The sequence below is a fragment of the Papaver somniferum genome, chromosome 5, assembly GCF_003573695.1.
Source record: "Papaver somniferum cultivar HN1 chromosome 5, ASM357369v1, whole genome shotgun sequence".
In the NCBI taxonomy this organism is placed as follows: domain Eukaryota; kingdom Viridiplantae; phylum Streptophyta; class Magnoliopsida; order Ranunculales; family Papaveraceae; genus Papaver; species Papaver somniferum.
In genome coordinates, this window is record NC_039362.1 from 32,708,553 (window position 1) to 32,780,641 (window position 72,089).

The window sequence follows — 72,089 nt, forward strand, 5'->3', positions numbered from 1 at the left end:
ATCAGCGAGTCCTAATCAAACACAAGGAATACTTGGACGGCACCAAGGATCAATCAATATCAATCAACAACCAAAGGTCGGATTTCCAATTGATGATCACAAACGCACAACTTGTATTATTTCAATTATATAACAAATATAATGCGGAAAGGAAATAACACAGACACTAGAAATTTTGTTAACGAGGAAACCGCAAATGCAGAAAAACCTCGGGACCTAGTCCATATTGAATACACACTGTATTAAGTCGCTACAGACACTAGACTACTCCAAGCTAACTTCGGGCTGGACTATAGTTGAACCCCAATCAGTCTCCCATCGATCCAAGGTACAATTGTACTCCCTACGCCTCTGATCCCAGCAGGATACTGCGCACTTGATTCCCTTAGCTGATCTCACCCACAACCAAGAGTTTCTGCAACCCAAAATCGCAGACTTGATAATAAATAAATCTGTCTCACACAGAAAAGTCTATCAAAGGATGAATCTGTCTCCCACAGAAGAACCCTAGGTTTTTGTTCCGTCTTATGATATGAAATCAAGGTGAACAAGAACCAATTGATAATCCGGTCTTATATTCCCGAAGAACAACCTAGATTAATCAATCACCTCTCAACAGTCTTACTTGAATACACAAGAGGACGTCGAGGAATCACAAACAGTGAGACGAAGATGTTTGTGACTTCTTTATCTTGCCTATCGGAGAACTCTCACGATCTCAAGCCAATCAATAGATTGTACTCGTACGATAGAAGATGCAAGATCAGATCACACAACTACGATAAAAGTAGTACCGGTCTGGCTTCACAATCCGAATGAAGTCTTTCAGTCGTTAACCTGGTTTTAGAGAAGAAAACCAAAGGTTAGAGGAGAATCTACTCTAGCGAGGGCACTAGTATCACACAGACGTGTGGGGATTAGTTTTGGCCAATTCTAGATGTCTCTTATATATAGTCTTCAAATCAGGGTTTTGCCTTAGGTACAAAGCAATCAATATTCACAGTTAGATGAAAACCTGATTTAGATTCAAGCTAATATTTCTCAACCGTTAGATCGAAAACTTAGCTTGTCACACACACTTGAGATATACGTTTATTGGGTTTGTGAAAACCGTGCCCAAACGTGTACGTGTATGTTGGTTCAACATAGTAACCCAAAAGGTTAACCATATGAGCATTTCATATTAACCTTGTTCTTCTTCACCATAACTAGTTCAATTGACTCAAATGAACTAGTTAGAGAGTTGTTCAATTGCTATGAGATCTTATGTAACTACACAAGACACAATTGAAACAAAGATGATTCGATTCGATTTGAATCGGCTCATGAACTTTATAGCCACGGTCTGCATATTGCACTCCTTAGTAATTTAAGTTTCATGTTCAGAGCACATCTTTAGATCATAACCCACTCAAGTACGCAAACAAGTTCGCGTACTTAAGGCAACCGACAGAGTTTTCCAAACTCAGCAGAAAATCTCGGCAAGGAGACTTCCGCCAGTTCGCGGACTAAACACGCAAACGAGTTTTTGGAAAATCCCAGCAGAAATTCTCGGCAAGAGAACTTCTGTCATTTCGCGGAGTTGGAAAAGCCAATTCCTCCCGTTTCTCTCAATCAACAAAGTTCGCAAACTTCGGATTAAGGAATAAGACTTATGCACATATGTGTTACCACACAATGCTTATATCCATCATTGGTTATATAGACCTAAACTCTCATTCCAACCATTGAAACATTCTTAGAGGACGTTATGTGGTTGTTACACTATTTCTCGTCAAAGCGATTTTTAAAGTGATTGAAACTATATGACTTTCGTCATTAGGTGAAGATAAACCCGATCAAAGCGAAACCATGCTTTACCAACACATGATTTCGAGATATAGATAGGCGAGATATACTCGGCTCGAAATATCAAATGTGTATGATCCAGTCTATATAGCATACGACTTTTGTCTCATAAGAAGTAGGAGATAGAAGAGATAGACTTTTGAGTGATAGATAAGTTCAAGTCTCCACATACCTTTTTGTTGATGAAGTTCCACGGTTCCTTGAGTAGATCTTCGTCGTTGTATGATGAATCGCCGTGAAGTCCTTGAGCTCAACTACACTTTTCTATCCTAGTCCGAGACTTAGTTATGTAGACTAGAAATCAAGACTCATAGTTTTGATCACTAACGTTGACAAACATGCTTGATATAGCAATGCATGCGAGGTCGACCGATCTATGCTCTAACAATCTCCCCCTTTGTCAATTTTAGTGACAAAACTATTAATACATATGGAATACAAAAAAGATAAACTTTAGTGGCTTCTATTTCCATAGTCTAATCTTCAACGTTCCCTGAAATCTTCGTCCTTCCAAGTAATCCAATGATCCCAAAGGTTGTAAGTTTAGCATCACCGTTGTTGAAGATCCGTAGCTATAACAATGAGAGAAATCGAGATTCTCGATCATCATTATACAGTGACATAGTATTATTATGTAACATCAAAGTCCAATTGCATCACGACTTTAACAATAATACCATGGTGATATGTATCACTCCCCCTTAGTCAATACTCCATCTCACATGGAAACCACTCCCCCTTACACAATGATCCGAAAACCATATGTATATGTAATAGAACTACACATTAATTCTCCCCCTTTTTGTCAATAAAATTGGCAAAGGTACAAGAACGAGATCCTAATGAAATTTCCGAGAAGAGACGTTTCATAGACTAAAAGAAAAAAATACATACCAACTTAATTAAGATGCAATCATAAAGCCGAAGCTAAATGCATTCATCAAGGAGTTTTAAGATACAAGATAACCCCTATAAAATTCCATAGCCGCATACCCCGCAAGATATTACCATTAAGCAAAAGTTCAAAAGAACTCTTCCCCATTTGATGTCATTCCCGAGAGAACAACAAGAACGACCTTAATTTCAAAAGAAAAGAAGGATTTTGAAGCACAAAAGAGATACGAAAAAGATAACAACAATCCTACACAAACTGAACTGAAAAGTACCTACTGGAGTTTCAGACTCAATTGCCCAAAAGATAAGGATAAGCATAGGGGAAAGAGTCATCGAAACGGTTTAATAAACCAAAACAACACCAATAAACTGCCGCAAGTGTTGAAAAGTTGCAGTGTCTAAGGGTTTGGTGACAATATCAGCCTACTGTTGTTCGGAAGGCATAAATTCCATACCAATGATACCATTTTCATAAAGATCACGAATAAAATGGTACCTTATGTCAATGTGCTTTGTTCTTGAGTGCTCAACATGATTCTCAGTAATTCTAATCGCACTGGAGTTATCACAAAAGATCTTCATTATTCCAGTATCAACTCCATAATTAGCAAGCATTTGTTTCATCCATAGGAGTTGAGTACAATATGATCCGGCAACAATATATTCTGCTTCACATGTAGACAGGGATTGAGAGTTTTGCTTCTTGCTATGCCACGCTACAATATTGAGACCCACATAGTAGAATCCCCCTGATGTACTTTTTCCGTCTTCTACACATCCTGCCCAATCAGCATCAGAATAAGCAGAAAGGTCAGTATTAATATCAAAAGTGTACGAGAGACTATACCCAACAATGTGATTCATATGTCGTATAATTCTTTTTGCAGCTGCAAGATAAGATTCTTTTGGATCCGCCTGAAACCTGGCACAACAACCAACGCTGAAGGAATCAGGTCTAGTAGTTGTAAGATAGAAAAGGCTACCTATAATGGATCGATATAGTTTTTGATCCACTTTTGATCCTTTCTCATCCTGTGCAATTTACCAATAGTAGGCATGAGAGTCAACTTAGGAGACGACTTATCCAGACCGAATCTTGACACAAGATTACATGCGTACTTCTCTTGGGATAAGTAAAACCCCTCCTTATGTTGTTGAATATGTAATCCTAAGAAATATCTTAATTCACCAACATTGCTCATTTCAAATTCTTTAGCAAGAGAGACTTGAAAGTCTTTTGCGAATTTTTCAGAAGTTGATCCATAGATGATATCATCTACATAGATTTGAGCAATGACAACATCTTTCCCATTCCATTTGGTAAACAATGTTTTATCAGCTCCTCCTCTTGAAAATCTTTTTCTAATAAGAGAGGTAGTAAGTTTCTCGAACCAGGCTCTTGGTGCTTGCTTCAATCCATATAATGCCTTTTTGAGCTTCAATACATGATATGGGAAATCAGGATTTTCGAACCCCTTAGGTTGAGAGACATAGATTTCCTCTTTTAGAATCCATTCAGGAACGCTGATTTTATGTCCATCTGAAACAACTTAACCTTGAGAAAGCAGGCATGGGCCAATAAAAGTCGAATGGACTCAAGACGTGCCGTAGGTGCAAAGGTTTCGTCAAAATCGATTCCTTCAATCTGTGAATATCCTTGAGCGACAAGTCTAGCTTTATTTCTGACAATTGTGCCAAATTCATCAGACTTGTTCTTGAATATCCATTTGGTACCGACAATATTGACATTTGGAGGACAAGGTACACGTTCCCAGACATCTTGTCTTTCAAATTTATTTAACTCTTCATGCATTGCATTTACCCAAAAAGGATCTTTCAGAGCTTCATCAATATTCCTTGGTTCCACCTGCGAAAGATAACAACCAAAATTGCATATATTTTGAAGTTGACCCCTTGGCTGTAAAATCGCTTCCCCCAATGATACTGTTGGGGTCATGATTCCTTTGAACCCATAGATGTCGTGGAGGGACACGTTCTTGTTCATCAGGAATGACTTGATCAGTGCTCTTCTCCTCGTCACTGGAAATGTCAGGATCAGTAACAGTTGGGATAACTTCAACTGATTCTGGAATTTCTTTGGATTTCTCAATTGTCTCAGTTGGAGGCAACTCAGTAGGAGAACTATCTTGACGAAAATTACTAATGTCGTCGACGATAGCAGATTCCATCATGACTTGTGTTCTGAGATTAAATACTCGAAAACCACGACTATCAGACACATAGCCAAGAAAGATACCTTCGTCACTTTTGGTGTCGAATTTCCCTCTCTGTTCTCGATCTTTCAGAATATAGCACTTACTTCCAAACACCTTGAGATAGTGTAGGTTGGGTTTCCTTCCATACCATAACTCATAAAGAGTGTTAAGGGTTTTAGACTGCAAATACACACGGATGATCAAGTAACATGCTGTAAAGACAGCTTCTCCCCAAAATATTAAAGGTAAGTTTTTGTTGTGGAGCATTACCCTGGCCGTTTCCTGGATGTTCCTATTCTTTCTTTCAGCAACTCCACTATATTGAGGAGTAATCGGTGGTGAGTATTGTTGAATGATCCCCAGTTCGTCACAGAACTCAAATACCTTGGTGTCTTTGAATTCAGTGCCACGATCGCTTCTAATTTTCTTTATTTTGCGACCTTGTTCGTTCCGGATCCTTTTAACAATAATCTTGAATTCACCAAGGGTTTCATTCTTAAGGGACAGGAATGCGACCCAAGTAAATCTGGTGTAATCATCTACCATAACTAAAGCATACTTCTTACCGGAAACCATGGGTTGTGAATTGGTCCGAAGAGATCCATATGAATTAAATCAAGTGGAGCTTTAGTGAGAATATCTCGAGATGATTTGTGGTGAACTTTTGTTTGCTTACCCTTTTGACATGCACCACATACACCTTCAATCTTTGCATTGATTTTGGGAATGCCTCTAACAAGTTCTTTGTTAATGATCTTAGTTAGAAGGCGATAATTGATGTGACCAAAACGCTCATGCCAAAGATGTGTAGATTCCACCTTAGTCAAATTGCAGCGGCTACTAAACTGAGTATCAATAAGATAACAGTTGTTTTTACCACGAGTTCCTTAGAAGATTACTTTCCCAGATTTGTCAACAATGTCACATCCATTCGCATTGAAGATAACTCGATGGCCCTTGTCGCAAATTTGACTAATAGAAAGAAGATTAACAGTCATACCTTTAACGTATACCACATCATGGATTTCTGGAACACCGGGTAGCTTGATCGTTCCCTTTTTGATAATGTAGCAACAATTTCCATCTCCGAACGTTACAGGACCTCCTTCATAGTCAACAGACGAAACAAACCATGTGACGTCTCCTGTCATATGTCGACTACAACCACTATCAAGAAACCATTGAAAGGGAGATGTAGATCTTAAAGCAAAAGGCACCCATACTACTAGTACTTCTCAATTTATAATTTCCTGGTAGTGTTGTATGAACTTTTAGAGAGTCATACAGTATTTTAGCTTTCTTACAAAGATTACTTGCAACGTTAAGACTCTTTTGAAAATACATACATGCTTGTTGTATATGATCGGATGGATCACAACATGATCCTATGCTTTGAAGATTGTCTGACTGGTTCCTTGTCATATTAGTTTTCTCAACATCCTGTCGTTGATTACTATCTAACTTATGACTTTTCTTGAGAGAGTAACAACTGAGATTTTTCAAATTCCCAAAGGGAGTATTTCCAGATATCAAATCCTTAAGAAGTGCAATTTCTGCAACAAGACCATGGTTAATCCGGATTTGTTCATCCAACCCTTTTTGAAGAGACATCAGTTTTTCAGACCTTTTCTTGCGGTTGTTTTTTAAACCTGGTGAAGCGTCAATTGAGACTTTATGGTCCATATAGTCAAATTGCTACAAACACAGATTTTTGAGGTCTTTAACGTGTTTGCCTGCTCTGATACCAATTGAAAAAGCGGGGGTCTAACAACACCACCCAATATTTCGCTTAGCAATCTGTATGGACTAACTCCGAAATAATTTGCTACAGAATCAACTAGACAGTCAGACTCAATCTAGATAAAAGTATCTCAAGGAGTTAATATCTCTCTCTTGTTTTTGATATTACTCAAGCTAATAAAAATCAGCGAGTCCTAATCAAACACAAGGAATACTTGGACGGTACCAAAGACCAATGTCCAAGGATCAATCAATATCAATCAACAACCAAAGGTCGGATTTCCAATTGATGATCACAAACGCACAACCTGTATTATTTCAATTATATAAAAATATAATGCGGAAAAAAAATAACACAGACACCAGAAATTTTGTTAACGAGGAAACCACAAATGCAGAAAAACCCCGGGACCTAGTCCAGATTGAATACACATTGTATTAAGCCGCTACAGACACTAGCCTACTCCAAGCTAACTTCGGACTGGACTATAGTTGAACCCCAATCAGTTTCTCACCGATCCAAGGTACAGTTGTACTACCTACGCCTCTGATCCCAGCAGGATACTACACACTTGATTCCCTTAGCTGATCTCACCCACAACCAAGAGTTGCTGCAACCCAAAATCGCAGACTTGATAATAAACAAATCTGTCTCACACAGAAAAGTCTATCAAAGGATGAATCTGTCTCCCACAGAAGAACCCTAGGTTTTTGTTCTATCTTATGATATGAAATCAAGGTGAACAGGAACCAATTTATAATCCGGTCTTATATTCCTGAAGAACAACCTAGATTAATCAATCACCTCTTAACAGTCTTACTTGAATACACAAGAGGATGTCGAGGAATCACAAACAGTGAGACGAAGATGTTTGTGACTTCTTTATCTTGCCTATCGGAGAACTCTCACGATCTCAAGCCAATCAATAGATTGTACTCGTACAATAGAAGATGCAAGATCAGATCACACAACTACGATAAAAGTAGTATCGGTCTGGCTTCACAATCCCAATGAAGTCTTTAAGTCGTTAACCTGGTTTTAGAGAAGAAAACCAAAGGTTAGAGGAGAATCGACTCTAGCGAGCGCACTAGCATCACACAGACGTGTGGGGATTAGTTTTTGCCAATGCTAGATGTCTCCTATATATAGTCTTCAAATCAGGGTTTTACCTTAGTTACAAAGCAATCAATATTCACCGTTAGATGAAAACCTGATTTAGATTCAAGCTAATATTTCTCAACCGTTAGATCGAAAACTTAGCTTGTCACACACACTTGAGATATACGTTTACTGGGTTTGTGAAAACCGTGCCCAAACGTGTACGTGTGTGTTGGTTCAACATAGTAACCCAAAAGGTTAACCATATGAGCATTTCATATTAACCTTGTTCTTCTTCACCATAACTAGTTCAATTGACTCAAATGAACTAGTTAGAGAGTTGTTCAATTGCTATGAGATCTTATGTAACTATACAAGACACAATTGAAACAAAGATGATTCGATTCGATTGAATCGGCTCATGAACTTTATATCCACAGTTTGCATACTGCATTCCTTAGTAATTTAAGTTTCATGTTCAGAGCACATCTTTAGATCATAACCCACTCAAGTACGCAAGCAAGTTCGCGGACTTAAGGCAACCGACAGAGTTTTCCAAACTCAGCAGAAAATCTCGGCAAGGAGACTTCCACCAGTTCGCAGACTAGGTTCGCGGACTGAGTTTGCGCACTAAACATGCAAACGAGTTTTTGGAAAATCCCAGCAGAAATTTCTCAACAAGAGAACTTCCGTCAGTTCGCGGACTTGGCAAAGCCAATTCCTCCCGTTTCTCTCAATCAACAAAGTTCGCAAACTTCGGATTAAGGAATATGACTTATGCACATATGTGTTACCACACAATGCTTATATCCATCATTGGTTATATAGACCTAAACTCTCATTCCAACCATTGAAACATTCTTAGAGTACGTTATGTAGTTGTCACACTATTTCTCGTCAAAGCGATTGAAACTATATGACTTTCGTCATTAGGTGAAGATAAACCCGATCAAAGCGAAACCATGTTTTACCAACACATGATTTCGAGATATAGATAGGCGAGATATACTCGGCTCAAAATATCAAATGTGTATGATCCAGTCTATATAGCATACGACTTTTGTCTCATAAGAAGTAGGAGATAAAAGAGATAGACTTTTGAGTGATAGATAAGTTCAAGTCTCTACATACCTTTTTGTTGATGAAGTTCCACGGTTCCTTGAGTAGATCTTCGTTGTTGTATGATAAATCTCCATGAAGTACTTGAGCTCAATTACACTTTTCTATCCTAGTCCGAGACTTAGCTATGTAGATTAGAAATCAAGACTCATAGTTTTGATCACTAACATTGACAAACATGCTTGATATAGCAACGCATGCGAGGTCGACCGAGATATGCTCTAACACAACCTAACTCGAACTTAGTTACTTCTTACAGGAAACTAAGGATCATAGTAGAATTATAAAGGAATTATGACTTGTGAGGAATCTGGTAGTTCGGTCTGAATTATGGTCCACTCGAAACAAGTGTGTGTATGAAAAACGAACAACAAATTTCCATTTCTTTAAGTAGCGTGTGTTTAAGCTAATTCATGAATACTCCTACCGGCTTATGTCATGTACAATTCAATTGAAGATGTTTGTATTTTGAATTTATTTAGAGTTGCACGTAAGAGGGTAAAGCATGTAGAACCGGTTCCTTGTTATTGGCAGGCTCCAAAAAACAATGAGTTACTTCTTTGTTGTGATGGTGCATCTCGTGGAAACTCGGGTGTGGCAGGGGATGGTGTTGTAGCTAGAGATGTGGATTGCAATGTGATAGGAGTGATGAGCATTGGCCAAGGAATTACAACCAATTATTTGGCAGAGATGTATGGCATTATTGTGGGCTTGGAATGGGCACAACAGTGGGGTTTTCAGCGAATTCTTTTTGTTCAGACTCTACAAGTTTGATTAAGGCTTTTGAGGAGAATTATATTCCCTGGTTTGATCAGCAAAGGTGGTTGGATGTGCGACATTCGTATGATTCAGTTCGCTTTGTTCATAATTTTCGTGAAGCTAATTTTTCAGCGGATAAAATGGCTAAGCAGGGTTGTTCTTTTGCTAATGAAGTGGGAATGCACTATGTTGGTCATCCTAATTTTTTGAGTTCAATAGAATATCTAAATGTTGAGTATTTTAGATTTAAATTTTTAGAGCGTTGCTCGGTCGAACTCGCATGCGTTGCTATCTCAAGCATGTTTATCAATGTTAGTGATCAAAACTATAAGTCTTGATTTCTAGTCTACTATAGCTAAGTCTCGGACTAGGATAGAAAGTGTATCTGAGCTCAATGACTCCATGAAGATTCATCATACAAGACGAAGAACTACTCAAGGAACCGGTGGAACTTCTCGACAAAAAGGTATGTGGAGACTTGAACTTATCTATCACTCAAAAGTCTATCTATTCTATCTCCTACTCTTTGAGACAAAAAAGTCGTATGCTATATATAGACTTTGATTATACACATTTGGTATTTCGAGCCGAGTATATCTCGCCAATCTATATCTCGAAATATGTGTTGGTAAGCTTTTCGCTTCGACCAAGTTTATCTTTACCTAGTGACGAAAGTCATGATATGTTTCAATCACTTTGAAAATTTCTTTGACGAGAAATGGTGTAATAACTATATAACGTCCTCTAAGAATGTTTCAATGGTTGGAGTGAGAGTTTAGATTACTGTTTGTTGGTGAAAACGGTTTCAGCTGATTTTGGTGATTTCGGGTGTGTGGGTGAGAAATGAGTTTAAAGCCTAAACAATGTACTGCAAGGGAGTACTTTAGATTCGAGAGATCAATCTGTACAAATCCGTCCTAAACCAAGAAATGACCGTTCCAGACTTGCTTCGGTCACAAAGTGAAGGAGAAGGGTTGGTTTTGGGGAGGGAAGCGAAGAGAGTGTTGAGACCAGAATAGTTGATTCTGGAAGAGTAGTTGTTTCACGACTTGTATCAGAAAGTGGGAAGCTAACAGATGGAAAACTAGCAAATATTTTCTGAGTGTTGTGTGCTCCTGACCTGAACTTGTTTTTCGGTGGAAATAAGTAAGACCTATTTATACAAGTCGAAGTGAAACGTATTCTGGTCTCGTAAGGAATGGAAACGGATGAGTAAATGGAAGGAGGTGGTAACTGGTAACGCCTGGAATTGATGTTCCATAATGAAGGAAAGTGTTTCACCATTACTCCCTGTATTTACTAACCGCCTCATCCTTATGACAGTCTTGTAACGGGGGTAGTGTACGCCGCATGCTGTAAACCGCCAAACCAATACCCAATGAGCATCCCCCAGTTTGTGACATGTCTTTATTCTCGAGTTTCTTCGTGGAAAAAATATAGCATGTCGTTGTTGCTTGGTAAGTTGACCTTGCGAGACTTTCCGGCTCGGTGGTGACCTCCGACGGTCGAGATTTTGCATCTTGAGAGGAAAGTTAGCCGTCGATTATTGCAACCCTACGTTTGGTAGCCAGTGGCATGAAAGCATGGCCGACATGGCTTTAATATGGCATAGTTTAGGCGCGGACAAAAGTTAGGGTTTTGGCATTGTTTGGGTGCGACCAAAACTATGGCTTGGTGTCGGGCCAAAAGTTTCCATGCGTTGGTTGGTAACCTTGGACGGCTAAGATATGCATATTAGGTGGAAAGGTGTTCGTTGATCGTCTCAAGCCTTCGTTTTGGCAGCTGTGGGAAGGCCGGCATGGTATGGTTTAGGCGCGACAAGGTGGCCGGCATGCCTTGGCGCGGCTTAGGTGTGGCCAAAACTAGAGTTTTCGCGTTGCGCCAAAGGTTACCATGTGTTGGTTGGTGACCTTGGACGGCTAAGATTTGCATCTTAGATGGAAAGATGGTCGTTGATCGTCGCAAGCCTTTGTTTTGGCAGCCGCAAAGGGAAGGCCGACATGGTATGGCGCGGCAAGGTGGCTGGCATGCCATTGGCACATGTGGCGTGGCCGGCATGCCTTGGTGCGGTTTAGGCATGACCAAATTTAGGGTTTTGGCGTTGGGCCAAAGGTTACCATGCGTTGGTTGGTGACCTTGGACGACTAAGATTTGCATCTAAGATGGAAGGGTGGTCGTTGATTGTCGCACGCCTTCGTTTTAGCAGCCGTGAATGGAAGGCCGGCATGGCATGGCATAGGCGCGGCAAGGTGGCGGCATGCCATTGGCACATCTGGCATGGTCTACATTCCTTGGCACGGTTTAGGCTCGGCCATACTAGGGTTTTGGGCCAAAGGTTACCATGCGTTGGTTGGTGACCTTGGACGACTAAGATTTGCTTCTAAGATGGAAAGGTGGTCGTTGATTGTCGCACGCCTTCGTTTTTGCAGCCGTGAAGGGAAGGCCGGCATGGCATGGCTTAGGCGAGACAAGGTGGCTGACGCGCCATGCCATTGGCACATGTGGCATGGTCAACATGCCTTGGCACGGTTTAGGCGCGACCAAACTAGGGTTTTGGGCCAAAGGTTACCATGCATTGGTTGGTGATCTTGGACGGCTAAGATTTGCATCTTAGATGGAAAGATGGTCGTTGATCGTTGCAAGCTTTTGTCTTGGCATCCGCAAAGGGAAGGCCGGCATGGTATGGTGCGGTAAGGTGGCTGGCATGCCATTGGAACATGTGGTGTGGTCGGCATGCCTTTGGCACAGTGGTGTGGCTGGCATGGTTGGCATGCCTTGGTGCGGAGACGTGGCTGGCATGGCATGCCATCGGCACAGTGGTGCGGCTGGCATGGTTGGAATTCCTTGGCGCGGAGACGTGGATGGCATGGCATGCCATTGGCACAGTGGTGCGGATGGCATGGTTGGCGTGCCTTGGCGCAGAGTCGTGGATGACATGGTTGGCATGCCTTGGCGCGGAGACGTGGCTGGCATGGCATGCCATTGGCACAGTGGTGCGGCTGGCATGGTTGGCATGCCTTGGCACGGAGACGTGGATGACATGGTTTGCCATTGGCACAGTGGTGCGACTGGCATGGTTGGCATGCCTTGACGCGATAAAATGAGAATTATGGTTTAGCATAGATGATGTCGGTCAATGTTAAGGGTTCTGTGTGGAACATGACACATTAAAAAAAGGTACCCTGGTAATTCTTACGTAGACATGTTGATTTGCCTAATAAATGAGCTAATGGTCATAGTAACGTCACGTCATATGTACAGTTTTACGATTTTAACCCTAAGCTAAAAACCATCATCAACATTAAGTCCCCTGCTTAGCTCGGAACATGAGCTTTGTTGCGAGGTAAGAATAAGACGGTGACGGGCAGGGGAAAAATCGAAATGATAAGGCGTGGAAAGATGGTTAAGAAAGTCCGACTAACCTTTTTCGAGAGGTAGGGAGAATTCATGATCCTCGTGTTTGGCGGCCTTGCATAGATTCTATTTGCGGTGTAGACCGTGAAGTGGTGAGATGAAAATCGTCGGCTTAGTTTGGCCATGCCTCATGTTGGCTGAGTTAGGGAATACTGAGATGCTGGCCTGACGAGTTCTTGGTGTTGGTGCAGCTTGGAAGGGGAGCCGCAGGCATTGCGTTGGCTTGGAATTGGTAGGACACGAGTGTGGGAGTGGGCTTGGTTGATGGCTTGGCGTGGCAAGCATGGATTGGACGGTGGGGCAAGGCATGACGAGGTTTGGCGAGGCAAGGCATGCACGGACGGCTTGGCATGGTGGGGCCAAGGCATGGAACGGTTCTGGCGAGGCAAGCATGGCGCAGACGGCTTGGCATGGTGGGGCCAAGGCAAGGCGCGGTTCTGGCGAGGCAAGCATGGCGCGAACGGCTTGGTATGGTGGGCCTAAGGCAATGGCGCGGTTCTGGCGAGGCAAGGCATGCGCGTACGGCTTGGCACGGTGGTGATTTGTCTTTGCGGGCCCGATTGCCTCTTTTCCTTACTTGACTCAAATAAGAAGTCCTTTCCTTATTCAAACTCCCAAGTGTTACGCCTATAATAGGGGCCGACCTCTCCTTTTATTTCACATTTTTTTTTTGTATTCTGGCCATGTGGTAGTAGTAAAGCGGACGAGCGAATCCCAGGTATGTCTTCCAGCACTTCCTCTTTAACTTGTTTTTCTTGTTTTCTTGTGTTAGTGCAAACCCTAGCCGTAGGCGTACCTTTTCATGAAATTGTAGAAATATTATTCTTCTGTGTTGGTATGAATCCTAGCCGTAGATATGATTTGCATGAACTTGTAGTAACATTTAGGCGTGAATACCATAGTAATGTTGGCCGCCTCAATTACTGTGCAAAGTAGGCATGCATGAGCTAGTAACTGTCATTCCCTTCCCGTGAAAACCTAGCTTCTAGGGTTTCCTCTCTTTTCCTGGTGTGGCCGTGTGTATGGTTCGCATGGTAGGGCGCGCCTCCTCGGCCGTGCGCAAACTTCCCGTTGCAGGGTACGGCCTTGGCATGAGGTGGTGATGCAGGGTTTGTCAGTCCCCATTTCTTTTCCTATGCGCATTATGACTTTGCAACAAATTGGCTTGCGTCCAGGATGGATCTCCCGTGTCTGATAAAATAATTTCCATGCACTTTCCGCAATAATTTCTCTTCGTACTGTTCCATTGTAGTTATTTCGAAGGTGAAAGTAGCGTGAGAGAATTTTCGTTAGGATGTCACTTGAGAAAAGTTTCGTCGTACCGAAATATGTTGGAAATTACAAGCCAAACACAGACGATGAGTTCTTTACAACATCCTCTACAATTAGGAAAAATCATCCCAAGTATGTGTCGATTCTTCTGATTGGTCCGGAAAGTGAAGGAGAGGCCCGGTCGGTTTGGCCAGGAGGTATAATAAGGTTTTGTCTTCAGAGGAAATAGTATTTTTCTTCTCCTATTTACTTTAAAATCTGTGTGAGTCCGTTGCGTCCCTTTGAGAAATGGATGCGATTCATGATGAGCCAGGACTGTGTAAAAGCCAGTTTGACCAAGGCGCAGATTATTGATGCTGTCACGGCTTCCGCAGTGCTTCAAATTAGGAAAGATATTCCAGGATTGGTTGCTTTTATTTCCAGATGGTGTCCGGACACTCATACGGACATATGCAGGTGGGGTGAAATGACTATCTCCTTAGAGAGCGCGGCCGTCTTGCTGAACCTTCCCGTAATAGGAAACCTCGATGTCAAGCTGTCTGCAGATGAAGAAGAAATGTGCACCGCTCTGGTTGCGAAATCAAAAGGATTCGTTCGGAAAGAAAACGAGACGAGGTGCTTCTATGGCTGGTGGGTATCTCAATGGTTTCCTGATGAGTTGGAGCCAAATCATAAGAATAATACGCTTCATGTCGCGGCGTTCTTGGCTCTTTGGTTATCCATAGATATTCTCGATGACGGCTCTGGTAAGAAGGAGATAAGACAATAACTTATCAAGTTTGCCATAAAATTGGCAAAAGGTGTCGTTCTCCCTATTTAAGGCTTGTTTCTTGGTTCTCTGTACACACACTTGGATCATATGGTCGCGGACATGTGCGCTTCGAATGGCTACATGAAAGTGGATTTGTATATTCATGCCGCCTTTCTCCAAGCGTGGTTGTGGGAGTACTTCGAAAGGTATGCTCCAAAACCGTTGGCCTTACTTCCCGAGTCTTGGGGTGGCTCTAGGATACTCCGCTGGTCGAATAGGCGCCCAAAGATTGGTTCGAACCTGGTTGGATTCCTTGACAACTTGCACACGATCAATTTCCGTCCATGGGCTCCGGTGCATGCGTCCATAACTCAAATCAATACCTTTGCTCCTGCTCTGAGCATGTCTTTGTCTTCTGGTAAAGAGGATATGAGTGTTGGAGAGATGGTGTTCATGCGAAGCTGCACGCACAGTCGTGTGCCGTCTTTCTTTCGAGGATCTTGAAAAGCAGTCTCTTACAATATCGATAGGACGGCTCGGCATATGGGTTTTGACCAAAGGGTCCCACTCGTTCGTCAGCCGGTTGTTCCAGAAGACTCGTTGCCAACTGTTCTAGATGCTAGTGTTCTTGTGTCGGGTAAAAGTCTCCCTTTTCTGCTCGCGGAATTAAATCCATCAACAACCTCCAAATATAACATATTTTGGCAGGATGAGTTTCTCGCTATCCATGGATTCGTGAATGATGTGGTAGAAAATCATCGCGGTAAGCCTTCTCCTGCGGTTTTAGCGGAGCACCCACTGCTGAGGGATCCTTCTTCGACCAAGCGAAAACATGTTAGCCCGGATGCAGATAGTCCCCAAGTGAAGGAGCGAAGGCCTAAAAGCCGTGCAGATGGTTCCCATTCAGATTCGACAGCCCTACCGACTTTAAGTTCGTCTAATATGCGGGTACGTATGATTTTACTCTTGATTTTAGTTGGATCGCGTATATCCTTGTTTCTTTTCTGAGTATCCATATTTGTATCTTACCTATGGTCTCAACAGCGTGAACGCCTTTACCAAACTTGCAAGTAGTCAGAAAACATCGTTTCTCGAGACGGAGGGTGGCGGCGCTGAGCCTATCCATGGAGACGAGGAACCCGAGAAGGATGAAATCTCAGAGTCCAGTGATGGCGAGAGTAGTTCTTCCGACAGCAGTACTGAATCTTCTTCTAGTCGGTCTGAAATCGAATCAGTGAGTCTCCCGCATGTTTTTTCTTCTTTCCTCTCTCCCTTTCTCTTTGGAAAACATCTAATCCGTGATATCATAGGGGGAAGCCGTTTCTGAAGATGGCCTGAGATGGAGACTGGCGGAGATACATCTTTGTCTCCAACTGTAACAGCCACACCGGGCGACCTTGAAATGGATATTGATCGAGATGAAAACGTCGTTGCGAATCAGACAATGGAGAGTACTCCAGTGTCCGCAGGTGCAATTGTCGTTAGAAATCCCTTACCTGTCGCTGATGCAGTCGCGGGCGCCACTTTCAATCCTCCATACCTGGTTCCTCATCCGGATCATGTGTTGATTGGGGGATTTAGCGTTCCAGCCAAACATGCGGCGCTATACACTAAGATATGGGAAATCTACGGACATATCGCCACGACCAAGAAAATTACTAGTCGATTTGCGTTGGTTAAGCGTGTGGAGGAAGCTTTGTCTTTGATTGACGACATGTGCAACGTGACTGGTCATACTGTTTCTGAGGATGTAGTCTCGAGATGGAGGTTCCATCTTGACGTGTGTGTAAACTTCGAGTTCAATGTTCCTTGGTTCGTTGAAGGTTTCTCTGAGGTTGAAAAGTTGCTGGCCAAAACAGTCGAAAGTCCTTCTGCGGATATGGTGAAGAAGCAGGAAGCGGAAGTCGAAAAGTTGTCCTGGAAGATGAAGTTGAAGAGGGAGGCTCTCCAAAGCACGAAGGAGGCTTTCGCCAAGAAGAGCAAGCCATTGTTGAAAAACCTTCCTTGAACGCATTTTTGTCTTCTGAACTTTTAATTTTAGGTTTTTTTTTTGAAAGGCAAATGAAACGCCTAGTTTATGGTTTTGATTTCCTGGATTTTTGGGTTGGTAGACGAATGTTACCCTGAGGGTTTTGAATTATTATTTATAATGAATCGTTTTAGAATAATGATGTTTTGGTTATGAACATAAGTATCATGAGTACCCCAGGAGAGTCATGGAATTGTGAATGTTGTGCGATAGTAGAAAGCATGAAGCATGGGAAAATATGGCTATTTGTTTTATTTCCCCTATGAAGACTTGAGGTAGTAGACCGTGTGTTTTGTCTAGAAAGACTTACTCGGTTTTTCGGATCTTCTGGTGAAAAAGGAATCTCTCGGATGTAAGACCGAGTTTTGTGGGAACATCGCCGTGACTGTTGAAAGTCCCCAGTCATTCCTTGTCATGCCGCCGATCCCTGGTCGGATCGTTTGCTTCTAACCCTCGGAAGTCCCCAGTCGTCCCTTGTCGTGTTACGACTGGTAATCGAGCCGCCTGGTAGCTGAGTCGTCGATTCCTGAGCGGATCGTTTGATTCTATTGTCCTGGCGTCTGGGTCGAGGTATGAGATCGAGGATTGAAAACTGACATCGTGACCGAAAGATCAATCTCCCACTGTGGTCTCCAATTGTTTGTGGGTGAAAACAGTTTCTGCTGATTTTGGTAATTTCGGGTGTGCGGGTGAGAAACGAGTTTAAACCCTAAACAATATACTGCAAGGGAGTACTTTAGATTCGAGATATCAATCTGTACAAATCCGGCCTAAACCAAGAAATGGCCGTTCCAGACATGCTTCGGTCACAAAGTGAAGGAGAAAGGTTGGTTTTGGGGAGGGAAGCGAAGAGAGTGTTGAGACCAAAATAGTTGATTCTGGAAAAGTAGTTGTTTCACGACTTGTATCAGAAAGTGGGAAGCTTGAAAAAGCGGGTGTCTAACAACACCACCCAATATCTCCCTTAGCAATATGTATGGAATAACTCCGAAATACTTTGCTAGATAATCAACTAGACAGTCAGACTCAATCTAGATAAAGTATCTCAGGAGTTAATATCTCTCTCTTGTTTTTGATATTACTCAAGCTAATAGAAATCAACGAGTCCTAATCAAATACAAGGAATACTTGGATGGTGCCAAATACCAATGCCCAAGGATCAATCAATTTCAATCAACAACCGAAGGTCGGATTTCCAATTGATGATCACGAACGCACAACCTGTATTATTTCAATTATATAACAAATATAATGCGGAAAAGAAATAACACAGACACCAGAAATTTTGTTAACGAGGAAACCGCAAATGCAGAAAAACCCCGGGACCTAGTCCAGATTGAATACACACTGTATTAAGCCGCTACAGACATTAGCCTACTCCAAGCTAACTTCAGACTGGACTATAATAGAACCACAATCAGTCTCCCACTAATTCAAGGTACAGTTGTACTCCTACGCCTCTGATCCCAGCATGATACTACGCACTTGATTCCCTTAGCTGATCTCACCCACAACTAAGAGTTGCTGCAACCAAAAATCGCAGACTTGATAATAAACAAATCTGTCTCACACAGAAAAGTCTATCAAAGGATAAATCTGTCTCCCACAGAAGAACCCTAGGTTTTTGTTCCGTCTTAAGATATGAAATCAAGGTGAACATGAACCAATTGATAATCCGGTCTTATATTCCCGAAGAACATCCTAGATTAATCAATCACCTCTTAACAGTGTTACTTGAATACATAAGAGGACGTCGAGGAATCAAAAACAGTGAGACGAAGATGTTTGTGACTTCTTTATCTTGCCTATCGGAGAACTCTCACGATTCCAAGCCAATCAATAGATTGTACTCGTACGATAGAAGATGCAAGATCAGATCACACAACTACGATAAAAGTAGTATCAGTCTGGATTCACAATCCCAATGAAGTCTTTAAGTCGTTAACCTGGTTTTAGAGAAGAAAACCAAAGGTTAGAGGATAATCGACTCTAGCGAGCGCACTAGCATCACACAGACGTGTGGGGATTAGTTTTGCCCAATGCTAGATGTCTCCTATATATAGTCTTCAAATCAGGGTTTTGCCTTAGTTACGAAGCAATCAATATTCACCGTTAGATGAAAACCTGATTTAGATTCAAGCTAATATTTCTCAACCGTTAGATCGAAAACTTAGCTTGTCACACACACTTGAGATATACGTTTACTGGGTTTGTGAAAAACGTGCCCAAACGTGTACGTGTGTGTTGGTTCAACATAGTAACCCAAAAGGTTAACCATATGAGCATTTCATATTAACCTTGTTCTTCTTCACCATAACTAGTTCTATTGACTCAAATGAACTAGTTAGAGAGTTGTTCAATTGCTATGAGATCTTATGTAACTACACAAGACACAATTGAAACAAAGATGATTCGATTCGATTGAATCGGCTCATAAACTTTATAGCCACGGTTTGTATACTGCATTCCTTAATAATTTAAGTTTCATGTTCATAGCACATTTTTAGATCATAACCCACAAAAGTACGCAAGCAAGTTCGCGGACTTAAGGCAACCGGCAGAGTTTTCCAAACTCAGCAGAAAATCTCGGCAAGAGGACTTCCGCCAGTTCGCGGACTAAACACGCAAACAAGTTTTTGGAAAATCCCAGCAGAAATTCTCGGCAAGAGAACTTCCGTCAGTTCACGGAATTGGCGAAGCCAATTCCTCTGGTTTCTCTCAATCAACAAAGTTCGCAAACTTCAGATTAAGGAATAGGACTTATGCACATATGTGTTACCACACAATGCTTATATCCATAATTGGTTATATTGACATGAACTATCATTCCAACCATTGAAACATTCTTAGAGGACGTTATATAGTTGTTACACTATTTCTCGTCAAAGCGATTTTCAAAGTGATTGAAACAATATGACTTTCGTCATTAGGTGAAGATAAACCCGATCAAAGCGAAACGCTTTACCAACACATGATTTCGAGATATAGATAGGCAAGATATACTCGGCTCGAAATATCAAATGTGTATGATCCAGTCTATATAGCATACGACTTTTGTCTCATAAGAAGTAGGAGATAGAAGAGATATACTTTTGAGTGATAGATAAGTTCAAGTCTCCACATACCTTTTTGTTGATGAAGTTCCACGGTTCCTTGAGTAGATCTTCGTCGTTGTATGATGAATCACCATGAAGTCCTTGAGCTCAATTACACTTTTCTATCCTAGTTCGAGACTTATCTATGTAGACTAGAAATCAAGACTCATAGTTTTGATCACTAACATTGACAAACATGCTTGATATAGCAACGCATGCGAGGTCGACCGAGCTATGCTCTAACAAAGCTAACAGATGGAAAGCTAGCAAATATTTTCTGAGTGTTGTGTGCTCCTGACCTGAACTTGTTTTTCGGTGGAAATAGGTAAGACCTATTTATACAAGTCGAAGTGAAACGTACTCTGTCTCGTAAGGAATGAAAACGGATGAGTAAATGGGAGGAGGTAGTAACTGGTAACACATGGAATTGATGTTCCATAATGAAGGAAAACGTTTCACCATTACTCCATGTATTTACTAACCGCCTCATCCTTATGACACTATCCTGTAACGGGCGTAGTGTACGCCGCACGCTGTAAACCGCCAAACCAATACCCAATGAGCATCCCCCAGTTTTTGACATGTGTTGATGTCTCGAGTGTCTTCGTGGAAAACATATAGCATGTTGTTGTTGTTTGGCAAGTTGAGCTTGGAAGACTTGCCGGCTCGGTGGTGACCTTCTACGGTCGAGATTTTGCATATTGAGAGGAAAGGTAGTCGTCGATTATTGCAACCCTACGTTTGGTAACCAGTGGCATGAAAGCATGGCCGGCATGGCTTTAATATGGCATAGCTTAGGCGCGGCCAAAAGTTAGGGTTTTGGCATTGTTTGGGTGCGACCAAAACTATGGCTTGGTGTCGGGCCAAAAGTTGCCATGCGTTGGTTGGTAACCTAGGAAGACTAAGATATGCATCTTAGGTGGAAAGGGGGTCGTTGATCGTCGCAAGCCTTCGTTTTGGCAGCTGTAAAGGGAAGGCCGGTATGGTATAGTTTAGGCGCGACAAGGTGGCTGGCATGCCATTGTCACATGTGGCATGGCCGGCATGCCTTGGCGTGACTTAGGCGTGGCTAAAAATAGAGTTTTGGCGTTGGACCAAAGGTTATCATGTGTTGGTTAGTGACCTTAGACGGCTAAGATTTGCATCTCACATGGGAAGATGGTCGTTGATCGTCGCAAGCCTTTGTTTTGGCAGCCGCAAATGGAAGGCCGGCATGGTATGGCGCGGCAAGGTGGCTGGCATGCCATTGGCACATGTGGCGTGGCCGGCATGCCTTAGCGCAGTTTAGGCGTGGTCAAAATTAGGGTTTTGGCGTTGGGCCAAAGGTTACCATGCGTTGGTTGGTGACCTTGGACGGCTAAGATTTGCATCTAAGACGGAAGGGTGGCCGTTGATTGTTGCACACCTTCGTTTTAGCAGCCGTGAATGGAAGGCCGGCATGGCATGGCTTAGGCGCGGCAAGGTGGCGGCATGCCATTGGCACATGTGGCATGATCGGCATGCCTTGGCGCGGTTTAGGCGCGACCAAACTAGGGTTTTGGGCCAAAGGTTACCATGCGTTGGTTGGTGACCTTGGACGGTAAGATTTGCATCTAAGATGGAAGGGTGGCCGTTGATTGTCGCACGCCTTCATTTTAGCGGCCGTGAAGGGAAGGCCGGCATGGCATGGCTTAGGCGCGGCAAGGTGGCTGGAGCGGCATGCCATTGGCACATGTGGAATGGTCGGCATGCCTTGGCGCGGTTTAGGCGCGAACAAACTAAGGTTTTGGGCCAAAGGTTACCATGCGTTGGTTGGTGACCTTGGACGGCTAAGATTTGCATCTTAGATGGAAAGATGGTCGTTGATCGTCTCAAGCCTTTGTTTTGGCAGCCGCAAAGGGAAGGCCGACATGGTATGTTGCAGCAAGGTGGCTGGCATGCCATTGGCACATGTGGCGTGGCCGACATGCCTTTAGCACAGTGGTGCGGTTGGCATGCCTTGGTGCGGAGACGTGGATGGCATGGCATGCCTTGGCGCGGAGACGTGGCTGGCATGGCATGCCATTGGCACAGTGGTGCGGCTGGCATGGTAGGCATGCCTTGGCGCGGAGACGTGGCTGGCATGACATGCCATTGGCACAGTTGTGCGGCTGGCATGGTTGGCATGCCTTGGCACGGAGACGTGGCTGGCATGGTTTTCCATGGGCAAAGTGGTGCGGCTGGCATGGTTGGCATGCCTTGGCGCGATAGAATGAGAATTAGGGTTTGGCATAGATGATGTCGGTCAATGTTAAGGGTTCTGCTGTGGAACATGACACATAAAAAAAAATATACCCTGGTAATTCTTACGTAGGCATGTTGATTGGCCTAATAAATGAGTTAATGGTCATAGTGACGTCACGTCAGATATACAGTTTTAAGATTTTAACCCTAAGCTAAAAACCACCATCAACAATTACATAACCAATGGTGGACATAAGCATTGTTGTGGAAACACATTTATGTATAAGTCTTATTCCTTGAACCAAAGTTTTCGAACTTTGTTGATCAAGATCCGGAAGTATGGCAAGTGTCAAGTCCGCGAACTGCCGAAGTTCTCAAACCCGAGAATTTTTGCTGGAGTTGACAAACTATTTGCGTGAAGTTAAGTCCGCGAAATCAGTCCGCGAACCCAGTCCGCGAACCAGCGAAGTTCTCATTCCCGAGAATTTCTGGTGGAGTTTGTAAACTCTGTCCGGTATCTTAAGTCCGCGAACCTAGTCTACGAACTTGAGAAGGTTATATATCTAAAGATGATTTCTGAACTTAATCTTTAAAAGAGTAAGGAATGCATTTTGCAAACTGTGGCTATAAAAGTTCATGAATGGATTCATGTGAATCAAATCATCTTTGCTATAATTGTGTCTTGTGTAGTTACGTAAGATTTCCTTGCAATTGAACAACTCTCTAACTAGTTCATTTGAGTCATTTGAACTAGTTATGGTGAAGAAGAACATAGTTGATATGAAATGCTCATATGGCTAACTTTTTGGTTAATTATTGTTGAACCAACAATGTACACGTTTGGGTACGGTTAACAAACCTAGAAGCGTGCATTTCATTTGTGTACAACAAGCTAAGTTTTCGATCTAACGGTTGAGAAATATTAGCTTGAATTAAAATCAGGTTTTCATCTAACGGTGGACATTGATTGCTTTGTTACCAAGGCAAACCCTGATTTGAAAGATTATATAAGGGGACATCTAGCAACTCTGCAAAACTAATCCCTACGCCTTATGTGTGATAGTAGTTTGTTTGCTAGAGTCGGTTCTCCTACAACCTTTGGTTTTCTTCTTCTAAAACCAGGTTAAACGACTTAAAGACTTCATTGGGATTATGAAGCCAGACCAATACTACTTTATCGTAGTTGTGTGATTTGATCTTGCATCTTTTATCGTATGAGTACAATCATATTGATTGGCTTGAGATTGATATCTCCGATAGGCAAGATATAAAAAGTAATCACAAACATCTTCGTCTCATTGTTTGTGATTCCCCAACATCTTGTTTCGCTACCATACGATTAAGATTGTTGTGAGGTGATTGATAAATCTAGGTTGTTCTTCAGGAATATAAGACCGGATTATCAATTGGTTCCTGTTCACCTTGATTATTATCAAAAGACGGAACAAAAACTTTTAGGGTTTATCTGTGGGAGACAGATTTATCCTTCGATAGACTTGTATGTGTGAGACAGATTTGTTTATCATCAAGTCTCCGACTTTGGGTCGTAGCAACTCTTAGTTGTGGGTGAGATCATCTAAGGGAATCAAGTATGCAGTATCCTGCTGGGATCAGAGGCGTAGAGAGTACAACTGTACCTTGTATCAGTGGGAGACTGATTGGGGTTCAACTATAGTCCAGTATGAAGTTAGCTTGGAGTAGGCTAGTGTCTGCAGCGGATTAATACAGTGTGTATTCAATCTGGACTAGGTCCCGGGGTTTTTCTGCATTTGCGGTTTCCTCGTTAACAAAATTTCTGGTGTCTGTGTTATTTCAATTTCCGTATTATATTGTTTTATCATTATAATTGAAATAATACAGGATGTGCGTTTAGATCATCAATTAGGATAATCCAACCTTTGGTTGTTGATTGATCCTTGGATATTGGTCTTTGGTACCATCCAAGTTATTCCTTGTGTTTTATTAAAGACTCGTTGATTTCTATTAGCTTGAGTAAATCAAAACAAGAGAGAGATATGAACTCCTTGAGATACTTTTACCTAGATTGAGCCTGACTGTCTAGTTGATTCTCTAGAAAGTGTTTCGGAGTTAGTCCATACAGATTGCTAAGCTAAATATTGGGTGGTGTTGTTATACCCCCACTTTTTCAATTGGTATCAGAGCAGGCAAACACGTTCAAGACCTCAAAAGTCTGTGTTTGTAGCGATCTGACTATATGGACCATAAAGTCTCAATAGACGCCTCACCAGGTTTAAAAACCAAACATAGAAAAATGTCTGATAAACTTGTTACTCTTCAAAAGGGGTTGGATGAACAAATCCGGATCAACTCTAATCTTGTAGAAAAAAATTGCAATTCTTAAGGATTTGATGTCTAGTAATAGTCCCTTGGTGAATCTGAGAAATTCCAGTTGTTCCTATTTAAAGTATAGTCGCAATTCAGATAGTTATCAACGACCTGTTGTTATGAAAACTGATATGACTAGAAACAAGTCAGACATTCTTCAATGTTTTGAACCATATTGTTGGTGTGATTCTTCCAATCATCCTCAATAAGTTTGTATGTCGTTTCAAAAGAGTCTGAATGTTGTGAGTGATCCTTGTAAGAAAACTAAGCAACTTTTTGTTACTCTAAAAAGACATACAAAACTATCAGGAAATTCCAAACAGAAAAGTACTGATAGTATGGGTACCTTTGCTTTAAGTCTTACATCTCCCTTTCAATGGTGTCGTGACAGTAGATGTTGTCACTCACTACATATGATAGGTAATTCTCCATGGTGTGTGTCTTCTGAACGATCCTCTTTGGGTAAAAGCAATGCATGAAGAGTTAAATCAATTTCAAAGACAAGACATGTGGGATCTTGTACCATGACAGTCCAATATCAATGTTATTGGTTCTAAATGGGTATTCATGAATAAGTCTGATAAATTAGGCACAACTGTCAGAAATAAAGACAGACTTATTGCTCAAGGATATTCACGATTGAAGAATTTGAGTTTGACGAAACTTTTGTTCCTATGGAATTCCCTAAGTCCATTCAACGTTTGTTAACTCATGCTTGCTTTCTTAAGGACAAGCTGTTTTGAATGGATAATCGTCATAAGTCCTATGAGACCAGAATTTCCAGAATCAAAAGGAGAAAGATTTCTGCTCAAATAACAAACCTTGAAAATTTACGATGTGATAAACAAGGGGAGATTTTGGTTCACAACGTCTCTATGTAACCCTATAGATGTTCGCATCCTCATCCTTAACTTGAGAAAATGGGGTTTTGCGTCTTTTTGACTCAAGTAGTTTTTTTTTGGTTAAAAAGTTTTGTTTAAAACTATATAAATATCTTTAAAACTACAAAAGAATTATTGTCTAAGGTTTTAATAGTTTGTAAACGTTGTGTTATTTCCCAAAAGAATACTGTTTCATGGCTTTTGTAACTAGAGGCAGGACAAGCAGGGATGCAGTTGAAGCAGCTAATGTACGTCGATGTACAGGAATTTCCTCCACAAGGGTGTAGAAAGTGAAGGCTTCAACTATTGATAAAGGTCCTTCCTCAAACTGGTTCTTGTATTTTTATCAAAATGATGATAGTTTCAGGAACCTGGTAAAATATTTCATCAGCAAAAGAAACGATTTAAAATCTCAAATCGATTCGTCTTTTGAAGAGATAGTTTACTATGAACGAATATTGTCTTTAACAACGAATACCGTACATAAACTGAAAAGAGAACCAGTAAGTTGACAGTTATTTCCAAAGAGTTGAAGGAATTGAATGATCCTTTTATCCATGGTTTTTTCAACAACGAGAAGGAATTCTCGGAAGAGGCCTTGGGAAAGCTTCATGTTTCCTAGTATGTCTTTTTTTTGTCTTAGTTGGAAGAACAACTAGTGCTTTGAATATCAATGATTGTGACTACACATAGCTATTATTTTTCATCTTCATGTTTTTAGGTTTTTGGGTTTAAATTCTAAAACTGTTTGGAGGATGATGTTTTGCATTATTTAATCTTTATGATTTGTTATATTGCAACTTGTTATGGGATATTGGTGTTTACGTCCGTGAACTATGTTGTCCCATATTTTGTCAAAAGTAAAGTCGTTTGTGATCGATATTCGTTTAATGATTAAAGAATGAATGGACTTTTGATAAATACAAAAGTTAAGCCTATATTGTCAATCTTTGATGGAAGATTTAAAATATTTTGTGTACAAGGATGATGTCTATAAATTATTGTTATGCATATAATGATTGAAGATAGAATGAATCCTTGTGTTTTCCACAGTATTGATCTTCACTGATCCATTTTTTATGTATTATTGTGAGGCTCTGTAATGTGTCTTATGTTGAGCACGATACAACCAAGTTGATTATTTTATGATTAACTTTGTTGGTTGTTTTGTAAGATACTATATGTTGAGCATTTTGAACTAAATTAATCATCTTGTTTGGTGATTTAGTTATTACTCCATAAGTTTTTCTTGTGTTGAGTATATGTACGATTAAGCCAATCACTCTCGTATAGTTAACTTAGTCGTAGCTCCATAAGTTTACTTATTTTGAGCACAACCAATTAAATTGATCACTTTTTGTGTTTAATTTGATTGCGTATTCCGATTAAATTAATCATGGGTTTACTTATAATAAATTTGATTGAGTTTTTGGATGTAAAAATCATTCTTATGGTTTTGGTGTCCAATAAAAACCCTTCTTTTTTCTTGAAATTAAGGTCGTTAGTTGTTGTTCTTTCGGGAATGACATCAAATGGGGGAGAGTTCTTTTGAACTTGTGCTTAATGGTCATATCTTGAGGGGTGTGCGGCTGTGGAATTTTAGAGGGGTTATCTTGTATCTTTAAACTCCTTGGTGATGCTATTAGCTTCGGCTATATGATTGCATCTAAATAAGATGATGTGTGTTTCCTTATTTTGGTCATGAAATGTCTCTTACGGAAATTTCTTTATGATCCCTTTGTAAATGGTGGATTTCGTTCAAGGCTAAAATTGTAAAAGCCAAATTAATACGCTGACATCCTGCAGAGGATAAAGCTATCTGATAAGTGATGAGTACCTCTTCACTTTACTAATTCACCTAGAATGGAGCATGTGGCAAAAATCCCAGTATTCTGTGAATTAAATACACAAAATTCATCCAGGATGGAGCATGTAGCAACAATCCCAAAAAACCCTGTGAATTTTTAGCATTATTTATAATGCATGATTAGCCTTGAATTTCCTGTGTTGTTCCCACAGAACTCTCATTATTGGTGTGGCATGATGACTGAGTGTTGCTCTCAGCAGAGTAACGCGAATCTCCAAGTACCAATAGTGAGGCATGCACGAGATTCCCGTACAGGCTACATCTCTCGGTGTGTTATACTAGCCCGATTGAGCATATATCTCTCGGTGTGTTATACTAGCCCGATTGAGATCTCTCGGTGTGTTATACTAGCCCAATTGAGCATATCTGGACTGCCCGTGTCAGTCTCAGAAATAATCACGACCACGCAAGTTGGCCGCATGATTTTACCAGCCTAGACGATCCTCAGCAGGAGCAGGCTACTACCTTAATGACCACCAGCGGGCCCGTTTTTTCCCTGGTAGGTCGAATACATACCACGCCTCTCAAACAACCACCGAACGCCAACCTAAAGTAGGATGGTTGGGCTGGTGTGGAGCATCTTGGAAAAGCTTGTACGCACATGACTGCCAATGTCGGTCTCAAAACAGATCGCAGCCGTCCAACTTCGCCCCCATGGTTGGACGGCATAGATCGTCCCATGACCGGTTGGAAAAGTGTTGTCCTGCACACCGACGGGCCCCCTTTCTACTTACTTGACCGACCTTCTCACGACCTAGCCAGGAATGAGCAAATGCTTGCTCGAAGTTCGGCCAGCGTGATGCTTTAAGGGTCACAGGAAAGTCCACTAGTGTATTAAATTGATCACGATCATCCAACTTCACCTGCATGATTGGACGACTTAGATCAAGCCTATGACCGTGGGACAGGTACACACATGCTCACGACCGGCTAAATATGGGCCCCACATGGTCGGCCTTACAAAGGAGGAGCATAGCTTTCCAAACCGTTAGGTTGAAGTCGTGTACACACGACCGATCCAAAACCCTAATTAGGGTTTGCGGCATGTTACATGTGTCACTAATCGATCACGAGCGTCCATCTTCGCAAGCTTGGACGGAGGGTATAGATGTAGACTTAAAAGGTCCCGAGCATGTCAACATGATCACCATGGGACCATCTACACGCATGACCGATCGACCAAGGCCAACCACGGCCGGACGTCTCGAAATGCGCGCCCGAAGTAGGCATGTCGCGCGGTTTCCAACTTCTTTGCGGCATCGTATTTCTGTTGCAAATCAATCTCAGACGCTCCTCTTTTCCTGTCAAATTGAATGGCTTAGATCACACTTTCATGGGACAGTGAGGTACAGACGTGTACGCCGGCAAGCCGTCTAGACGCATGCTCGGTCGGTCCTGCCTAAAAATCCTCTCATGCTTGGTTTCGACCAAGCTGAAGAGTGATGCTTGCGCACCTCTTTAAAACCCTAAAATTCCACCAATGGTCGCAGATGAGCGTTATAAGATCATCTCGTCCGTCCAACTCTACCATCTTGGTTAGACAACACTGGCTAGGAGTTAAACGACCAAAGAAGCATCCCCATGATCACCGTCCGCCACTCTTCCACATAGAGTGATCGGCCAAAGCAAGGATCGCCCATGCAGCCTCCAAACGATTACTTGAAGATGGTTGGACGTGATGCTATTTTAAGACACTTGATCGTGACTTACTCCGTTAAGCCTTAAAATACCGATGCTTCATACATGCTGAATATATTCGATGCATTACATGCATAGAATACACACGATATTTCATAAATATCGATTTCCCAAATAACTTAGTTATTTAACCTAGCACCGTATGCTACCTTTTGTGGGTCCCACGATCCACACAATCGAGACATCAAGCATGTCACAAAATGGGCGATACATACTGGGGTATTGGTATGGCGGTTTACAGCGTGCAACGCGCCATCACAAGAACATGTCAGGAAGACATGGACGATTAGTGATGATGGGAGAAGTGGGATTTGACCTGATCGTGTGACAATCACCAGCACGACCCCACTACTCCATCACTCCACTTCCTACGAGACGAGGGTTGTGCTTTATGACTTGTATAAATAGGTTTTCCTCCCTATTTCCACGACAGACAAGATAGAAACCAAGTGTTGATACAACGTATTCAAATATCCAGAGCCGGGTGCTTATATTATTGCAATTCAGCTCGATATTCTGATACAAGTCATAAACAACCAACACCTTCTTCGCTTCCCTCCCTAAGATCAACCCCATCTCCTTCACTTTGTGACCGAAGCAAGTCTGGAACAACCATTTCTTGGTTTAGGCCAGAAGTGTATAGATTGATCTCTCGAATCAGAAAGCACTGTCGTGCAGTGCATTTGTTTAGGGTTTAGATTCGTTTCTCATCCACACATACCCAAATTTACCAAAAACCGCAGAAACAGTTTTCACCCATAAACAACTGGCGACCACAGTGTGAGATTAATCTCTCGGTTGTGAAGTAAATTTCTTCAATACCAATTCAATTTTATCGATTTCGAAAATGGTGGATCTTAGGTCTGTATCAACAACCAATCCTGACGGGACTAGCGCTGACAACACTCTCGGTGTTGATATCCCAATCAGTGGTATCACCGTGCAGCCAGTCAATACCATCAATGTATCTCGTGGAATTACTTCCTCTACTACCAGCACCAGCGGAGCAGGAGGAGATATTCCATTGGGCGTGACACCTCCTATCACCAGAGCCAGAGCAGTCGCATACCCTGGCATCTCTTCAAGTGTAACGCCTCCATCCGTCACCAGAGAAACTGCCACTCCTCCATCGGGACGAGGAGCTGGTGGAGCCAGAGGAGGACAACCCCCTATTACCATGGTGGATTTGATGGAGAGACAAGAAGTTCTCGCTAGGGCCCAAACGGACATGGCTACAACTCAGAAAGATGTACTCACTTTTCTTAAGATATTAACTGATCGATTTCCACAAGATCCGCGACAGCCCCTGGAGCCAACAAGGAACGCATTCAACGCACCCGGAGTAGGTACTTTAGCGGCGCGGGCCTACGTGGACATGATCAAAGAAGCGATAAACGGCATACTCTATCTCCTCATTAAGATGACATCAGATATGAGCGGTCCTGTCATGGAGACTCCTACACTGGGGACTGATCCTCATAATGATCCTCCTCAAGTCAATGGTTTCACTATGAACCAGAGGTTGGTGGATCAGGAAGCGGCTTCAGTGGAAAGTTTATGCGAACTTTTACACCTCTCGAAGAATCAGCGGGCGGAGACATTTGACGCAATCAACCAGAGGAAGGTCACAACCATGCCCTACATGTTACCGCACGCATCAAGGATTCAGAGTTCAAGAGGGCCCTTATCGACACATGAGCGTCTTCGAATGTGATTACTCTCAAGACTCTCAGGACAGCCAAGGTTCTCCCGGGCAAGATCGTACGGAAGCCTATTACAATGACAGACTTCGAGGGAAACCAAACCAACACGTACGGGTATGTCAACCTGAATTTATCTGCAGGGCCCGTCCAGTCAAAGGAATTCGAAGTCATAGAAAGAGACCCAGACTACCACATGAAATTGGGGAGATCGTGGCTTCATGACAGTAGGATTGTCCCTTCGACATATCACCAGTGCCTGAAGACTATGCTGAATAAAGAAGTCGTTCGTATCCCTGCATCGTTGTCTCCCTATGCACCCATATGTGGAGTGGAATTGTTCGAAACAAGAGAAGCTCCGCAGGAAGGATCAGACAAAGTTCATTGCATCCCACTCCCCACGTGGGCGTCAATTCAGGAGTAGGACCGACTCACATCCTTGAGGGCTAAGCCCCACGATGCATCTTTGCTGACAAGGCGTTCTTCTTCGTCCGGTGAAGCCGCAACCCACTCTCACGCTAAGAGGGAACGAACTTTTGTGGAAATCCGTGACCAGGAAAGGAAAACCTTATACTGACGCCGTTGTTAATAATGAGAATGAGGGACTGTTACCCAGTCTCCCCGCCCAACAGAATGCTACAACAACGACGATCCACAGGAAGAGGTGCTGGATGCTCCACCACAGCTGCAAGACGGCACCAACTCCACAACTGATGAGCTTGAAATCGTTAACATCGGGAATGAGGAATCTCCTAGGCCTATCTCCACCAGCTCAACCTTGTGTACGGATGAATGCACGAAGCTTGTACAACTTCTCAAAGAATACCAGGACATATTCGCTTGGACGTATGAAGAAATGCCCGGTCCAGATGAAAAATTGGTCACCCACCATCTACATGTCATACCTGGAGCCAAGCTGATCAAGCAATCTCCGAGGCAATTCAGGCACGAGTCAGAAGAGAAAATCAAGACTGAGATTCAGAAGTTGCTTGCTGCTGGATTCATTAAGCTCATCCATCATCCGACCTAGTTGGCTAATGTGGTCCCGGTGAAAAGAAAAACGGACAGATCAGATGTTGTGTGGATTTCAGAGACTTGAACAAATGCTGCCCCAAAGACGATTTTCCTCTACCTAACACTGCATGTTAGTAGACTCCATCAGCAGACACGACATGTTCTTCTTCATGGATGGATATAGCGGGTACAATCAGATAAGGATGTACGAGCATGACGCAAGTAAGACAGCTTTTCGAACTCCTCTTGGAAATTTTTACTATACTGTAATGTCATTTGGTTTAAAGAATGCCGGTGCAACGTATCGAAGATCTATGACGGCAATCTTCCACTGGAGCCGATACCTCAAGGAAGCAGCCTCAAGAAAATAACGATGTTCGCGCATCATGTCGAGAAACTTCCGGGAGAATCACTCTATCAGACGATGGTGCATGTCTATCGTGCTATGTTGGAGAATATGCACTTTTGGTCATCCTATGGACTTCGTGAAGCTGTTGAACGCTCATCTACAACAACATCTGCCCTGCTAGAAAAAACCAGTTTCGCTGAAGCAGTAAGAGGAAAGCCACTGAGATGCAACATCCTGCGCGTACAAAATTGCCAACTTCAACTCTAGTACCACATGCACAACTACCACAATGATGAAACAACATCCAAGATATTCCATATCTGGATCGACGATAACTATATCAATGAGAGACGCTTTCAGAATTTGTCTCCCGTGGAAGAATTGGTTGTGTTACCAAAGGAGATTGCACCTGGGACTTAAGAGGTACATACAGATCCTCCATGTCAAGGGCTTCACCATATCAACGACCACTACGTACAAAAGACCCATCGGGCATACAAGATGGAGCCACGTGGACCACGCTTGTGGACTGAGGATCAGCATGAAATTCCTTCGTCGTCAGTCAAGAACTTCTTCAACACAAGAGAGATGGTCAATCAAGAAGCATGTAATTCGCGAGGGGAAACCAAACTGAAGAAGAGGCTACTTCAACACTCTCTCCAGCAGAAGCCGCTTCAACGCTCGGGCCTGCTCGCTCCAGAAGCCGCTTCAACGCTCTCCCGGGCCTGCTCGCTCAGAAGCTACTTCAATGCTCTCTGCAGAACCCACATTCACATTTGAGCACACAAGGTTCATTTTTTAGCAAAGCAAGCACGCGGTGGGTCCCACATTCGAGCGAAGCAGGCAGCAAGGCCGGTGTTTGGTCAAGGCAGCAAGGCGGGTGTTTGGTCAAGATAGCAGGGTCGGTGTTTGGTCGAAGTAGCAAGGATGACACTCAAGCAAGCACATTAACCGTACGGGCAAAGCAGGCACATGACAGGGCTGAAGTTTGAAACATGTACATGGTGGACCCGTGTTTGATCGAAGCATGCACAACTTCCCATGTTCGAAGCAAGCATGTTCACATCGGGTCCCACGTTCGACCGAAGCAGGCACGCAATGGACCCACGTTTAACCGAAGAAGGAACAGCAAGCCCACGTTCGATCAAGCAGGCGCATGATGAGTCCCACGGTTGAGCGAAGTAGGCGGTCCCACATGCCTATCAAACAGGTGCAACAACGTGACGTTTGGTCGAAGCATATACATGGTGGGGTCCACATTCGTCCAGGGTTACATGCATGGTTTTCAATGGGAAGAGGAGCATGCAAGTTTTATTCCCTTCTTGGCTCAAATACCCGAAGGAGGAAATTGGTCCCACCGAGGTCGTGGTCACACCTGGCATACTCACACGGATGATTGCCAACACGGCTGGCCAAATTCCCTCCAGGTAAACTTCCTTTATCTTGTCTTCTTACATGCATACTGTCACCATCTCATGCCTACCCCACAATGATGTAACCATGGTTTGCTAGGCAGGGGACTTAATGTTGATGGTGGATTTCGTTCAAGGCTAAAATTGTAAAAACCAAATTAATACGATGACATCCTGCAGAGAATAAAGTTGTCTGATAAGTGATGAGTACCTCATCACTTTACTAATTCACCTAGAATGGAGCATGTGGGAATCCCAGTATTCTGTGAATTAAATACACAAAATTCATCCAGGATGGAGCATGTAGCAACAATCCCAAAACACCCTGTGAATTTTTAGCATTATTTATAATGCATGATTAGCCTTGTATTTCTTGTGTTGTTCCCACAGACTTCTCATTATTGGTGTAGCATGACGACTGAGTGTTGCTCTCAACAGAGTAACGCGAATCTCCAAGTACCAATAGTGAGGCATGCACGAGATACCCGTACAGGCTACATCTCTCGGTGTGTTATACTATCCCGATTAAGCATATATCTCTCAGTGTGTTATACTAGCCCGATTGAGATCTCTCGGTGTGTTATAATAGCCCGATTGAGCATATCTGGACTGCCCGTGTCAGTCTCAAAAACAATCACGACCACGCAAGTTGGCCGCATGATTTAACCAACCTAGACGATCCTCAGCAGGAGCAGGCTCCCACCTTAATGACCACCAGCGGGCCCGTTTTTGCCCTGGTCAGTCGAATGCATACCACGCCTCCTAAACAACCACTGAATGCCAGCCTAAAGTAGGATGGTTGGGATGGTGTGGAGCAGCTTGGAAAATCTTGTACGCACAAGACTGCCAATGTCGGTCTCAAAACAGATCGCGGCAGTCCAACTTCGCCTGCATGGTTGGACGGCATAGATCGTCCTGTGACCGGTTGGACAAGCGTTGTCCTGCACACCGGCGGGCCCCCTTTCTACTTACTTTACCGACCTTCTCACGACCTAGCCAGGGAGGAGCAAACGCTTGCTCGAAGTTCGGCCGGCGTGATGCTTTAAGGGTCACAAGAAAGTCCACTAGTGTCTTAAATTGATCACGATCATCCAACTTCACCTGCATGATTGGATGGCTTAGATCAAGCCTATGACCGTGGGACAGGTACACACATGCTCACCACCGGCTCAATGTGGGCCCCATATGGTCGGCCTCTCCAAAGGAGGAGCATAGCTTTCCAAACCGTTAGGTTGAAGTCGTGTACACACGACCGATCCAAAACCCTAATTAGGGTTGGCGGCATGTTACATGTGTCGCTAATCGATCACGAGCGTCCATCTTCGCAAGCTTGGACGGAGGGTGTAGATGTAGACTTAAAAGGTCCCGAGCATGTCAACATGATCACCGTGGGACCATCTACATGTGTGACCGATCGACCAAGACCAACCATGGTCGGACGTCTCGAAACGCGCGCCCGAAGTAGGCATATCACGCGGTTTCCAACTTCTTTGTTGTATGGGATTTCTGTTGCAAATCAATCTCAGACGCTCCTCTTTTCCTGTCAAATTGAATGGCTTAGATCACACTTTCATGGGACAGTGAGGTACAGACGTGTACGCCGGCAAGCCGTCTAGACGCATGCTCGGTCGGTCCTATCTAAAAAACCTCTCATGCTTGGTTTCGACCAAGCTGAAGAGTGATGCTTGCGCACCTCTTTAAAACCCTAAAATTCCACCAATGGTCGCAGATGAGCGTTATAAGATCATCTCGTTCGTCCAACTCTACCATCTTGGTTAGACAACACTGGCTAGGAGTTAAACGACCAAAGAAGCATCCCCATGATCACCGTCCGCCACTCTTCCACATAGAGTGATCGACCAAAGCAAGGATCGCCCATGCAGCCTCCAAACGATTACTTGAAGATGGTTGGACGTGATGCTATTTTAAGACACTTGATCGTGACTTACTTCGTTAAGCCTTAAAATACCGATGCTTCATACATGCTGAATATATTCGATGCATTACATGCATAGAATACACACGATATTTCATAAATATCGATTTCCCAAATAACTTAGTTATTTAACCTAGCACCGTATGCTACCTTTTGTGGGTCCCACGATCCACACAATCGAGACATCAAGCATGTCACAAAATGGGCGATACATACTGGGGTATTGGTCTGGCGGTTTACAGCGTGCAACGCGCCATCACAAGAACGTGTCAGGAAGACATGGACGGTTAGTGATGATGGGAGAAGTGGGATTTGACCTGATCGTTTGACAATCACCAGCACGACCCCACTACTCCATCACTCCACTTCCTACGAGACGAGGGTTGTGCTTTATGACTTGTATAAATAGGTTATCCTACCTATTTCCACGACAGACAAGACAGAAACCAAGTGTTGATACAACGTATTCAAACACCCAGAGCCGATTGCTTATATTATTGCAATCCAGCTCGATATTCTGATACAAGTCATAAACAACCAACACCTTCACAATCTCAACACCTTCTTCGCTTCCCTCCCTAAGATCAACCCCATCTCCTTCACTTTGTGACCGAAGCAAGTCTGGAACGGCCATTTCTTGGTTTAGGCCAGAATTGTATAGATTGATCTCTCGAATCAGAAAGCACTCCCGTGCAGTGCATTTGTTTAGGGTTTAGATTATTTTCTTATCCACACACACCCAAATTCACCAAAAACCGCAGAAACAGTTTTCACCCATAAACACCCTTTCTTGTACCTTTGCCAATTTTATTGACAAAAAGGGGAAGAATTAATATATATTTCACACTACAAATACATATGGTTTTCGGATCATTGTGTAAGGGGGAGTGGTTTCCATGTGAGGTGGAGTATTAACTAAGGGGGAGTGATACATATCACCACAGTATTATTGTTGAAGTTGTGACACAATTGAACTTTGACACTATGTAATAATACTAAGACTCTGTATAACAATGATCGAGAATTATGTTTTCTCATTGTTATAGCTACGGATCTTCAACAACGGTGATGTTAAACTTACAACCTTTGGGATCATTGGAGTGCTTGGAAGTGACAAAGGTTTCGAGGAATGTTGAAGATTAGACATTTGGAATAGGAGCTACTAAAGTTTCATTATCTTTTTTGTATTCCATATGTAGTGATAGTTTTGTCACTAAAATTGACAAATGTGGAGATTGCTAGAGCATTGCTCGGTCGAACTCGCATGCGTTGCTATCTCAAGCATGTTTGTCAATGTTAGTGATCAAAACTATAAGTCTTGATTTCTAGTCTACTATAGCTAAGTCTCGGACTAGGATAAAAAGTGTAGTTGAGCTCAAGGATTGTATGGTGATTCATCATACAAGACGTAGAACTACTCAAGGAACCGGTGGAACTTCTCGACAAAAAGGTATGTGGAGACTTGAACTTATCTATCACTCAAAGTCTATCTATTCTATCTCTTACTCTTTGAGACAAAAAGTCGTACGCTATATATAGACTTTGATTATACACATTTGGTATTTCGAGCCGAGTATATCTCGCCTATCTATATCTTGAAATATGTGTTGGTAAGCTTTTCGCTTCTACCAAGTTTATCTTTACCTAGTGATGAAAGTCATGATATGTTTCAATCACTTTGAAAATTGCTTTGACGAGAAATGGTGTAACAACTATATAACGTCCTCTAAGAATGTTTCAATGCTTGGAATGAGAGTTTAGATTACATAACCAATGGTGGACATAAGCATTGTTGTGTAAACACATTTATGTGTAAGTCCTATTCCTTGAACCAAAGTTTTCGAACTTTATTGATCAAGATAACCGGAAGTATGGCAAGTGCCAAGTCCGCGAACTCAGTCCGCGAACTGCCGAAGTTCTCAAACCCGAGAATTTCTGCTGGAGTCGACAAACTATTTGCGTGAAGCTAAGTCTGCGAACCGGCGAAGTTCTCATTCCCGAGAATTTCTGGTGGAGTTTGTAAACTCTGTCCGGTATCTTAAGTCCGCGAACCTAGTCTGCGAACTTGAGAATGTTATATATCTAAAGATGATTTCTGAACTTAATCTTAAAAAGACTAAGGAATGCATTTTGCAAACCGTGGCTATAAAAGTTCATGAAAGGATTCATGTGAATCAAATCATCTTTGCTTCAATTGTGTCTTATGTAGTTACATAAGATTTCCTTGCAATTGAACAACTCTCTAACTAGTTCATTTGAGTCTTTTGAACTAGTTATGGTGAAGAAGAACATGGTTGATATGAAATGTTCATATGGCTAACTTTTTGGTTAACTATTGTTGAACCAACAATGTACATGTTTGGGTACGGTTAACAAACCTAGAAGCATGCATTTCATTTGTGTATAACAAGCTAAGTTTTTGATCTAACGATTGAGAAATATTAGCTTGAATCTAAATCAGGTTTTCATCTAACGGTGGTTATTGATTTCTTTGTTACCAAGGCAATCTCTGATTTGAAAGACTATATAAGGGGACATCTAGCAACTCTCCAAAACTAATCCCCACACCTTACGTGTGATACTAGTTTGCGTGCTAGAGTCGGTTTTCCTTTAACCTTTGGTTTTCTTCTTCTAAAACCAGGTTAAACGACTTAAAGACTTCATTGAAATTGTGAAGCCAGACCGATACTACTTTATCGTAGTTGTGTGATATGATCTTGCATCTTCTATCGTATGAGTACAATCATATTGATTGGCTTGAGATTGATATCTCTGATAGGCAAGATATAAAAGTAATCACAAACATCTTCGTCTCATTGTTTGTGATTCCGCAAGATCTTGTTTCGCTACCATACGATTAAGATTGTTGTGAGGTGATTGATAACTCTAGGCTGTTCTTCGGGAATATAAGACCGGATTATCAATTGGTTCATGTTCACCTTTATTATTATCAAAAGACGGAACAAAACTTTTTAGGGTTTATCCGTGGGAGACAGATTTATCCTTCGATAGACTTGTTTGTGTGAGACAGAGTTGTTAATCATCAAGTCTTCGACTTTGGGTCGTAGCAACTCCTAGTTGTAGGTGAGATCAGCTAAGGGAATCAAGTGTGCAGTATCCTGCTGGGATCAGAGGCGTAGAGAGTACAATTGTACCTTGGATCAGTGGGAGACTGATTGGGGTTCAACTATAGTCCAGTCCGAAGTTAGCTTGGAGTAGGCTAGTGTCTGCAGCGGCTTAATACAGTGTGTATTCAATCTGGACTAGGTCCCGGGGTTTTTCTGCATTTTCAGTTTCCTCGTTAACAAAATTTCTGGTGTCTGTGTTATTTCAATTTCCGCATTATATTATTTTATCTTTATAATTGAAATAATACAGGATGTGCGTTGAGATCATCAATTAAATTAATCCAACCTTTGGTTGTTGATTGTCATTGATTGATCCTTGGATATTGGTCTTTGGTACCATCCAAGCTATTCCTTGTGTTTGATTAAAGACTCGCTGATTTCTATTAGCTTGAGTAAATCAAAACAAGAGAGAGATATGAACTCCTTGAGATACTTTTACCTAGATTGAGTCTGACTGTCTAGTTGATTCTCTAGAAAGTGTTTCGGAGTTAGTCCATACAGATTGCTAAGAGAAATATTGGGTGGTGTTGTTAGACCCCCGCTTTTTCATAAATAGTTTATAACTTTTTTGGGGTTTCTATGACCTCTTTTTTCTTGTAAGCTACTTGTAAATACTGTTATCATCATTAATACAATTTTTTGACTGATAAAACAAAAAAACATGGTGTTAAAGATAAACAAGATTGAAACCCGCGCTACGCACCGAGACTGTTGAGATTTTTTATATCGCTGGTTCATGTCCACTGAGGCGGGGCTACGCCCCGTACCCGTCCCAGTGAGAGTTCTACTAAGATATATATTATAGAATTACTATCCAACAAATTGACAATACAATTCAAACTATGTAATTAAAGTCTTCTAATAATCAAGTATATAATAGTATTATAATCTAAAACTCTCAATTCTACAACTCCCGGTACTTAAATGAAAAACCACACTCGCTTTATAAGTGTATCAATATCGATTATTAGAGACACTAAATAAATACGATATTCATATAAATTAGATTACCAACTTTAAATAGTATACAACATATATAGTGCCTCCTGTCAAAGAAGATTTGAATCTAGGAGATTCACTGATATATATTTCTTAAGAAATAATATTTTTTCGTAAAAAACCAAGAGGCCAACTCAAAACCGACTCTTTCAGGCTCCAACTTCATGTAGTTAAATGAGATATTAGTTTCCAACCCTAAATGTGACACTGATATATCTTTCTTCGTATGTCACATATTTGCGTTATGAATCAAGCGGTCATCTTCCAACCTCCAACTTCTTGTAATTAAATGAAAAATCACACTCTCTATATATAGATATCAATATTTGATATTCGATACACTAAAAAATCACGATATTAATATAAAATAGATCGCCAAAGCAATGAATTGCTTCCCGTTAACGAAGAGGTAACCAAGAAAATGCACTGATATATCTTTCTTTAAAAATAATATACTTGTGTTAAGAATCAAGCGATCAACTCTACTTCTCTTCCAGTATCCAACTTCTTATTGTTAAATGAAAAATCACACTCACTACATAGTTGAGTTGATATTTGACGTTAGTGACGCTAAAAAACGACGCCATATAAAAAAAAGATAGATTGTCAACTCTAAATAGTACAAATCAAATGAAGTGCTTCCCGTCAAAGAAACACATTGATATATCTTTCTTCAGGAATTAATCATATTTACTAACCTCCTGTGCGATATTATTCTTAAATTCATCGCTGAAAGATACACCTATAATATTTCTTTTACCTATCGTAATTTCGGTCTCATCTCTACATATTATGTACGGGTATAAAATATAAGAGCATCTCCAACAGAGGGTGAAAGTTTTATTTCTTTTGACACATAGGATTTTAGACTCACATTTAGATTAAATCCATCTCCAACAGTAGTGCCTATAGAGTAGGAAGGGTGTCAAAATAAATATGAAGGTCTTAGAGAAAGTCTTATTTCAACCTTGGAAATAACCTCCATGTCATCTTTTTGACTATTTTTTTAATTATTGTTTTTAAATAAATTTTTATAAACCAATAGGAAAAAGGAATCACTTTTATCTTTATTCAAAAAAACAAATCCTAAAACTAACACCCCACACTACTGGAGATGGTTCATGTGAAAAACATTATTCTTTTTGCTACATATACATAACCCCACAAATAAGGATTTAAATAAAGACTCTACGTAGGATTTGTAGCACGGGAAAATTAGGGGGAGACCCAAAATAAATAATATTCTCATTGTCATGTCCACAATTAATTTTCGGTACCGTGACACCCATAATTATCTGAAATTATTAAAAACGTTTGCATGACGGATTATGCATCAGGGGTATAATTGGCAACGCAACTTGAATATAATATATCTAAAAATCCGCACCTTGGAATTTTACAATTTTTATATCGTTGAAAATCTTTTTAAGAGAGCTACGCAACGAGTATAAACAAGAATATCAAATTTTTGTTTTCCACGAAAAAACCGGAGATGGTCATGATTTTAGGCAAAATTTTCGAAAATTTGATACATAACCATTATGCAGCCACCAAAAAAGATGCATAACACATTCTGCAGACGCATAACGAATTATGCAAACATTTTCTCCACTGCATAACAAAGTTATGCATCTATAACAAGTTATGTAACGATTGTTTTGGTTGATTTTAGTGCTACATGAAAAAATTGATGCATAATGCAGTATGCATCCATATTTACGGATGCATATCAGGTTATGCATCTATTTTCTTGATGCGTAAAAGATTGTGCAACAATTTTCTCGATGCACAATGCATTATGCAACAATATTTTGGATGCATATCAGGTTATGCATCCATTTTCTCGACTGCATAACAAGTTATGAATCTATGACAAGTTATGTAGCCACTGTTTTGGTTGATGTTAGTGGATACAAAAAAAATCGATGCATAATGCATTATGCATCCATATTTTTAGATGCATATCAGTTTATGCAACTATTTTCTTGATGCATGAAAGATTATGCAGATATTTTCTCGACTGCATGACATGTTATGCAGTCATAACAACATGTTATGCATAACTAGCCACCAACTTCACAGCTCCCCATCTATATCTCGTCAAAAATCAGACTCTTCAATCTCGGACAACAAGCACACCCTCATATCCATTGTTGCAGACGTAAAATCAACATCGAAATGCCAGAACTCCATGTTGTTGCTTCTCATTTCATCACCACTTCCTTCCATTAAATAAGACATCAATCGGACTCATGGAATGAGTCCAGAAACATCACCACTTCATGCCATTAAATAGCCACTAACCCAAACACTTCCTCCACCAGAAAAACAAACTCATTTGAGGTACTAGTTCCTTCTATTAAATAAGACATCAATATGAGTCCAGAAACATCACCACTTCCTTCCATTAAATAGCCACTAACCCAAACACTTCCTCCACCAGCAAAACAAACTCATTTGAGGTACCAGAAACATCACCACTTCTTTCCATTAAATAAGAAATCAACCGGACTCATGGAATGAACCCTCAGGTCTGTTAACGATAACTGTCAAGACACCATTCAAACTTATGAAATCAGTTCTCTTTTGAGACTGATTTCCACCGTATAATCAAGCCAAATATGACCCATACCTTCAATGATTCAAACCCATATTGCCTACAACTCTTGATGTTCATATCTTGTTGATCTTGAGCACATACCCTGTCTTTCATAATCACAACACTCATTGCAGAAACACCTTCCTTTCTCCCTGAATTTTAATTCAAACTCGGACCAATTTCTGACCTATCACATCATACATATCTTACCCATCATGGACCTGATGCCGCAGATGTTGTTTCTCAATCAGTCGATGCCAAAACCCCCAATTCAGTTCATGCCTCAGATCCTCTTTCTGTAATTGATTAGCTCCACCAAAATTAGTCAAGAAACCATTTCCATCTCGGAACCAAAATCTGCGTACAACCATCACCAATCACTACCAGCTTCATAGTTTCCGTTTCATTCGAAAATCACATTTAACCCATCATTTACAATAATGAATCAATGGCAGCAACACTAGTTCCTCTCAAAACAAACGCCATTCGAATCTGTGCTGAAATATCCCAAACTCCATCTCCATTCACAATCAATTACATCAACAGATCAGACCCTAACTTCTTCCTCTCAAACATTACCTCAATTGTAGATGATTCGAATCACAAACGAACCCTTGAATACACCCAATCCAGTTGACAAACAAACCCAATTTGGTTGTTGCAATTTCTCATCTAAATCGAGATTTTAGACTCCGTCTGCAGATAGGAAAGAAAGAAACGAAGAAAAATAAAAACGAAGCATAATTTAGGAAAATATGGGCGTGTGAGCAATTTTTTCTCCAAAAATGAGTGCGCGCCTGAAAATCTGTGGGCGTGGGTTTCTTAGTGGAAAAATCTGAAAAATGGATCTCATTGTAGTTTTCACTTGTAGCACCCACTGTTGGAGTCTTGAGATGCTCTAAGGGTCTCTCGATATTACAAAATCTTACATTAATAAAACTTTTATCCACTACACCCGCAAAAAAAAATTCACTTTATCCTTGGACTTTCTAGATTTTCAAATATTTTCCGTCTTCGTACTTCTTAAATATATATTTTTGAAAAAATATATTACCCATTACCTCGAGTTTTTTTAGCAAAATTATATCATCTATACTTAATTTATCATCTTGCCACTATCAAATATATTTATGTCTCAATCTTAGCGATATTTGTATGGATATAAAAATTCACGACAGCATGCCATCCATGCATAACAGAAAAAATAAACCAAAAGATTTTATTCAAACACCTCGTTATTCACTGGTATAGCACGTAGAACTACAAAAACAAATCAACCGAATACAATATGAACACCAAAAAGTATAATATCACCATTTGATACCTTTGCATGAGTTTGTGTTTATGTTTCCACTGCCGCATCAATTGATTACACGTTTGACATATCGGTACATGCAAAACAAACACCTAATACATTAGACAACAAACAATAAACCGAAGGTAGCAGAATAAAAAGCAATAAAATCCTTAACAATGAAAAAGACGTGTAAACAATGAGATTCAAAGGCGATATTTTGGAAATAATATCAACTAATATATCGCCGCCATATTTTGGATGTGTAAATTTACTCGTTAATATGTTGGCCAAACGATATCAAGTATCTTTCACATGTCTATGAATGAAATAGCAAATTACATCTTGACATTTGGAATTAATTCTATAGTTACCAAAATAAATCTTCAATAAAACAATAATCACTATAGAAGAAAGAGAAAAATAATCACTATAGTTATGGAATATCTATATAATTACATATAAGAATGTTAAAAATAATATAAATATATTTTTAATATATTAAATCTGCTTCGGGATGTGTATATATCTATGATGTTGTATCTGACGGTTAAATGATGCACCCTTATAGTAGTTGTCATGAGGTGACCTCGTCACAACATGACTCAAAATAGTTTAGGTTAGATTTCCTTTACAAACTTATATATAATCCATACATAGAGGGGTTTTAATGTATATGCAGTATATAAATTAGTTTATTTTGTAAAATATACTCCGTATATTCTTATTTATAGTTCCCCAAAGTAGTAAATTTTTACATTTAAATATATCAAAAATGAAACCTTACTACTCCCTCTGTTCCTTTTAAATAGACTGGTTTTGTTTTTAGAGAAAATTAAGGAAATTAAGAGAATTAATCATTGAAAGTGGTTCTCATGACACTTGTCAATAAAATAAGTGAAGTGAAATGGTCCCCATGACACTTGTCAGCAAAAGAAGTATAGTGAAATGGTCCACATGACACTTGTCATCAAAAGAAGTTAAGAGAAAAGTGGTCCCAGAAAACTAAAGTAACATTTGACTTTCCCAACTAGGAAACCAACCTATTTTTTTGAAAATTTATTTTAAGAAACTAGCCTATTAAAAGAAATTTCCCAACACCACTACTGACATCATTGATAACAAGACAATATCTCAAACTCTTAAAAAAACACAAATTATCATCTCCAAGTTCACCCAGCGTGGTAAAGGTTAGGACACCTAAACCATAACCATGTGAAGTGCATTGATCCAAGTACTTGTTCCTTTTGCGCGTGACAACATTAGAAAAAAAATATATAATTTATATTTTTTGAATCTTTTATAATTTCATATACATTGTAACTTCTATAAAATAATAGGCTTGGGACCAAGAACAATTATTATTTTTAAAAAATATTATATTATCGATAATATAATATATTATTATTTTATAATTAAGTAATATATAATTATTTAAGAAAGTAATTCCTAGCTTGGAGGTTGAAGAATACTTGTAGGTTAAGTAAAATATCGACTAATTTTGTAAAAGCATTATATTATTGATTGATTGCAATACAAATACAGACACTTCAAATATTAATGACACTTCAAAATTACTTCTTGTTGCAGTATAACAACGTGGCCCTGGGTACTTTGATTGCATTACGAATTATTGGGGATGAACTACAACTTGATTTGAGTTTTGAAGAAAGATAAACCAATAATAAATCATATTTTGGGAAAGTTTAATATGTATGAAATTAACTTTTTATTTTTCTAATGGCATTTATTATTTTATATATTATTAGGGACCTAATAATCATTAAGGAGAAGTTTTGAAATGTATTATTTTATGATTTTATCGAATTTATTATTTTAGCACTAAGGGCCCGAATTGGACCAAGAAATCTTATTATTTTAATGAGAATATTATATTATCGAGTATTACTTTAGAGCATCTCCAACAGTGGGTGTAAAAAATCCTACGTGGAAATCTAATTAAGACTTTTATTTAGAGGATTTTACACATATAGTAAATATAGGACCCCATGGTTAAAAAACTATCTCCAACAGTGAAGGTTTAATCCTTAGAATATTTTATGTGATAAAATCTTAACCGTTGATCTTTACTTAAATTAATTTATAAAAAATAAAATAATTAAAAATATGACGTGGAGGTGTAAGTGAAGGTGTAAATAAGACTTTCTTTAACACGTTTGTATTTATTTTCCCATCCCTCCTAGTTTATAGGATCCAACCATTGGTGATGGATTTATGTTAATTGGGGGTCTAAATCCTACCTGTCATGAAAAACTAAAAGATTCACCCTCTATTGGAGATGCTCTTAAAGAAGTTATACTGTAGTTATTATAGAAAATCCAAAAAAAAAAACTACATTAATTCTTACATTTATGAATGAAATAAAAAAAAATCAACTCAACATGTTTATGGAATAAAATAATAAGTTTTAAATTTCTAAAATCTTTTGTAAGGAAAAAGAGTTCCGATAAAGAAAACTACTATTTTAATTTGGAAATTTATGATTATTATAGGGTAAAAAATATCAAAATTAATATTTTAAGCGTCTGAAGAGTTGGGTGAGGATACTTTGTGTTTTTTCAAGGAGAGTTGGGTGAGGATACTTTGTGTTTTTTCCAACAGTGAAGGTTTCTCTACTCTAGGAGAGTTGGGTGAGGATACTTTGTGTTTTTTCAAGCGTCTGAAGAATTGTTTAGCTAGTAACGACGCTAGTAGTGGTTTTGGTAGCTTTATTTTTCATAGATTAGGCGTTGCTATTCAAAAAGGTGTTGGATCCCAGCTTGTTGCTAGGTTACCAACCAAAAGCTTTGTATAATGGTTTACAGATATTTTAAATATAAAATATATTTCTTACCTTATAGGAGAAATCAGATTGTATTTTTTATTATCAAAATAAATTTAATAAAAGTCAGTTTATATTTATGATTATTAGGATAAAAAAATATTGTTAATAAAAGATCTGACAAATATTGTTATTAGGATAAAAATCAAATTTATATTTTTAGAGTAAAAATCTACTAGATCTCCCTTATAAAGCATAGTTTGGACAACTTAGGCAAGAGAAAGAGCAGCCATGATTCATTCTTGGCAAAGCTAAATCCATGGCTCTGGTTGTTCACATCATTATTGAATCATTAATTTCTTATAATAAATACTTTATTAATCTCTTATCATAAATGTCTTATAATTATCTTAATAAATATACTTTCATTAAATAAATAATAAATTTGTTAATAAAGAATCATAATAACTTTTAAAATTCTTTTCAACCCATTACATTTTTCTAAATATATTTTTATTAAATAGTCTTATAATTATCTTAATAAATATACTTTAATGAACTATTTTTGTATTTATTGATAAATTAAACAGAGCTTTTGGTTAGCATCCTAGCAACAAGCTGAGCTCCAACACCTTTTTGAATACCTATGCCTAATCTATAATAACTTTAATTAGATAAATAATAATTTTTTTAATAAAGAATCATAATAACTTTTAAAATTATTTTCAATACATTACATTTTTCTAAATATATTTTTATTAAATAAATAATAAATTTATTAATAATCACATACATAGAAAGGGATGACCCAGGTGGTGTTTGAGATTGGAGATGCATGGAGCCGGCGACGATAGTGTTAATTAGTGGTTTTGGTGGTGGGTTCCCATATGAAATGGCTCACCTTTAGAAAATCAATGTCGTAGACTGTCTGAGAGTTTTCAAGAATTGGAGATATATCTTTTCTGAGTCGAATGTGTTTCCATCTGAAATGTCTCAACGTTTTATGATATAGTGGCTTAGATAAATGTGTTAGTATTTATTTGTGTTATTCAAATATAAGAACATACGATGTAATATGTACTGTAGAGTTCATTCAGAGTTTTAATCTTTTTGGACCATTTTAGAATGGGACAAAATAAGCAAGGATTCTGAGCTTATGGGACACGATTATTTATATGAAGAATGATCGAGTGATGTAATTTTGTTTTATTCTACATAGTTCGATGTTTTGGCTTTGCGCGATCACTAAAATAAGGGAGATGTCGAAGGGAAATATCATTTCAAATGATCAATAATATGTTTTTGTCTTTGCAAACTATAAAACATATCAAATATCGTTGGTTTTGTTGTGAATGAGGGCAAGAATAAACATTGTTTGGGAGAATGTCAAAATATCAAACATACTGGAAAGGAATCATATATGAGTACATGATAAAAGATTTTTGGACTGAAGAGTAAAAATATATATTGGTTTTGTCTTCATTTTTGTAATGATAAGGAGAGTAGACTCGATAATTAACAAATATTAAATTTAATATCCAGATAAAAATTATGCCCATGCCATTTCAGCACGGGAGCGCTAGATATATCTACGCCGAACTATGTAAGTAGTGGCCAAAATTTTTATAGGTCACGGTCTTGGTTTGCTCAACCAAACTATTATAAATGTTTTATTAATTAGTATCCCATTAGTTTCTCATAATAAATTATTAATTAATGTTTCATCATAAATGTCCCCTTAATTGATCTAATAAATACATATTTTTATTGGTAAATAATAATTTTATTAAAAATTATATTAATAATATTAATGGTGGTATTGGATGAAGTAGTGGATGGTAGAGATATTAAAGACACAAAAATATTATGGTGGGTGTTGGTCTTTCCCTGGAGGTGGAAGAAATAGTGTTGATGGTTGTTTTAATGGTGGTAGGTGTTGGTAAATAATAGTGAACAATAATATTTTTGTGTCTTTACAAACGCACAACATTATATTGTGAAATATACAATTAGCTATTTTTTCGCACGATTGGTAAGGAAAAAACAAAATATTTCGTGGATGATACCAGATCTTATAAGGAAATATCATCATATACCGCTGGATCACCCAAATAATACCCGATCAGACAAATCATGACTTTTAATGTTAAATAAAATTGATTACAATATAAAAGAGAATTAATAAAAACAAACCAATGGAATAAAAAAAATAGTGGAATAAATAAATTGATGACTTAAGTTTGTTCAATATAAATTTTCTCATGGCGTCTGTGATTAAAAATTAAAAAGCACGTCCAGTGGTTGGGGGTGGAAGCAACGGTGATGTGGGGGGAAAGAAGTGGTATCAAGTGATATTTTGGATGTGGTGGGTGATGGTGAAAGTAATATATTTTGTTAATAATGTTTCGCCACAAATTGGTTAACCTCATTGATCGTCTTAATGATAACAAAAACTCGGTAAAAATACATGACAATTAAAGTAATAACTGCAAACGAACGGTACGAATCAAAATCAATACACAATAAATTAACTTATTACTAAGTCGCACGGTTATGACACGAGTTATATCATAGCTAGGTGATATTGTTTTTCATGTTTCTTTGTTCTGTATTATAAAACAAAGTTTAACTAAGTTAATTAACATAAAGAGAGATCTTGATTTGCCCTCCTGATTGATAAATCCACCTTTGTGGTCGATCCCATGAATACACGCTTTAATTGGGAAATAATGCATTACATATTCTCTTTTTCCCATCCCAAAAATCAAAAGCAAAGTGGAGAAATTTGATAGACTAAATAACAAACCTACATTCCCACAAAACTAAACAATTGATTTTCTCACTCATATCCAGAAGGAGGAGTGGACTTAAAAACTTTAGTTCCCCACTTTTGAGCAAACCTAAATCAGAAATAAATTTGGAATTAGAAATAGACTAAAGAGACAAAAAAAATTAAATCCAAGAACATGATTTCGCTCAACCTTATTTCCTTGATGATTTGGTATCATCCTCGAAATCTTTAGTGCCTTAATTTATCAATTATTTTTAGTATCATCATCAAGATTTGTTTAGGGAGAAGATAAATCAGTGATTGTTTAAGTAAGTGTTTATAAGTGACGTCTATGATTGAAAGTTAGAAATTCATATCTAACGGTCTTAATCTGTGCACATCAGTATTATCTCATTAATTTCTCATAATAAATATTTTATTAATCTCTCATGACAAATGTCTTATTAATTATCTTTATTAAAATAAAATAGGTAAGTAACTAAGGGTAGTCAAGTAAAATAGTATGGTCTCCTTAATATTCTGAGAAAGTCAAAGCAACTCTTATTAATTATCGAAATGAATATATACTCCCACTCAATAGATAACAACTATGTTAATAATTACATCAATAGATATTATGGGTAATCATGGTGGTATTTGTGAGTGGCGGTGCATGGAGTTCCTGGCGGTGCATGGAGCCCGTGGCGGCAATGTTGCTGGTGAAAAAGGTAGTTGTAATGGGTGGTCCTGGTGGTGGTATCACAATTAGTCAATATAGTAAGTGTGCAATGTTTATTCGATGTCGTTATGACACAGATAACATTATATTTTACAAGTTGTGCTTGATTTTTTAGGTGTTAAAATAAGCTCGGTCAAATAGAAAATAAAAAATAATAATCAAAATGTATGAAGAATAATTGTCACTTTAAATAGTAACAACAAATGAATAACACCGGTCAAAATAATTGTTTTCACTGATTTTCGTGACCGTGCCGTTACGGCACGAGCCAAGTTCTAGTATGTTTTATAAGGTAAAAAAGAATTTGGTCTATATTTTTTTGGATGATTTTTAAGGTAAGAAATCTATGCTAAATATTTATTCGAAAATATACTATGAGTTTCATTTCAAAGTATCATTGGTAAACAAATATTACCATAAATAACGTCATGATTTTTATGGCCTTAACTTGCTAAAATTTTGTAGATACATATCAAATATGTAGATATCTTATTATATTTTTAGACATAGATTTATAATATATATCCAAATAAAAACGTTTTATTTATGGGTTTGTCATTGATACTTCTATTTAAAAGCATTTGCTCAACAACCTACTTCATTTTTGGAGCCTCTCTATAAAATTATAGATACTCTTCTCCATGAAGAACAAGTCGAAAGTTTTTAATTTATATTCGATTGGGGTTGTATGCATATAGTGTTTCGGTAGTTGTTTTTTTATGATTTGTGATTTTGACTCGATGTTCTATTGATTTGTTAACAGGTGCGCAAACTAAAATTTTATTGATTTATTAACAGGTGCGCAAACTAAAATTCTCAACCAGTTATGAGTTTAGTTTCACAATATTCTCTTTGCTTTCGATTTTTTGTTTTATGTTTGTTTTATTGATTTTTTAACAGGTGCGCAAACTAAAATTCTCAAGCAGGTGTGAGTTTAATTTCTCTCTATTCTCTTTGCTTTCGATTTTCTGTTTCGTGTTTGTGTTGTTTTTGGTTTGTAACTTTAGATTTTGAATATTTAATTAGGGTTTGCTCCAAGTATTCATTTTGTTTTGATTTCTTTTATGAGGATGTGGAGAGGAGCATAGGGAGACATATTAACATCGGAAGATATGTTCACTGGATTACCTTTTGTCCACACCAATTTTCAAGAACATGGATCTTTTTTGGAATTAAAAATAATGTTATCAAATTTTGATGTATTATTAATTATTTGGAGATTAGTTTTGATTTATGAAGTTCTTAAAGTAGAGGAAAACATTCAGGGAAAGGAAATACATTACATGGGTAAACTAAATGAGATAGGAAACAGGTTTATTAAGTTATGTATATATTTATATTAGTTTATATTTAGAATGTGAATCCCGAATTGACTTTCAACGACTGAGTATTCATTTTGTATTCGTTAATTATTAATTTCACATTCTTTAATATAGTTTACCAAAAAAAGTAATATAATAAATATTTTTCTAAAACGAATCGATAGATAAATGTTTTCTTATCTTCCTAGATTTTTTTTTGGTAAATATAAATTCAATTCCAATAATCTAAGCAAAAAGATTAGAAATGAAAAATTTAAGAAATTAATTCTAAAATAATACTCCCTCTGTTTATGAAAGACCGTCCTCTAATCCTTTTTCGTCAGTTTCAAAATTGTGTTCAACTTCTGTTTATAGTCATACTTTTTCAACGAACTCTCTAATATACCCTTGAATTCTTTATAATCATAAATCTATTTTTAACGTGACCCAATCTAAAATATTAAAGAAATTAGTATAATTGAGGAAAAAAATATATCATTCATTCCTTTTAAGAAAATATACATTTAACTCTAAAAAATAAATTCCTTATAAAATTTATACTTCATAAATTCGATATCTTTTAAATTTTCCTGTTATTTTTCGTATTTATAACTCTCACAACAATTTTGGATAGTCTTTATTACTAGCATTTTTATTAAAATAAAATTTGTAAGTAACTAAGGGTAGTCAAGTAAAATAGTATGATCTCCTTAATATTCTGAGAAAGTCAAAGCGGACTATCTTTGTGAAACAGAGGGAGTAATATTCTCTCATATGTAAAAACGATTGAACAAATGTTACAGCTCTTTTTTTTGAAAGATTTGTTCAACATATGCTTGCAGAATTTCTTCTTCTGATCGGTGGTTATTATTTATTTTTGCAGGATACAAAAGAATTCAATCCTTTTTTGGTAAAACCCGCATAGAAATATGTCACAGACGTGATTAAAGCTACCTGAAAACTCAATACTATCATTCGTTCCGGAATAAAAGTAGCACTGGTGGAGCTTACCCTCTCTCCTATTGGTTAGTGACCTAATGAATTATATTTTGGACCATTTTTTCGGTATAAAATTTATGAAAATTGTTTAGGCTAAATTTTCAAATATTTAAGGTAATTTTTTTTAATATTTTTGAATTAATTTAAAGTAAAAAAACCCTTAAATTAATTATATGTTGAGTCATTTTAGGATATAAAATCTTTAAAATAATATATCTTCTTAGATAAATATCCAAAGATAAAGTGATTATCCAAAATTATAAAATCACTCATAAAAGTTTACTAAAACTTTTAAGATATTGATTTCATATTGATTCCTTAGAATTTATTTTTATGTAATTTTTAGGCTCGGTGACTCTTTATATAAAGCACTCAACCAACCGTAATATTGTGTTCGACTATTTTTTGGCCTTTTTTCTTTCCCTATACTCAAACTTTTGTTTTGTTTTAAGTAGGTGATCAATAAAAAGTATCTATGCTTCAATAAAATTAAAAAAAAAAAAAAGCATCTCCCAAAATCGCTAATTTCCATTTTAATAATGGTGTATGAGGGGGTTGAAGACGTAATACAGATGCCAAGCCTTTATCATCTGTAACGAGTGAATAAGGATGTTGTAATTAGATATTTATGAGAAGCTATTGTTTGTTTCTGAATAAAAAGTGGAGATGAGTAAGAGTGTTTTTGTTTTCATTTTTACTTAATGTTGATTGTTTAACAATATTATAGGATATTATAAAAAAAATTGGTGATGATAGTATGAATCGATGAATTAACAACACTCTAGCAATTTCCAAACAAGAGCCTATTGATACCGCAAATAAGCGTACGGATGAAACTGACCAGGTTATATTATCGACGTTGAAAATATTGTATGCACGAAAATGACCAGGTTACCGAGCGCTCAAAACAAGTACAAATTCAGTTTGGTGATTTTTTTTTTCTTGGCATTCGGATATCACAAGTTTACTTTGTCTTGACGGTGAATCTGGGATGACTCATTTTGTGGAGATATCAATGAAGTTGGAAATTGAAGGGCCAAGTAAGTTAGCATAACCCGAAAAACAATACACTGGAAGAAAATAATACTTCCTTATTAGTAAGAAAAACAATTAAATGCATTTTTATCGATTTTAAATTGTTGTTATCATTGATGCTTTGGTTTTTTTGATAAGAAGGGTAAACCTTGAACTTGGAGTTTTTTTTTTCTTTTGACACGATCAGCGGGGGCGGGAATTGAATCCGCAACCTATAGGTTGGGAGCTCAACCCCTGGCCAACTGGACTAATACCAGTTGGTTCCTTGAACTTGGAGTTGATTGTCACTGTGACATAATTTTTTTATTATCAATAATAGGATGGGCTTTACTCTTTAACTACTGAATGGATACTATGGATCTTTTCTGAAGTATCACCTACTAAAATAAGTTAATGGTGCTTTGATTAATCCATTTGTTGGTCCCTTACTTTCCAAACTGCAAGAAAAAATCATTTAATTTTTCGTAGTTCAGATTTTTTAACCTATTTTAGTAGAACGCTTTCCATTTAGTTTCAAAATCCGTTGGTCCTGTAATTGGCTTATTAATCAACATTTTCTTTCCAATGTATTTCGATTACAACTCTATTATTGTATGTTTCTCTTCTCTCCTCACAGTTACAAAATTGGAAAGTAAGAAGACATCAAATGGAGTAGCTAACGAGGGGAATAATCATATTTACAAGATGGAGCGATGATTGAATATGTCATATCGGCTGCGAATAATGTGTTTGTTTCCGCTGGTAGGATAGGTCCAGGTAATTAAAAGGTGTGAATTATTATTCGTGGAGGCTGGCCAGGCTAGACATCTCTAGGAAGTAATTTCATCTTATCAGTGGAATCTGGTCAAGTTGGTGGTGGTCATGAAATCACTATAATTAGTTATTTTTATTTCCTTAATTCTAATTTGATTACTCCAAGGAGATTAGTTACAAACACTTTCGATGTACTCACCTATTTTCTTAATTTAAAGACAGTCATAAGACTTTTTAGAGGACCAGAAAATTTTGTTTTGGTGTCGTCCGACACGGGTACACGAGAGAATAGTAATTCAGTTCATGTTTCATTTATTTTTCTCATTAAATTCCGTGAAATATAAATCCCTCTACATTACACAAGTAGAAGTAGTAACACATCTATGAGTTTATTAGATGATCAATGGAGTACCAACCGCGAAACTAAAGTTGAGTCAGCATAGTCGGACATGAATCTTTGTCATCTGGATTAATTAATTTTTTGTGGTGGTGTTGCTGCATACCGTAACTGATCTGGAAAATGAGGTAAAAATACGAATCCAAATAATAATTAAAGCATGTTTGTATACTGCGACTTCCATAAGAAGCTAAGTGAATGGGGAATTGCAGACTTTGACTGAACCCCGGGGCATGGTGAATGACAGGCTTTGACTAAACCCGGGTCTGATGTCTTGATTTCCAACTTTGAACAATCCAAAAGAAAAATATGACTCAGAGAGATTCACGAACATGCAAGAAAAGTGAACATGCGAGAAAAATGCACCAAAAAATGAACTGCATATTGTGTGTTTTATGGTAGATTTTAACATGAGTGAAAAAAAAATTCTGATGTCACATCCACTTGACATTACTACAATGTTCTATTATATGATCTGCCATATTTTTTCCACATTTGCTAAACTTGCGTATTACACTGTTTTAATACGATAACATGAATCTGCTTCAATAAATAAATAAATAACAAGAATCAAGAATTAGATAGGCGTTTGAAAAAACACCAAGTAATTTTCCATATTCTAAATGTGCATATGGTTTTTTTCTTTAAGAACGAGAAACGTTGGTAAATTACTACCAATTAGTTAGGGACTTGGGGAATGTTAGTTGTTTCTCATGAAAGTAGGTAACAATTTTGTATGACTTCAAGTACATCTGAGTCAGTACAATGGAAAACCTATCGCCACAGAAATTATATGAATGTGTAAGCTGTAGTATTTCAAATATTTCCATTAATGGTATTATTTTACGATACAAGAAATGTTACCAACAATCCCTGCGTAACAAAACCAACAATAAATTAAAATTCTGACCAGCATTTGAAAAAGGAAAAAAGAAAAAGAATGTATAACCAATTTAGATTCTCCTTGCCAATAAAAGTACTTCAATTATGCAACACAAGAGGAAATCCTTACAGTTAAAGCAACAATCACGAATAATCAAACGCCGCCATTTTCTGGATGTTCGTGATTCAAGGAAGAGCGTTATATATGGGAGACATGCCATTGTGCAGTTGATGTGCAATAGAATGGAAGCATCGCAAAGTGGACAATAATGCTTTAATTTAAGAGTACAATATTACCTATTACAAGGACCTACGATAGTCTTTTTTTTTATGGCAGAAAAAAACATTGAATGCTGATAAAGGTCGATCAGAATTTTTGTACTTAACATGGAAACAACGGATGTATGCAAATGGTTATAGTAAATGCAAAGATAAATACTAGGCAATTACATAAGTGTTATTTATAGAAATGGGACGGTATTTTAATGGAAATCCAAATTTATCAAAGATTGAATTTTAATAAATGAAAATTTGAATAATGGTTTTTTTAGTGTGGACGTGCAATGAGTGTATATCCTTGATTGCATCTTCTTTGACGGGAGGCACTTCATCTATTTTGTACTATTTAGAGTGACAAGTTATTTTATATTAATATACATATACTCCTTCCATTTTTGGAAAAGAGATGCTATCACTTTTTCTAGAAATTGAGGTAGTATTGTTTTAGTGTCTTTAATATCGAATATTGATTCGACTACATAGTGAGTGTGATTTTTCATTTAATTACAAGGACTTGGAGCCTCAAAGAATAACTGAGATCGACACTTAATTTTTAATGTAAGTATATGAGGAAAAAATATATATCAATGCATTTCCTTGATTACGTTTTATTTAACGGGAATCACTTAATTTGTTTTGTACTATACAGAGTTGACAAGCTGTTTTATAGTAATACTAGGCCTTTATCAGTGTCGTTACGGCATGGGACTTGATCATTGTCTATTTTGTTCATCGTAAAAATTATGCCACCAAAACTCATTAACACCTCCCGATGGCATCAACTTGTTTATTTATTCTTTCAATTGGGCTTCAACATAGGTACAACAGTGTAAAACGGTTGGTAGAAGGATGGAACCCCAAATAAATCACATTTTCAAACATTGCTCATATTCACATTCCACATAAACATTTCTCATATTCACATTCCATGTAGAACTTGAAATAGTCATGATTAAGTAGTACAAATGTGCCTTATTGAGAGGATTTAGTTGTTTAATCCCGTATATCTTCAAAATTTCCAGTTTAATTAGATAAAAAAAAAAATATTACCTCAGTAACGATAAAGGTTCTCTTAGATTAAGTGGTACAAATATGGCTAATCTTTACAAAATTTATGTTTTATAATTCATACGATCCTTTAGGACAAAAATGGTTAGTCTTTAACCAATTCCTCAAAATCCTATGGACCTACGCGTAGTAGAACACAACTTCATTCACTTCTTTAAAACAAAGTAGTGTCCCTACTTCGAAAAGAAATAAATCATCAAAGGTCGTTCACCAAATTTGTAACAAAACTGAAAACAAAAAATTACTTCAAAATCAATCAGTCTTACAAAATCGGTTAGCTTCAGGAATTACTTTTCTCTCTTTGGTGATATAAATTATTCCAAATTTACATAGATTTATATTTATTCATTTTCCTAAAGTTTAATAATTTGTAATTTTTGATCCATTTGTTTTCTTATCTTCTCTCCTTTACTTGTTATCATGAACTATTTCTCAATCATGCATAATCACATGAATTCGAGGAGAAATGGCAGAAACAAAAATCATGGAAAAAAAAGGGAATAAAGAGAGATATAAGAAACTAAATCAATTTACAATTGGTTCGCGTGTAGCCTTGTATATGGTCAAAAAAAATTTTATAAGTTTTATCTATCTTAGGACACCTTTCTCATCCTACTACCACTACTTCTTCTACCACCACCACCACCATCAACGTCATCACTCCACCATTCTCACCAACTCCCACCACCATTACCCCAACGCCGATCCACCACCCCCTCCGACTATCATAACCACCAATAATGCTTACTGATTCAATGTAAAATAAATTTATTATGTATTGTATCAATGAAAATATATTTATTTGATTAATTTAAGAAACATTTATTATTAAATATCAATAAAATATTTATTATTTAAAGTTAATTAAATTAATCATTTTACAACCATAGATTTAGCTTTCCCAAGAATGAATCCAGGGTGTCCTTTATCTTGCCTAATTGTTCGACCTTTCTTTGTTTTATTGATTTCTTTAGTTATTCAGTCGCGCCGTAACGGCACGACCTTCATCATAAGTTAAAAAATATTATGTCAATTTTAGCCCTTGTATAAATTAACTATTGTTCTCCATGTTTTAACAACTTTTTTATTATCAAATAATTGAGAAACTAAATCAAGGGTAACTAACTATGCGTACTTAAAAATAAGTAATTTTCAACAGCTATTGATTTATCTGCTTTTAGGCGCGTGTAACGGTGGGGATATGCGTATTCCTATAATTAACTATGCGTATTTACTTAAAAATCAGACATGGTTTAGTTGATAATTTCAAAGATATGTCTGCTTTTGTCATTTGTATTAGCTAATAAAAATATATTTATCATCATAATTAGTAGAATAAATTATATATTATCATTTTAATTTGACATTTAACAAAATATTATCATGGATAACTAATAGACTTTTTCTTTTGATACGCGAAAGCCGGACCCAGGTCCCTACCCGAACCCACCCAGTTGGACTGGCCCCACTACCAGATCCAACACCCACTATACAACTAATCTACCACAAACCTTTACGGCGGCGGGGATTGAACCCCTGATTTCCTCCTTACTGGAGTTGATGGGATACCACTGAGTTATGCTCTTGGACCCTAATTAATAGACTATTTATTAATATATAGTCTATTAATATATAATTAATAGACTATTTATTAATATATAGTCTATTAATATATAATTAATAGACTATTTATTATGAAGAATTATGGAACCTTAATGACGTGATAACTTTTGTCCGTTAGATGCATTTCTAATCTCAATCACAACCATCGCTTATGACAAACGATTACATCCCTAGATTTATCTATTGTGAGGAAAAATCTGAACCGCCACTTACATAGGCAAAGTTATCCAAACTGTGGTTTATATTCTTGATGATAATAATAAGAAAGTAAAGTAACAAAATATTAGTATTGACTTTTCTTAATGGGATTGCATAAACAAAACATAAACTGTTTCATTATATGAGTTACCGGAAGATCCAGATTTATTGTACTTGTTCCTTAGATTACTGGTTATTTATGCGTTTATAGGGCTTAACCAACGCCGTAACTAATATCTACGATATTATTAGATTAGTGATTCGTTCGACCTCGCCATCGCTTCCACAACCTACTATCGCAACTAATATCTATTGATATTGTTTCCGTTTTTATCAAAATTATTTATTAATAGAAATAAGAGAAATTTTAGAATGAAATAAATTAAGAAATTATTTATTATGAGCAATTAGTGAACAAACATTATTATGAAAAATTAATAAATCATTTAATATCATCAATTAGTGTGGAACACTAATTAGTTAGGTATTTATTATAGAGGGAGGATTCATGGACACTCTTAAATTGACAAGGTCGGACAAGGTTTACGCCATTTTCTTCGGCAAACTCAAACGACAATGAATCTAAGTCTAATATCTTATTGACATGTTCCTATTATCAGAATTTACTTTCCCACCAAAATGAATGCAATTCGAAATAGCAAACCTGACCATCTACTGATCTTAATGTCAACCGTTAATCTTGAACGGTTGATATTCAAAGGGGTAGATGGTGGTTTTATACATCTCGAATTGTGGTAATTTTTTGTAGGAATGTAGAGTCCTATAAAAAGAATATACCATCAAAATATTATACTTAAATTCACTATCGTTTGGGTTTTGCGGAGAAAATGGTGCAAATCTTGTTCGACCTTGTCTATCTAAGAGTGTCCATGGATCCTTCATCTTTATTATATTAATCATTTAATATATTTATTATATTAGATTTTCATTAATGGGTCATTAAATGTTAGTTTTATGGGAGAAATTACAGCCATAAATTTATCAATTGGGAGAAGAAATCTTGGCCACCACTTACACGTGCGAGATGAAGGTGTGGTCAGGAGAACCACAATCATAGATTCATCTTTTTGAAGACAAATCTGGACCACCACTAACACAGACGTTTCCTCGTTAACAAAATATTGTTGTGTGATTTTACTTTTTTATTTCCGCAATTATAATTGTTATTATAATTAGAAATAAAATACACAAACGTGACATCCCATTTACTTGATAGATAATCTTATAGAGTTTGGTTAAGTCCGAACCTATTTTCAAGTAAACACACTTCGCTGATTGTATTGTCTCAATCTCGTATCCATAGACGATCACTCGAAGTGTGATACCGATTTGTTGTATTGTCTCGACTCGGTCCATAGACAATCACTTTCGTAAGAAGGGACTTATAGGTCGAAAACTTTTAGATTGAGGTATATTTGGGTAACCTCGTCTTTTCAAAAGAACATAAGTATTACATCGGGTCTAAGTTACTATATCCAAAATACTCCGGACACTGCTTTTGGTGCCTTGTTTCCTCAAATTCCTCGTTGCATTATAGACAGTACATGCAACACCAATCATTTGTGAAGTGAGTTATTTGCGCAAGTGTGGTCAATGTATCCCTTACCTGTAATAATAATAACAACACGTCAATTTTTTTTTCAAGGCGTCCAGTTGTAAATGGTATGAATCTAATAGATTTGAATTGTACCTCGATCTTAGATATCACCTTCTTCTCACATAACATAGCAATTGAGGAAGGACAAATCTTGACCACTATTTACATAGGCAGAGTTAGCCAACTATGTTTTGCAATTGTCTTACGTGGAAATTATTATTAATTCAGATTTTAGTCGGCTCCTATCGAAGCCGATCTAATTAGTCTTATAGAAAGTTAATCTTAAATTTTTGACCTTATTTATTGACCAAATTATTGAAGTATTCTCAATCATGTCTGCTTTGTGTGATCTACCCATCTGTATCTCTATACCTTCTAACCCAGTGAATGAAACCTATACATATTGATCCGTAATTTGATATTGTTGATTTGTAATCAAGAGGTCGCATGATTTTAGAATGTAAAATATAAAAAATATTCTATAAACTTCGGAGGCGAAATTTAGAAATAATGATTTAGAGTTTTTTATGATGATTTTGATGAACAAACATAATCTTCAAACAAATATTTTAGAATGCAAATACATTTTCCCGGTCAATAAGATTTTATATCGGGAATTGAGTGAAAGTTTGTTGTCTTTGTAGGTCGTTGTCGCGAAACAACTCGACATTGATGGTCTTTCAGGAAAAAGAATGTAATAGTATTTCAGAGTGCGATAATGTTCTCTTACGCGGGTACACCAATTGCCTTTATATAATACGGATATCGTTTCGGTGATCCAACAGTCATGATCATAGTGTCTTATATGTTCCGGTATCATGGTCGAAATTATTGGTTTTTGATGCAGCGGATATTAGAGAAACTAGAGAAAAGAGAAGCGTTGTTCAGATAAAAATCGATTAAACTTGAACAAAGTTTGATAAAGAAGATATATATTCCAAAAAAAAGTTACCCTAAACAATTTATGATGGACTCTTTTATAGACTTGGGGAAAAACCCTAACTTGCTAGTCAAGAAAGGATGAAAAAAAACCCTAAACCGACTCAGACCCTAATTTGCTATTTTTGGCAAATTTTGGTCGACCTAAAATAATGAAAATACTCATAAAATAAAACAATTCGCCTCAAACGGCGGCCCAAACAGACTCCTAACGAAAGAGTTATTAACAAAATAAAAACTTTCCTAAAATAGCAAAAACGTATGTTTGATGCCCTAAACGATGGAATTTGGCTAAATTCTGAAGACCAAGGCAATCGAAATTACCTTGTCCTGTTCTTTGGCTTGTTTCCCATCGAAATGGACCCCTAAGGATCTAAATTACGACACTTGGATTTTTAGCCTCCAAATAGGCTATAGCCTGCTCATCTGCATCAGTTTTTGTCCTTATCAATCGTGCTAAAAACAACCAATTACATCTTTCGCAATACAATGTTGCATGTTTTGTGAAGATGTTTTTTTACTCGGTCAATAAAACTCACTAAAAAGCAAAAACTATTATTATCCACTACTATTACCAACACCCACCACCATAAAAACCATCCACCGCCACTATTTCTTCCACCAATAGTAACGTTACCGCCTCCACCATTCACAAACACCCGCCACCGTTTATACTAACCCTACTTCCACTACCATCATTAGAATTAATATAGTTTTTAGTAAAATTATTTATTAATAAAATTATGTATTTTTGTTAGATTATTAAAGGGACATTTATAATAGAAATTTAATTAATCATTATGAACAATCAATGAGACACTAATTAATAAAACATTTAAAAATGGTTAAGTTGAACAAACCCCAGCGGTAAATTTATCTCTGCCAAAGACAAATCCTGACCATTATTTACATAAACAAATCGATAATAAATAATTTCATATGTTCTGATCTTGATTCGTGTCGTTCCGTTAGTTATTACATAACATGGCAATTGATTGCACCAATTTTTTAAAATGGAAATGTGTTTTATCGAGTTTATTTTAATATTAGAATGATCAAACACGTTTTATACTTTATAATATAACGTTACATATTTTGTGGCTTTAGAAATTAGAATAATATGTTTTTGTTCACCAATACCCGCCACCACCATAAAACCATATGAATCTTTTTTTTTTATCCACCACCACCTAGTGGCAGAGCCAAGAGTTGACTAACCTGGATCTAACCCCTTAAATTTTTAATAACTACATAAATTTTTTAGTTTATGTTGCAATTGTAACAATAAAACACTAAAAGAAGATGTGTAGAAGTTAGAAATAAATTTCTGAAAGGTAAATAAACACTCAATTGATAGCAAACAGGGGACAGAGTCACGTGTTCAACACGCTGTCCTTAACACGATAGTTGACTGGTACGCCTCAAGAATGAGTGATGCATATACCCTGTGGTCAAGTCGTATCCAGAATACAACTGCCCGATGCAAGCACTGTTAGCACTACAGTACTTGCCCACTCTTACGAACTCAACATCAATGGCACAAAGAATGTAAAAACCACACAGAGGGAGAGAGACGGAAAGAAGAGAATAGTAGCTCTTTTGGACACAAATTGAAATGAAAATATCGAGTGGTTTATATAGGGGGGAATAGAGAGGTCGAATTGATTGTGCATTAAGTGAGAGAATAAATTTTAAATTAAAGACAAAATAAATCCGAATTAATTTCAAGATTTTTCATAACAGCAATAAAACGGTCAAGTACATAATGTCGACATGGAGAAAATTTGGAAACAAAATAATTTCCACCGGGTCATACGCCCCCACAATTAAGACAAAAATTAATTTTGATTGTAAAATATTTAAGGAAATAATTTAAAATCATTTTGTCAAAGTAATAAGTCTCGGTTGATCCATGTCCACGGCGCAGGCACGAGCCCGAGCCCCACCCGTTCCACCCACATTGTTTTACTAACTATCCATAAAGGAATAGCTATATAATGGAACTCCTCTTTAGATATACCCAATATGGGACTAAAGGTTCTATTTCATTCACTCATAAGAAAATGAGTAGGTGCTCTTAGAGACCCAAAGATCCTAAGTTCAATTCCCACAAAGACCATACAACCAAAACAATAAACTCATTTTCTCCAACAGTTTATTTTATAAATAGTACTTTGTCCATATATATTTATGGTTTAGTCCACGAAAGTTTACATGTTTCTTTTAAAAAAACAAAAGGAGACCTCCTCAATATCAATTTTTGACTCCACCACTGCCACCATCACTGGCGCCACCCCATGTAGGTTGTTTGATGCAATTCTAATTTTCAATCACAAATGCCATGTATGAGGTTTAAATTGAACAAAATGTCGTCAATTTATTAATTTCATTATTTTTTTCCGTGTATATATTATTTTTTGTATTGCAATCAATTTTATTTTAACATTAAAAAAATCATGATTTATATGATATAGTACCAAAGATAACAGGGATACCATTTGGGTGATCCAACTACGATCATGAAAATATTGTCGTGTATGATATCATCCCTGAAATATATGGTACCTTCATTTATCAAAAGTATTAAAAACAACCAACCACATCTTCCACACTACGATGTTATCGATGTTGTAACGGCAACATAAAATTAATATTGTCCATCACTACTCACTAGCACTCAACGTCATTACTTCTTCCACCACAAACCAGGGGCGGAGCCAGGATTTTGAGGAAAGAGGGAGAAAAAAATTCTTGGCAAGTTGGATACATGTGAAAAATTGACTTTATATCACATTTTACGATAAAAGAACAAAAATAAATATAATTGTGCTTGGATCCGCCCTTAACCACCACTAATCTTTCGGCCTCCACCTCTTCTACTACTCATTGTTTCCAAAAATGTCTATTGATATTATTTATCAAAATTACTTATTAATAGAAATAAATATTATAATTAATTTAGAAAATATTTATAATTAAAAAATGATTAATCATTTATTATGACCAATTAATGAAACACTAATGAATAAAACACTTTATAATGAATAGATTATTTATTATGTGCAATTAGTGAAACACTAATTAATAAAACAATTATGATATTTAAGTTGAACAAACCACCACCGTTGATTTATCTTTTCTATTTTTGTCTTTTTCACAGGATATTATTGGGTGAAATTTTCTGTTTTCACACTAATTAGATTCTGTGAAAATTTTAGTTTTTATTCTTAATAATATGGTATGGTTGTGAAAATTACAATTTCTAATAAATTTTTTAGTTTTTCTCCATTGATAATCGCAATTATCATCTTTAAAAATCGGTAATGTCACGTGATAATCGGAATTTTCATTTATAACACGTGATGGGTGAAATTACTAACTATTACAATTTTCATCAATTATTATAGTACTCTAACCTTTATAGTTTTCTTAGAAAAACAGAAAAAGAAAACTAGGAAAAAGTGACGAGAGTAATACTCCCTGGGTTGAGTAAGGACGAAGGTGTTAGTTATAATTAGTAATTGTGTTCCTTCCCCGTCATTTGTAAGCTACAAAGACCAAGTATATATATATATAGTTATAATCCATGATTTGACACGTAACGGACATATGTCATTAGTATTAATTATCCTTATCTAAACCTTAATTATCGTTATTTAAGGCTAACTAATCGGTGAGTAATTCAAATACAAGTAACGGCCATGACTAACGCCCACAAATACGCCAATGATTATTTGAACATAAATTAATGAGTTTTTTTCTTAATTTTTTTTTTTGTAAAATTTTAATCTTAATATTATTTTTACATAACAAAGCTGTTAGTTGGCAACCTAGTCATGGATAAAGGTTAATCTAGTCATGTTGAAAGTTTGAAAAACTATACTTAATCTAAAACAACTAATCATAATCGTACATCTTTAGATTTTGGATTAGAGATATATACCGTCTTATTGATGGGTTTTTAGAAGAAAGAGGATCCAAACTTGGATTCCTCAGAAATTTTCATATGTATTTTCGGGTGGAGTAACTACGTATTCCCTAATGTTACTACACATAATTAAGAAGAAGCAATACCACCACGATGTTGAACTTTCTTGAAACCTGATAGTTGCTTTGAATTAGTTTTATTCACCAACCTCTGCACGAACAAACTAAAATAAAAATTATATCTTCATCCAAATTTTACTGAAAGTTTAGATGTCATGCTAGTCAATTATACAATTAGGTGGTGGAGGTGACTCAACAAACCTAAGCAAAAATAGTTCTGCTTGATGATTCTAATTCTAATAACATCATCAAAAGTTTAAAATGGTTTCTTTTCAATTTGAAGAATATGGAGAAAACTGAAAAATCCATGTAAGTCGAAAGAAAGAAATGAGATTCTTTAACTAAACCCACAATAATTTTTTTTAAAGAGATGAAAGTGTAAAGTTAGAAAATATAGATGAGATTATTACCTCAACAACATTAGCTGTGTTGATTGAAGAATATGAAGGAAACTAAAAACTGAACCCTGTAAATCAGAAGAACATCATTAGATTCTTTAAAACAGGCTTTAAAACCACATTCAATTTTTATCAAAGAGAGTAAAAAGTAAAGTTAGAAGATACAAATGATATTATTACCTCTGAAAAAGCGGGGGGTCTAACAACCACACCAAATATTTCGCTTAACAATCTGTATGGACTAACTCCAATATGATTCTGAGAGCACCAACTAATAAAGCGAGCTCAATCTAGAAATATATCCAGGAGTTATATCTCTGTTTCCTAATGTAATCAGCAAACCAAACAGATAGAAATCCGTGAGCCTGACTAATATAAGAAACAACTTGGACGGCATCAAAAACCAATATCCAAGTGTCAATCAATTTAATGAACAACCAAAGGTTGGATTCACAATTTATTGAACTTACGCACAACCTATGATATTTCAATTATATAAACAAATATAATGCTGAAAAGAAATAACACAGACACCAGAAATTTTGTTAACGAGGAAACTGAAAATGCAAAAAAAACCCGGGACCTAGTCTAGATTTGAACACCATATTGTATTAAGCCGCTACAGACACTAGCCTACTACCAGTTAACTTCGGACTGGAATGTAATTGAGCCCTAACCAATCTCACACCGATCAAGGTACATTTGCATTCATTATGCCTCTTGAACCACGCCGGATTCTGCTCACTTGATTCCCTTAGCTGATCTCACCCACAACTAAGAGTTGCTACAACCCAAAGTCAAAGACTTGATAAACAAATCTGTCTCACACAGAAAAGTTTATTGAATAGATAAATCTGTCTCCCACATATATACCTACGAGTTTTGTTCCGTCTTTTGATAAATCAAGGTGAACATGAACCAATTGACAAACCGGAATTATATTCCCGAAGAACAACCTAGTATTATCAGTCACCTCACAATAATCTTAAATCGATTAACGAAACAAGGTATTGTGGAATTACAAACGATGAGACGAAGATTTTTGTGACTACTTTTCAATATTTTCTATCAGATAATAAATCTCGAGAAAATCTTAAAGAAGATAATACTCAATCACGATAGAAAACAGCAAGATCAGAACACGCAACTACAGGGAAAATAGATGGGCTTGTCTTCACAATCCCAATGAAGTCTTTAAGTCGTTAACCTACTGGGTTTTAGAAAAACCTAAGGTTAAAGGAGAATCGACTCTAGTCGCAACTAATATCATGCAAAAGATGTGGGGATTAGGTTTCCCAGTTGCTAGAGTTCTCCTTTATATACTATCCAAATCAGGGTTTGCAATCAATGTTGCCTTGGTAACAAAGCATTCAATATTCACCGTTAGATGAAAACCTGATTAGATACAACCTCATATCTTTCAACTGTTAGATCGAACTTAGCTTGTTATACACAAATGAAATGTACTGTCATTTAGATAAAGGTAACCGTACCTATAAATCAAGACTTATAGTTTTGATCACTAACATTGACAAACATGCTTGAGATAACAACGCATGCGAGTTCGACCGAGCAGTGCTCTAACAATCTCCCCCTTTGTCAATTTTAGTGACAAAACTATCAATACATATGGAATACAAAAATAAATATAAACTTGGATTATATGCAGAAGTAGGCCTCGTCTGGACCCTCACTTTCATTTCTAGGCCACTTTTTTTATTTCTTGCAAAACTAGGCAAGTTAAACGGATTCCATCCACTTTAACCATCTCGGTCAATTTATCGCGTTGACTTGTCAATATCTCGCCAAAATATCATATAGGGAGATATCATACATGTGGTAAGATTACTGAAATGTCCTTCACACGTGTGTGTCAGTCACACACGTTTAGATGTCCACCTGTCTCCATAAGATCTCCACGTGTTTCTATCTGAGATCCAAATCTAAGTAACACGAAATCTCGAGGATGAATTGAACGGCCAAGATAGTTCTTCATTGTTATTATCGACAGCGCGGGAAGGTGTAAGGAATAACAGAAGATTCTTGGATTGAGAAATTGATTCATTTAGTTTCTTCTTCTCTTTTGTTCTTCAGAGAGGGTTCTTCAGAGAGGGTTTTTAGATAAATCAGTGAAACAGTGTTTTGTTAGTTGAGATTCGAAGAACAAATTGAAGATTTCCTGCTGGTGAAGATGACGAGAAGGAAGAAGCGTTCTACAGAGAGGTAACAAAAAACACTAATCTGTTTTTTGAGGTTTCTCGGTTGATTTTAACGTTTCAGTGATGAACTTATTATGGGTTTTGTTTGTAAGGTTGATTTATTTGGGTTTGTCGAATTTCTAGGGTTTTCTATGTTTATAGAATTTTTATGAAGTTCGAATTTGTTCTACTGATAATGAAGTTCTACTGATAAATTTCTAGGGTTTCTTAATTTCAAAATTGGGTTCTGCTGATAATGATTAACTGAAATTGATTTCTAGGGTTTTTTATGGTTTGTGTGATAATTGATTTCTAGGGGTTTTATGGTTCTAGAATTTGTCTGAGATGGGTTTTCCATAAATTTGTCTGATATATATTTTGTTGTTCTTAATTGTAGAAAGCAAGTGGTTAAAGTGGTTAAAGAGGTTCAACAGGACATATTTCCAACCAGAAATATTAAGGTGAAGGATCTAATCAACACTGCTATGTGTTTTGAGTTTAAGGGTTTGTCCAGAGAAGATATGGGTATAAATCAGTTAAAGTCTAGGATTAGTCCTATGTTGAGATTAACCAGTAGGGAGACATTGGACCTTCTATGGTTTGTTGATCCATGCCTACCATCAAACATCATTAATGATGTAGAATTTTGGTTTTTCTGGGAAAATGCAATTGAAGATGAACATGGTTTGTAATGCATAACTAGTTATGCATATTTTTTTTGCATCTGCAGTGATTTATGATAAGCATAACCTTTGATGCATCTGCATAACTGGTTATGCACATTTTTTTTGTACTGCATAACTTGTTATGCACATTTTTTTGTACTGCATAACTAGTTATGCATATTTTTTTTGCATCTGCAGTGATTTATGATAAGCATAACCTTTGATGCATCTGCATAACTAGTTATGCACTTTTTTTTGTACTGCATAACTTGTTATGCATCTGCATAACTGGTTATGCACATTTTCCCCTTGTTTGAAGGGCTCTAACTGAGTCATTTGTTTTTGGGAATTTGTATCAGAAACCAACAAGAATGATGGGCTTTAACTTATAGTATCAGAAAGCAACAAGACTGATGGGCCCAATTGTTCAAAGCCTCATGATAACACACAGTTTGAAGAAGAGCATGCACAACATTTTAAGGATGAGGAAGATGAGGAGATGTTCCCTGAGGGAATTACTTTTGAACAAGTGGATCCTTACAACCTAGTGAAGGGAAGCAAGTTTGTCAGCAAGAATGCTTTCAAGAAGCATTTGAGGGCCTACTGTGTGAAGCATAGACATCAGGTCAAGTTTAAAGATTCAAACAACTACAAGATTAGGGTGAAGTGCATTCATCATGAGAAGACCAAGTGTCATATGTTCATTTATGGAAGAGTTTTGAAGGGTGAAGGAACTACATTTACAAAGATGCAGGACTTAAATCATTTGTTTGAGTTAACTGGAGCTGTAAGGGGAAGGGTGTATGAGGTCAGGAGTGTTCATGATGTTGTGTTTGTTGTGGATCTTTCCAAAAAGAGTTGTAGTTGTTTGCAGTGGCAGCTGAGGGGATTTCCCTGTCAACATGCTATAGTTGCTTTAACACCATTGAGACCAAACTGGGTTGAGTAAGTCACACTCTCTTTTCACTCCAATGTTTTGATTTGTTATATCCCCTTTGTTTTCCTTGCTCAAGCTTGATTGTAAACTGATAATTTGTGGATATGCTTCCCTGATTTCATGTTGTAGCTACTGTGACCCTGTATACAGTGTGGAATACTACAAAAAGACATATGCTTCAGAGTTTGAACCATTGTCAGCTGAAATTGACTGGGTAAGACCACTAGTTTTATTAAATAAAAATATATTGATTATTGTGCAATAAATATTTAATAATAACAAAGATTCTTGGATTCTTTTAGGGTTTCATACATGCTTTATATAATACACAACCTTTAAGGGTTTCATATCTATCTTAACAAATATCTTCTCTTTCTTCCTCTCTTTGTGTAGAATATACTGGTAGAGTTCATTAATCCTCCTGTTATCATAAGAAAAACTGGAAGGCCAAGAAAGAAGAGGATTCCTTCTTATGATGAAGCTGGAAGTGTGAAGAAAATGAGAAAGTGTAAGAAGTGTGGATTTTATGGTCACTATGCAATAACTTGTGCTGGTGGAGAGGTTGGAAAGAATCCAAAGGGAGAAAAACCTAGAAACTGTGTTGATGGATCAACATCATCTACTCATGTCCCTGAACCACCAAAAAGGAAGTACAATAGAAAGAAACCGGTTGTTAGTGCTTCTGCAGGTGCATCTACTACTGCTAAGGATGGAATGAAGAACCAAAACAATTCAGAATCTTCTAAACAAGGTGCTGCAAAAGGGAGAAAGAGAAAGGCTTCTTCTCAACCTGCTTTCAATCAGACTAATCAACATGTTGGATCTGTCAACAACAAAGTCACCTTCACAGTTGCAGATCCAAAGGGAAAGAAGAAACCAAAGAAGTACATGAAAGTCTGATGGGTTGATTGTCTCTTTTGTTTTTGTTCGGTGACTGGATCTGAACAATATGGTTGATACTATTTATGTTTCATTTTGGTTATCTTTTGTGAATGGATGAATGGATGCTTTTGTAAGACAATGCAAGTTCTGAAATGGGAGAAATTTTATTATAAAATTGTTGCAGGCTACATTATCATTCATACCACCACCCATTTTTCAGTTCTGAAAATGAAGAGAAGCAGAAGTATGTGGTTGTGGATACGTTCATTTATGATTTATGGAAAAGAAGATAAGAGTGCCATGTAAGCAGTGTCACGTGGGCCTTGCCACGTAAACAGTGCCACGTACGCACTGGGTGATGACGTATAAAGATTCATAGTAGCTGGTTGGGTCGAAATAACCGATTCAAAGGACTTTTAGGTCTTTTTAAGTGCACCTAACGGTGCTAACTTTCTATCCATCACTTTTGGTCAAAACTTGTCTAGTCTAGCAATAAATAAAAAAAGTGGCCTAGAAATGAAAAGCACCAAAAAAACGGGCCTATTTTTGTGAAAAGCCCTATAAACTTTTGTAGCTTCTCTTCCACATGCCTGATCTCCTTGGTTCTTCAACATTACTCGAAATCTTCGTCACTTCCAAGTACTCCAATGATTCCAAAGGTTGTAAGTTTAGTATCATCGTTGTTGAAAATCCGTAGCTATAACAATAAGAAAACAAGAATTCTCGATTATTGTTATACAGTTTTAAAGTATTATTACACAACATCAAAGTTCAATTTTATCACAACTTCGACAACAATACTATGGTGATATGTATCACTCCCCCTTAGTCAATACTCCATCTCACATGGAAACCACTCCCCTTTACATAATGATCCGAAAACCATATGTATTTGTAGTGTGAACTACACATTAATTCTCCCCCTTTTTGTCAATAAATTTGGCAAATGTACAAAAACTAGTGGGATCCTAATGAAATTTCCATAGAGACATTTCATGACCAAAAGTAAGTACATATAAACTTTTTAGATGCAATCATATAGCCGAAGATAAATGCTTTCATCAAGGAGTTTATAAAGATACAAGATAACTCCTATAATATTCCACATCGCACTCCCCACAAATATTTGGCAATTAAGCACAAGTTCAATTAAGAACTCTCCCTCATAAAATGTCATTCCCAAAAGAACAACAAGAGCGACCTTACTTTCACAAGAAAAGAAGGATTTCTTTGGACATAACAAATTACATACGAATATGAATTTGAATCCAAAAATATTCAACCAAATTAACCACAAGAAAACTCATGATTAATTTAATCGGAAATGCTCAACATAAGAGAACTTACGGAGCCGCACAGTATATACATAAAAATATGGATCATGGAAGATCAATACTGCGGAATATACAATGATTCATTCTATTTTCCATCACTATTTGCACAATGACATACAATAGACATAATCCTCGTAAACAAAAGTTCATCCTATCTTCCATCAATATTTGCATAATGTCATATAATAGGCCTAAAAATTTTGTAATGTCAAAATTTCATTCATTCTTTTATCAATACATGCATATCGACATATGAAAGACTTAACTTTTGACAAGGTATGGGACAATCATAGTTCAGGGATGCAAACAACATATCCCATAACAAATTGTAATATATAAAACCATAAAGATTAATACTTCAAAAATCATCTTCCAAACAATTTTAGAATTTAAACAAATAAACCTAAAAACATGAAGATGAAAACGTTGGACATAGCTATGTGTAATCACAATAATGGGTATTCCAAACTCTAGTTATTCTTCTAAATAAAACAAGAAAATAAAATTCTCATCAGAAGATTTACTAGACAAAATAAAATCAAATTAAGATCATTGAGAACCTCATACCTTTCAATGGATTCGTC